The sequence below is a fragment of the Pleuronectes platessa genome, chromosome 5 (assembly GCF_947347685.1).
Source record: "Pleuronectes platessa chromosome 5, fPlePla1.1, whole genome shotgun sequence".
In the NCBI taxonomy this organism is placed as follows: domain Eukaryota; kingdom Metazoa; phylum Chordata; class Actinopteri; order Pleuronectiformes; family Pleuronectidae; genus Pleuronectes; species Pleuronectes platessa.
Window position 1 is genome coordinate 6,743,116 of NC_070630.1, and position 66,937 is coordinate 6,810,052.

Consider the following 66,937-nt stretch of genomic DNA (forward strand, 5'->3'; position numbering starts at 1 on the left):
TGGGTTTTATGAGAAGCCGCGCCGCGCGGGGAGTATGACTGATGCCGGCCGTCCGGGCTGATCGGCCGAGCGGGGACGCTGCCTCCGTGATGTGTGGAGACAGAGGGAAGCAGGGGGCCGGCTGAGATGTGGCCACATGTATTCCCATTACCTCCAAGTCACAGAGCCACGAGGACAAAGAGGAGGAGAGAGAGGCGGTAATTTGAAAGTTTCTCAGTCGAACCTTGAACCCAATTTCTTTCAGACAAAATGATTTGAACAGGACAAAGACGGGTGTTGGAGTTTTGGAGAAATAAATATCAGGATATTGAGGATTTTTAACAGACGCTTCAAACATCTGGATAAATGAAGTTACAGATTTTTTGCATTTTTAGTTTCTCAGGGAATCATTTGTGGATCTTGATGAAAACAAATATCAGGTATTTATGGAACTGATATCTATGAGTTTGCGCAATTTGATGCCACTTGATCGAATTAAATGCAACCTTTAGGTGGAGGAATGCACGTTATTGAGCCATTCCTTTGTGTGTTTGGTTGGAAAAGCGTTTGAAGAAGAACTTTGGTGTTTCTCCTTTTTGGTAATGAGAAGCTGATTACATCATCCCCTTGTAAGCTTCACATTTACTCCCACTTCCTCCGCTTCTCTTGATTGGTCTCTCGTAAGGCTGGAGCCATAATAACCCCTCGATCAGACGGAACACCACGTTCTGCCTCTCCTCTTTCTTGTTGTTCATCCCAAAATGTTATCGACAGCCCTCGACACCGACATGAGCTGCAGCGTTTAAAGAAATCGGAATTCAGAGTGGAAGCGGAGGACTAAACTGTCACTCCACCGAGAAAATGTGTCATTTCAGACGTCGCTTCCTCTCACAGAAATGGGCAATCAGCGGGGATCGGGGGGGGGGGGATGTTGACTTCAAGTTCAAATAGAGAGAAGTGAAGCAAAATAGTTTTTGGGTGAATTCTCTCTCCTAGATTTAAAGAAAGTTTGTTTGTAATGTTAGTAATCATTTGCATGGCTCGCGTAACGACACATGATTTATTCACGTTGTACTGCCTTGATTTTTAAATCACAGTGAAACAAAAATAAGGATACGGAATCAAAAAGCAGTGCGAGGAAACAATCAGAGCTCATAATCAGTCCTCGTGTTTGGGGAGAAAAGTAAACTGAATCCTGAAATCAACAAGAGAATTAGGAACAGTGGGGGGGGGGCTGCTGATGGAGCCCGTCCAATGGTTTGTAATGGGCTGTGGATCCTGTAGGGGGCAGCGGCTAAATGAAAAGTCATATTTGACCTTAAATTTGGCTTTTTAGAGCTGAACAGAGGAGGAAAAGAGCAGGTACACAGGGTGAGAAGAAGGTAAAGAAATAAACCAGGAGCCCCGTGTCCCTCGGCGTTGTTCAGGTCACGATAGGAGCCACAGCCACGTGTGTACACCTGACTGGCTTCACGACGCGAGGCCGATTCTCTTCCCCCTCTTACAGCCCTATAGAGAGAAACAGCATGGCGTGTGTGCTCGCGTCCCATTTGCTGCGAGCCACTCGAGAGTCTGCGGTGTGACCTGTAAACAGGTCCCTCTGCCTCCCAGCCCACGGTGCCCCGGCGTCGGCTCTATCTGCCACGGTGGCGAGCCAAGCGCCGCCCGAGTCACGCTCCGATGGCTCAATTTAAATGGAAATTGGATGAACTGCTTGGAAGTGATCCAGCCATCCAGAACAATTAACCCATATTACCGGCAGGCCTTGGAGGAGTCATTTGACTTTGAGTGCGATCGGGGGAGGAAGGCTTGAGGTATTTAAAACTGCTGGAAGCAAAATAGCCTCGAGTGCAACAGAGATGTTTACTGCGTTCAGTTCAAGAGAGGTCAACGTGTTTCTAACATCGTCCAGCTTTATTTCAACAAGTAGGATTTAAATGAACGATAATTTCGCTTCCCGGTGTCATTTGAGGGACATTAAAACTGTGTCTGAGTGGTTTCTGTTATTGCTTCACTGGAGAGATTGAAGCCCTTATCTGTAGACTTCACTAATGTGATGCTGTCTGAAGCTGGAATTTACAACCAGCATTAGAGGCAAAGCCATTCACAGAGAGTAACGGTCTCTCTTATCAACACATCTCAATGAAAGACAAAATAAAGAAATCCTGTTAACGCATTTCATGACACTTTCATTTTACGAACATTGTCTGTGATCTGGGGAGAGCACATCACAAAAAATATAAACTTTTAACATTTGCAGAATAAAAGAATATCTGGGTATAGTGTTTTTTTTACAATGTTACTCAAACAGCTGTAAACTGTTTTTAAATAATGGATATTCCAGGGACTACTCACAGGTGTGGATGAACACACATTTGCTGCTTTATTTACTACTGATGACGACAGGATGGTGCACATGGGATCAACTACAGTCCCCAGGTTCATGCTAATGAAGACACACGTCCTCTGGTACAGAAAAAATAAACAGCGTCATCTTTAACTTCAGGTCATTGTTGGTTTTATTAGTTTTAATAATTTAGATTTTGCAGCATACACTAAACACACTAAACAAAAACCCACAAAACAAGGAGAGAGCTGAAGAAAACATACAACAATAGACATTTACTCCACAAATCTGACAGAACCTTCATATCTGATCGACTTAAACAGAAAATAATATATTCAAACCTCCATATACCTCATGTTTAATCATACTAGTATACTATTTCTCCCTTAATCTTCAACCATAGTAAAACTTTTACATTCTTTATTAGGTGATACTCTAAGAAATGTAATGTCCACCTTATATTTGTCTATTTCATAAGGACACAACTGGATTTGTCCTTTAAAGTGATGGAGACATTGCTCAATGATGCATTTAAAGATTTAACCAAAAAATCTATTTAGAATCAATACACATCATTAAAAATAAAAAAAGTTAACAGCATCATTTGCCTCGTCTCTGGTGACATGTTTTAAAAAAGAACAGAAGACGAACATGGTATGATCTGGATGTTAAAGGGTCATTTCAGCCAAATAATAAAAAACTATTTCACTCATCTCCATTCTACTGTGTTGACAGCAGATGACTCAGAGGCTAATATCTCACTACCCGGCCTTATAAAAGGAAGAAGCAGCTGGAACCCGAGCGCTCTGTATGCAGGAGAATGAGGCGTGCCGGACTCTCCAGTCAGTCAGGTAATGGGAGAAATTGTGTTGCTGCTGCACAGCTTATAAATCGCAGTGCTGGCAGTATTTATCTATGTCTCAGGCAATCCTAGTGGGAGATGGGAACGGTGAAATGAGAATCAACAGCCGGCTTCTCCTCCCCTCAGCTCCTGTCAGGTCATTTCACCCTCCTAACCCTCCTCCTCCAAGGCAACATGGGAGGAGAATCTGATAAATATGAAGCAAATGGGGAGCCGCCTGCCTGGGAGCCGCCGCGTTCCCCCGACGGTTCCTGGGGGCCTTTTAACATATTTTGTCCGAATCTAACGGGAACTCAAATAAGCTCTCTTTCTGAATTCCAGTTCCAAAAATAAAATGCGTGGAAGCATTTATTTATCTTTAAAAACCACTTCCTGTCCACTTTCACCACGTCAAAGGCCGTCGACTCTCACCCTTCGTTGCATTTCAACTCCATCTTTGCATATTTCATCTTGCAAATCTCAGGTTTTTACACTCCAGTGGCGGCAGGTCTGCTTCGTAATAAAAGGCGGCACATGAGATATTTCTGCTCTCCCATTCTAGACAATCAGCCTTTGACTCCGTCTCTAACAGTCACACCTTGTTAGCACATCTCCGAACGGATAGAACGGAGGTGACAGACGTGGTCATGGGGAGAAGGGCGGATGGAGAAAAGAGGACGGGAACACAGGGAAGTAACAATAACACGCAATTTCAGGCCTCATTGTAATTCCACTCTCATCTCGGTCCCAAGTGACAAGCGGCGAGCCACCCAGGATTCTAATCATTCCTGTTGTCAGATTGGTACCCCAAGTGAGATCGACTTGATTGCTTGAACAAATTTGCAAAGTAATGATGCAATTTGCCGCAGACTGCCTTGGGAGGGTTTGGGCCGTCGGATCCGTGCGCCCTGTGCAGGGACTCGCAGGAGAACAGGCAGCGAGTTGTTGTCTTCTCTGGGAGGCTCGTCTGCAAAGTAAATTAATCTCACTGTTAATCATCGCATCTGCAAGAGGGCCGCTTTATATCTGCATGGTCTCAGAGCGAGTGCAACAACACAGGGCCGAAGAGAGGTAAAGATTTTCTTTGGGAAAAATCGATAATTCACTTTATTGCTGAGATTGGAGGATTTATACCTCAGCTGCTTAGCTTAGCACAGAGACTGGAAACAAGTGAAAATGTTAGCCGGGCTTTATCCACCGCTAAAGCAGCACTTCTAAAGATTCTATTGCTTGTACACGTGAAGAGGTCACACACTACCAATAGGCTACACATATGCAATACAGAATACTGATTGGTCAGATGGATGGGTCGGCAAAACCTCTTACTTGGCTTTTAGGGTTCGGTTCTGCGTCAAATCGATAAATTTTGTGTCATTTCACCAGGACGACAATTGTTCGATAAACCACAAATCTATTATTGAAACCACGATGACAGGTTAATGTCCCTTAACCTCGCAAAAGCACCTAATCTAAAAAACAACGTGGTTTTTGTGCCTAAATCCAACCAACACTTTACCATAACATCGCCACACAATAAAAGCGCTACGTTATTTTTCTGTGATTTTCATTTGTGTCATATCTTCTGGCCACCAGTAGGGGGCACAGACTTGTTTTAGATTTGGCTTAATGCAGTGACTATGCCTGTAGAATCACAAAGTGTCGAATATAAACACGTCATTCATTTTACACTTAAGAAACAAGAGGCCACATGTTAATTAACAAGATATAAAAGTGCCTCCGGACACATTTTCAACCTTACACAGATCCAGGTTAGCAGTTTCCTTCTGTTTCTATTATTTACGCTAAGATAAGCCGAGCTAACCAGCTGCTGTAGCAACTAATTTGACATATAGGAGCGTGTGTCAATCTCCTCGTCTGACGCTCTGCATGAAGTGCATTCCCCAAAATGTCAAAGTTTGAATTTAAGGGTTTAACACAAAATGGTTTCTTACTTACCTCTGTAGACACTGAGTCTGTAACAACCCTGCAACACTTCAGGAGCGTTTGATCCTCTGGTGTAATGAGACATGTCATTTTCCACTAGCTCCGCTCAGTGAGCGCTGCAGCCTGATGAACCCCAATCATCACACTCCATGAATACCAATCGGTCGCTGTCCGTCAACTCCACGCTAATGGTTTAAGAGTCCGGTGACATGGTCGTGCGCCAAATATAAAGACCGCTTATTTCCAGCGTGACAAGATTCCTCACAGCAATTACTCCATTATTGAATTTGACACATTGTAATAGAAAAGACTTACAGAGGGCCAAGGTGTGAGGAGAGGAAGCTGTGTGTCTGTCCTTCACTGACTCGTCGGTGAGTCCTAACCAGATCTTGACAGTGACTTCACTCATGCTCTCCTTGTAAACAAGTCCAGGACAAACTGAAAGTATTCAAGTGAACACAGCTTTGTCAAAAAGGGACATTTCGGCCCAAACTCTAAATTCTAAAACTGCAAAAGATTCCAACAACAATTTCAAAATCGGGTTTCCATGGTTTATGTTGATGGATTATATTCTTAAGTGTCTCTTTAATGACCTTTTGTACCTTATTTTCTTACAAAAAAACTATAATTGATGATTAGTGGTGGACTGTAACTCAGAACATTGACCTTAACTACAGAGTTGAGGCACTTGCCACTTATATAAATGTCAATATATAAATAATCAATACTCCAGTTTGAGATACTAAGATGAGGTCAAGTCAAATACTTTTAGTTTTACTACACTATGCTCAGAGTATATTACAGCAACAGCTACTTTAAAAGATTGCAATATTAAATACAGAACAAACATGAATATTAATTATATTTTTTTATCGATTCAACAACCAAATGAAAAAACAGTTGAAACCAGTTCTGTTACAACCAGATTTAAAAGAGCTATTTACAGATTAATTATGAATGAACATATGTTTAATACAGCAAATACTTCTTTCTCCACTGTTTTTTTTTTTAACCGTGCACAGCTTCATATGTAACAATGTACAATGAACCAGTCTTAAAATAGAGGACGTGTTTTGGGTACTTGCACATGGGTTGAGATCACGGTCTGGATTGTCGCCGTCACGCATCCTCACACGCTCCGTGCCACAGAGCGGCCGAGTCAGTGCTTCTTGTTAGATTGGTCTGTGTAGTGAACTGTCACTGAACCACCGCTGAGCTGCTGGAACCACTGGAGCACCGCTGGCGAAACGATCACCCCGACACTGGTGGGCTGCTCCCGGCTCCCACTGGCAAAGCAATCACTGTGTTATTTGGGAGAGAATGAATTACCGAACATTTTGAGATTAGGCCGCTTAATCCCCAAATGAATGGCCCAGAGCATTAATAGAAACCGCAGCAGCATTTGCGTCCTGCATCTGTATTGTGCGTCGTTCATTCTCCATCACCTGCCTTTCCATGTTTGTTTTTCAAATGTGTCTCACATTATAATCTATTTTGTCCGATTTTTATTTTTTATGGGACTGTGCAAGCACGGTTTGTTTCTTCTGACGGTCCCTGTTGTGGTAGCATAGAAAGCATTACTCTCTCATCTACTTTTTCTTTGTAGATAATCCAACTCTGTGTCTTCACACATCTCCTGTGGCTGTGTTTGATTTGCTGTGGCCCTGACCAAAGCTCAGCACACTGTGGTGTCGGCCCTGATTACCAAGTAGCACAGATCTCTGCCGAACCCAGGAGCGGGCGAAACTAAGAAGAAGCAGCAGAAATCACAGCTGGTTAGCACAGTTGAAATAAAGGCAGCGGAGGATATGAGAATCCTTGCACAATATGAATGAGTCAGAAGAAGCTCGGGCCCTACAGCGGTTTCCATCATCTCTCTCCTGCCAGGTTGAAGGTGGATCTCACAGCGTCTCCCTTTGTCTTGCCTGAGATGGCTGATTATAGAGAAGAGGCCAGCGGAGGAGACACAGGTCCGCTCCTCCACACTGAGAGGAAATGCAATGTTCCACAAGACTACACTTTCATTACTCCAAATAAATCTCCATTAAACAAATGCCACGTGCATAATTAGTCTATAGGAATAATTAAAATCGGGATTAGTTTCTCCATGGGACGACCTATGTAAATTGTGATTGACACCCGGCAAATATGGAGTGAATAAATCTGGCTTCAGAGATAGACGGCAACACAGCAAGCAGCAGAACACAGAGGGAACACAGGGAGTTGGGTTCAGAGGAGCATGCAAACATTCATAATGTAATATATACAAGCCTGAACTACTGTATGATCTTTGTATAACGAATCCACAGTCAGAGAATGAATTACAATACACAAGATATAAAGCTCAACGTACGTTATTCATATACCACCTGATACAGTCGACTTCTGAAGCCCTGCAATGAATCAAACCCTCTTTAAGGTTGTAATTCTTGTTTTTTGTCTGAGTTTTTTGTCACCTGCAATCGACAGGAAAGAGGGGAACTGATTATTTGAAACGCTGTTCAGTATAAAACAACACCTCAAAATGCCCATCAAGTTAAATACACAGCTCTCTAAAATAGTAGTTAACTAATGACACTCAGTTGAGCACATAGAGCTCCGCCAAGGCCCAACAGTCCCCTCATATTCAATCGAGCTGCAGCAAGTTACACACACGTCCATTAATTGTGTTGGATTTAAAAAAAACTAGCTCACAAGGTTTAAGAGGGGGGGGCCTTTGGCCATGTTCTTCCATGGCCAAAGTCACATTGTGGAAATCTGTTAATTAGTTTGTTGTGTAATTCTGCTGATAGGTGGAAGTTACTGTTTCATCCACCCAGAACACTGAGGGGGAGACGCAGCCAATCAGCAGCCAGACTGACCTCACTCTCACTCCTCATGTAAATACCTCAGTCACAGAGGAGGAGGAGGAGGAGGAGGAGGAGAAGCTGTTAGAGGACACTGTTGATGCTGCATCCACCCAGATCACTGAGGAGGAGATGCAGCCAATCAGCAACCAGACTGACCCAACTATCGATCTCCTGTAGGAGGAGAAAAAGAGTGAAATCTTCCAGGGTTATGGTGGAAAGGAGCCAATCGTTTTCAAGATGAAGCGCAAACCTGCTCAAACTGAGCCAGTCACAGGTGCTGCCTCTTCTGAAGAACAGCCACAGGTGGGAGTTACTGTTGATGCTGTGTCCACCCAGAACACTGAGGAGGAGATGCAGCCAATCAGCAGCCAGACTGACCTCACTCTCACTCCTCATGTGAAGACCTCAGTCACAGAGGAGGAGGAGGTGGAGAAGCTATCTGAGGAAACTGTTGATGTTGCATCCACCCAGAACACTGAGGAGGAGATGCAGCAAATCAGTTAACAGTCTGACTCCACTATCGATCTCCTGCAGGAGTCTGAAATTAGATAAATCTCCCAGGGTTATGGTGGAAAGGAAACAGATAAAGATCAAGATCAAACTAAAAAAGAGGAAGAAGCACAGACCTGCTCTGACCAAGCCACAGGTGGATGGAGATGCTTTCCAAGATCATTTTTGACAGTTTTCTCAACCATGGCAGCTTTGAGGACACTAGGAGCACTATGGCAGAGTGTGCGCCAGGTTTTTGTCAATTTAAAGATGGTCCTGACACGGAGCAGGAGGAGGATGGGCCTGTTTCAGCAGAGAAGGTAGTTAAAGTTCTGGAAGACGTCATGGATCAGCTGTTGACATTGATGAAGAGCTGCCAAACATCTGGCTGTACCTCACTTAGGTGATCCGCCCTCTGCCTCCAGAAGCGTCTCCGTTGATCAGCTTATTCAAATATCTTGTAAAAAACATTCTAGAAATAAGTTTTACATTCCTGATCCCTTCTCTGCTTGGTCACATCATTATATATTTCCATAGACATGACAAAACCTGAATTATTGCCTTGCAGTATCAGTTTACATAAAAAAAATTCAGTTTTATATGAGGTCACATTATTATTTGTATCAAATTTGATGAAGTGTTAGAAGAATGAAATTCCCTGCAAGAACCAGAGACTCCAGCCCTTTCATTTTGAAGAGGCTTTTCTTTGGGCCATTTTCTCCTGTGAACTACATTACGTACTCGGGGGGCCTGGTTAGCATTTATATGTAGCATGGATACGTCAACACAGCCTTACTAGTGGCTATGGAGGAAATGCTAACAGACTTGTTACGAAAATTGCATTAAATGCTTAAAGGCATCAAACCAGTTTGGGTTACAGTCCTAACAAAAGGGTGTTGTATTAGACTGCATTACTTTTATCTGTGTGTTACTGGCAACTGTGTGTAAACATGAGCTATAATCCATCAATACACAGGTAAACAAACATGTCCAGGTTGACTCCTGTGGCGTGAATCACAGCAATATTTCCATGGTATTAAAGAAGCGGAGATGTTTGTAATAAAAAAAATACACCTGTTGTAAGTAAAATACGTGATGCAACAAGACAGAGTGTGACTGTGGACTTTGATTTGTTTAATCTATTCAAACAGAAGCCAAACAAGTCACCTACCACTGGGGGTCCCCGTCCTCATTTCTTCAAAAGGGAAGCTGGAGTCTTGATCTGTCTGACTGTTTTGGGGGGGGAGGGGGTTCCCTGCTGGCGTGGCATTCCCAATATTCATGTGGAGACGGTGGAGCCCATTATTACCAGTCTGTGGCTGCGGTGGGTTCCACTTGATGTGCACCTTTCATCTCCGAAGCCATCTCTTAGGATAACAATAACCAGGCCTACCCATCCTTTGAACTCGCCAGGTGGGGGCAGCGCTGCCGATATGAAGTGAACAGATGACTTCGGGCAAGGAGAGGGAGGGGGGGGGGGGGGTGTTTTGCATTTTTTTGTTCACGCATTGTGCCGCTGGTCTGTCAATACATATGGTAAAACCGGTGTCAGCAAGTTAAATGCATATGCAAAAGAGCCAGACAGGTTGTGCGTGTGGCTTCTTTTACATTTTAATGGAAAAGCTGGGAACGACAGATAAAGCCATTGATAGAAAATGAAGAATAAAACAGAGGGCTGTGCTTCGACAACCACAAACCAGAGGAGACAGCTTCAGACCTGCCCTTTGGAAAGCAATCTCTTCAGAGCCACTTGGCTTCACCTGAGCAACCTGAAAAAAACTGCCAAGATATGACACAACCACCAGATGAACAGTTATGATATGTTCACATTTATTGTGCAGTGACTTTTATATACATACAATTTTTATACACCTAATTTACATGAACAGAAATAAATTAATCTGCTAATGTTTTTTGAACTCATCTGGCTTCAGTGTTCTCACTGACTGGACACGGCAAAACTTTGAAGGAGTAAAAGCACAATAATTCCGAGTGACACATGAGTGACAAGGCAGTTATACACGAGTCAATGTAGTTTTCATTTAGTGTTATATCTTACACACATAAAGAAGCAGTTGGTAAGAGTTGGTTTGAGATAACTTGGAAATTTGAAAAACATAGACAGGACGTTGTGACTGAGCGTTTGAGGTCAGTCGTCACGAAGCATCGCTCTGCTTTTTAAAACTGGGCAACGAGGTCAGACAATAACAGAGCAGAGTCCCTGACAGGTTTATATTTGGAAATCTTTGTCTCAGCACAATCCTCTAAGCGTCATTTACCATTTATACTTTTAAAGACAGATTTTGTGTACAGACTTTACACATCAGTATCGAACACAGTTAAGTTTTCAGTTTAACTTTTGAGGACACTTTACAATCAATTATAATCTTTTTGAAAAACAAAAGTTCTAGATAATGTTAAAAAAACAATCATCTATATAACAGGTGAGACAAATTAATTAAAAAATAAAATTAAAATTAAAATAAAAACTCACTTCAGCACGATATATTGGTCATATTAGAATTATATTAGAATCTTATCGTTTCATAGAAGTTATGATATTAGTGTTAAAATTCAAAGATGTATTTGTTATCCATGTCTATATATTCTTTTCTTGCTGTTTTTTGTTGTAATTTAATGAAGGCATTCATTTATTCTAAAATGTTATTTTTAATTTATAAAGACGTATCAATTATTTAACTCGTAGACTTATTTTTGTCGGTTAGTTTCTGTTTGGAGAATATCTCCCATTGTTTCAGACAATGAGGCCAATCAGGTCAATATTTCCAATGAGAAGTCTTACTAACTGCATCTTTACTATGACTATTACTATTGTGCTACATACAGTAGTATTGATCACTGACAGACACAAAGATAAAATACATCTTAGCTAATTAGTGTGTTCTTTATAAAAATTAAATCTAACAGGCTAATGTGAAAATCATCTTCAACCATGTACATCGTAGTGTGTGGAAATAATAAAAAATACATTAAATGGAGGGGCTGGGGCCCACGCGTGTGAAAATGGGACCATGGGGAAAATGAAACGTGACCCACTGGAGACGTGTTCTCTGGGTTTCCCATATACACAAAGTGTAAATACAAACATGGACCTGCTCTCATCTTTTCAGTCTGAGGGAACGGACAGGGAGTCTACCTCTCTACTGCTAGCTTATGATATACACTGACACTAACTAGAGTGACATGCCTATGTAACACGAAACAACACATCGACTCCAGCCTCCTCTTAACCGTACAGGAACACAGAGAAAGAATTTACAGGATACATTAATGGGTCTTAAGCACTAAACCGCTGCAAGCAGCGAGTAATCTAAGCTATCCATACATGCAGCTTGTGGTGAGTTACTACAGTACTATTCAGTGGTTTGTTGGCGGCTGTGTGAAAACCCAGAGTTTGTGTTTCTTATTACTATTATTTCTATCACCGGATAATGATTTTCAACATGGCTCTGATGTTCCGTCACACTCCATCTATTCAGCCTCTCATGAATGCAAACAGATAATCACACGGCAGCCACCGCATCACCACACCATACAGGAACACCTGATTATTGCACACAAGCACTGAACTTGCAAATGTTCATGCAGAATGTATGAGGAACACACTACACTCAAATCAGTGGTTGCTCACTATGTGACAAATGACCATAGAGTTCTTTGGAAGACTAAAATACATTGTTTGGGATGGTCAGGGACATTTAACTACGTGGCACACTGCCGAGACGCCTACAGCGCATTTCTTACAACCAAAAGGTGGTGGAGAGATGTTTTATCAATATTAAGATGCTCGACACCATCTGACTGCGTTACAGTACTTTCTTTAGACAGTAGAAAAAGAGGAGTGTTAGAGATGATAATTGCACTGAGGAGAAAAGGGGAAGGAGACAAATTCTGTGAGAGAATCTAACGACCTCTTTTCCAATCAAATTCTAGCGTCGGCATGTAAAACACGTTACATCCATATTCAACATTCATAGCATTGTTTCTGTTAAAACACAAAAATAGTTAAGACTCACAGAAAGAATCCCAGCAACGAAAGGAAATGATACCAGGAGTTCATCTGTTTGGAGATGAGTATAAAATTGATGTTTAAACTTAAGATTTAAAATAGATGCAATCTTTTCAGACACACATTTCCCCCGAGAAACTACTTCCACAGACTAGACTACTGACTAGACGAGTGAAGCGGTTGTAAGGCGGAAGGATGAGCGGAGGAGATGTGAGAGTGAGACGGGGTTGTGGTGATGGACCCTGTGTGTAATGGAGCTTGCATCGTCTTCACTCCGACTCAGGGGGATTGAGAGCCTGACCTGTAGCTCTTAAAGCTGCCCAGCAGACTCTGCACTCCTTTCTTGACACGTCGAGCCACAGAGTCAGCAGGAGGAGTGGGCAGGCAGGAGGCGAGGCTGGGCGGACGTGCATCCAAACACTTCTGGTAGCGAAGCTTTGAAAATGAACACACACACACACACACAGAGTATAAATGGTGTATTCCAGACACCAGACTAAACATGTAAACAACTGTGATTCACATTTGACTTTGAGAAAGAACAAACAGTAGAGCATCTCTTCATCTCATCTCTCCATCTCATGTGTATCTGTTTACAACTCACCATGCACGCAGCCTGGACAGCCTCACTCAGACTGGCAGCGTTGGGCTCGCACCAAAACATGTGACAGTTAAAATCTCGTGGACCCTCGGCCATGATGAAAGCAAAAGAGTGGACATCCTTCCCAACTCCCATGAAAGACAGGAAACGCACCCGGTTCTCTGACAGAACCTCGTCATTCTGGATAAATGACAAAGTAAAATACCTTAAGACTGTACTTAAAATACTTTGAGAGAGAACAATGGCAACGACAAACATTCAACAAAAGTCGATATAATAAAGCATTTATGAAGCTTAGTTGATGATGCATTAACATATATTGCATTTTGTTCTGTCTTAGTGTAAAAATTGTAGTTTGAGAACTCAAGTTAAGAGTTAGACAAGAAAAAAGGAGAATGTTGAATCAAACTGAGTGAAAGGAGGTGACCATAACAACAACATTTTTCATTGAAACATGTCCATATCATTGTTGAGGTACATAATAATTACATTTTAGTCCCTGATATAGATCATTAGACTCCTCGTGTTGAGTTTGTTATATGTTACCTGTTTTGAAAGTATTGTGAGTGTCGCTGGTGCAACATCCACAGAGACAGGAGTCCAATCATTTTTATCTTTGCCATGCATTGCTGCCTCTATCGCGTCATTGATTATTTCCACACCTGAGAAAAAAAAGACACACAAAGACAATACATTGCGTTACTCCAGCTCATATAATCATAAAGATAAGATATTCTCAAAATTTCAAAGCAGCTGAAGAATGAAAACAAACCATTACATGTTTGAAAGTGTTTTCTTACCGACTGGCTTCGCCACATTCTCACAACCAAGATAATAAACATGGAAGCGCTGGAAGAGTTCATTTTTTGGAACCGGAAACTCTGTTAAGAAAGGAGGAAGTATTAAGTGGACTGTTGTCACACTTTTGAATTTTGACAACTTTCAAAGTTGAGACACTTTACCTTCAACTGGGAAAACCATGGGTTTATCTGGGTCAGAGTTGAGTCTGCTCACTCCTGGCCTGGTTGCCTTTCTCTCCAACATTATCTAAAGTTTAATTAAGGGATGAAAACACATGAAGTTCATGTAAGAAATCCATAGCTGATCATGAGCGAAGCCACTGTATTGACTTAATCATGAAACTAAATTAAATGCAGCAGCGGCTGACCTTTGAGCACATCTCATGTAGGCTGGTGGCGATGTTCTTGGCAGGTGAGTCACAGCGGAAGACATGACACTTCAGAACTTGGGTCAAGTTGTCCCGAGCCACATAAGCAAAATCCCTGCAGGTGGATGCAAAAGGTCACATTCACATATTGAATTATTAACACAGCATAAATGTGTGAGCTATACAAATCTAGCCTTACGTGCACATAAAACATAGACACATACACTGTGGCAAGAAAAAACCTCACAAGACAATTTGAAAAACAGACAGAAGTCAGTGAAGTATACCTTTCCCTTTTTTCGAGATGGGAAACGCAGCATGAAAGAAAAAACATGATCATTAGACCGAAGTACAAATCAGGATGTTATTTTTGAGTGTAATGCTCATAACCGTCCAGCAGAGGGAAGCAGAGTGCAATAAAAAGAGTATAGGTTATGATACTGATTCATGACAACAGGAGTGCCTACATTATGTTAAATGTGAATCTAAATGCAGACTCAGCTGTTTAAAAGCATTTAATTCACAATAATGACAAAAAGCTGTTTCCTCACACACCATCAGGGAGAATATGAAACAAGTGTAATTTCAATTAAAAAGGTAAAAATGTATCTCAATGCACAAATTATAAGAAAGATCCTGTCAGTTGCCATTAAAGTCAGAGAGAGTTGGAGACGAAGTACATAAATTATGTGAGAGAATCTAAAAACCTATTTTTTCCAAGCAAATTCTAACGTTGGCATGTAAAACATATTAAATCCATATCCAACATTCACAGCATTGTTTTCTGTTAAACTGAAATACAACTAATCAATAATGAATGAGTATTCTTTAAGCTTAAGGTAGTTTTTTTAAAGTTCTGTAATTAAACTGTACTAGACATTTGCTTGGGCCCTACAATGAATAGAATGGTTACTGACCTGCCGTTGTCTCTGCCCACACCCCAGACACGGATGCTGCCGATCGGCTGAGCATGAAGCAGAGTCTGTCCCAGTGGGTCGATCAAGTTCATGGTGTCGTTCTCCAGCACCATCAACATGTCCTTACCCTGTCACAACACACACACACACTCTTTACAAGCAGCCTAGCTTCATGATATTTCACCCATGACTAATCTGATCTGTGGGCTGCTTTTATTTAAAGGCATTAGTACTCACTATTTTTAATATTTTGATTCAATTCTGATAGATATCTAGTAGTCTTAACATTTAAATATACAAAGAGTTGGCTTAAGTAACTGGATCAGTAATTCTTAAATTGAATACTTAAATGCTAGATGGCAATATCAGACAATAAGCAGCAACCCTCAGAAAGATGTGCGTAGCCAGTGTTCCACTAATCATGTGTTGAACAAGTAAATTGTATTTTTAAATACATCTACATTACAGCAGGATGTTCAAACGGGTCAGTAAAAAAAAACTCACCTCTCCCCAGATACCAGCTGTGTCATGAAGGTTGTGTTTGTGATAAGACAGCTGCCTGATGCAGTTGTTGACAGCCACGCTACTCTTGCCCGGTGCCATGTCCTCCTCAGACATCTCCACCCAGCCCAGCGAACGCACCGCAAAACACTGAAAAGTGCAAATACACAAGATATTAGTACAAAACAGGATGGTGCAGGGAAACTGAAGAACATAGCAATCAAAATCTTGTTTCTGGAAACACTGGAACAATATAGATAGATGTGGACTTTGGTGCCTTAAGTTCAATTGAATAAAGCAATAATGTTGATAACAATAATGACAAATGGCTCATCTAAAACATGTAGGAAAAAAAATACTTGGCCTCCCTAGAAACTATAAATACCAACTTTAAATTCTACTCGTAAACTTCTGTTTAGAAGTTTCCTCCATTTCTTTTGAGCCATAGCTCAGCCCTGTGAAGACAAGCTCCAGACCTGATAACAGTCTTGTGGTTGAGATAAACAGCATCAGAAGTATTACTAAAACTCAATCTGGTTATGAGACAATGTTTACTGTCATCTAGTTCAGGAAATCCAACATCAAACACTGATTTACCTTAGTTTCTATGTCTGTGGAGAGTGGAGCGAGCTTCTCATCTTCCTCAGACTGGGAGTAATTGTAGCTATAATAACAAAGAAAAGAGTCCAACAGAGGGAGAATCAGAAAAGCACAGGATGCTAAATACCACCTACTAATGAATTAAACTGATTTCATGGCACATACTTGAGATTGATGGATGCATAGCGTAGAGTTGCTCCTTCAAACTCCTTCAGACTTTGATCAGATGCAACTTCGCCCTCTTCCTGAAGTTACAGATGATAAAAACAGACGATTAAAAATATCAACTTTGCTCAGCTATTCTAGCTACAAGATGTAAACGTGACTGGCCGATATTTTTAACAAATAGTTTTAATACAAAGAATACGAATACTTTTGTTGACACCAAAATATGACAATATACCAATACTTAATAATAGGTCTGGAGTAAATTTAATGTTTTCCAAGATGTACCTTCCACAATTCTGCATCACCCGCTCCTTCATCTGTGCTGGAGAGTTGAGCCCATGATTCCTGCAAAATATAGCAAAGTTAGTATTACCTCAAGCTTCACATGTCTGTGTCTTCGGCCAAGTTAAAGTAGTGTTGGACCTCACCTCAGGCTCCTCACAGGGAGTAGTCTCCAGTGACATAGTTGATGACATCATGGAATCACCAACTTTACCCAGGGGTGAAGGAGGCTCCCACTGGGTGGTGCCTGTGGGGATGTGCCAGTAGTAAGTGCCTGATGTATCTCGCACTCTCATCCATCCTGAGGGCAGGTCTGTGTCTGTCTCAAAAGCACTAGAGTCCCAAAAGGAATCTGAAAGGCAGGAAGCAAAAGAGAAGCACAGGAAAGGGAAAATGTTAAATAAGTGGTAAAATACTGTCTTATTTGTCAACTGCCAAGTCATAACATGCATAATCTCAAGGTATTTTAAAAAGTAAAGTCGAGACCTTAAAAATTATATAGAAACCCAACAGTTCCCAGGATTCACACTTTGGGGACTGTAGAGGTAAACACTTTCTAATTAACTGAACTGGAAGAAACCTCCAGCAGAAGCAGGTTCAATGTGGGCGGCCATCTGCCTCGAACTGTCAGACATCGACCGGTTTGTCACAGTTGGACTGGCCATCGGCAGCACAAGGAGAAATCTTTCCACGTTGTGAACATTCAAAAAACATCCTTACAGTTCCGACTATCCATGACAGGTAGAACTAGGCATACCACCTGCCCTCTTCTATCCCTCCGGTGTGCACAAGGGTGTACATGTTCATTGGGCAATCACATTAATCAATCCTGTTCAGGAATAGCAGCAGGTCCACATGCTGTGGTTAATCCTGATGACCTCTGAAGCCTCATTAACACCCGAGAACCACACCACAGTTCACTGACACAAACATTTCCGTCAAATGAAAGTCAGAACCCTTTATGCAGATGTTAAACACAGTGTCGCACACACTTTTGGTTGTTTCTCTCCGAAATCACATTGTATTTACTAATTGTGTATTCCAACCACTGTATATAATTGTAGAACACCTTTGTTGGACAACCACAGCACAATGTAGGTTTACCTAAGCTTATACTTAGAGACGATTCCTGCTCTTCATAGAAATGTAACTGTGAAATCTATCAGACCTATTAGCTCTAAAACCGAAGGAGTAGCAGGGAACTCTCCATTTACTCTAATGTTAAATCAGAGAGGGAGTTTCTGGAAGGATTCATCAGCATTGGAGAGGACACCAAAGCCGACCTCGACAAGCAAGAACAGATGTGGGCTATGAATTTAAAAGAGATGGAGAATAACTGCTCGAGTAGGAGGAGAAGGAACTTAATGAGACCAAGAAACAACTAGTTAAGGAAAAGAAAGAACTGGAGAAGGAAAGAAAACAAATGGAGGAGGAGTAAAATACCTAAAGAAGAACAAGAAACAACTAGATGATGAAAAGAAACAACTGGAAGAGGAAAGGAAACAAATGGAGGAGGAGAAGGAAGTAAACGAGGACGAGAAACAACTCGACAAGAAGATCGTTGGATCTGCAACATGTTGCCAACACTTTGAGGAAGGCTGCTGGTTGTTCAGCTCAGGTCGAGCAACGGAAGCTCCCTTTCCCCTCCCTTCACCTCTCCACCTTATCCACCTCACTCATATGTCCCACACTCTTCCCCTTAACGTTCCCTTCTCTCCCTCATGTCTCTTACCCCTTCCCGACCTCCACCCTCACCCCCACCCACTTCTTCCTTCTCAAAATAGAAAATAAGACCTAAAGTTATTGTTAAATGTCCTCCCTTCTCTATCACTGCAATTCTTTGACATGGTCTGTTACAAGGTAGAATCAGTGGTACAGTTATCAAATATTATAATCTGTTATGTTGTTATTTCCTGTGAATAAGGGAAATGTCCTTCTGTATGAACAGAAAACTTCTTTTCTCAAAACCTGTCATTGCGTATTGGAATGTGGTGTTACACCATATCATCAACTGGTGTTTACCTCTGTTGCCATTGGGAGTGCTGTCAGCCGTGTTGTCCTGAGACAGTGCGGGCCAGCTGGTCTCTTCATCACTCGGTGTCCCGTTCATGTTGGAGAAGAGGAGGCAGGCGTTTCTCCCCACAATGCCGCCCTCCTTCTGAGACTCCACATCACTCTGATCTTCTGTCACTGTCTCTCCACTGGTATCGACTGATGTCTCCTCATCTTCCTCTGAATTGTTGTCTTTGTCTTTACCATCCTCTTCCCTCTCCTTGTCCTTCTCCTCTGTGGACTCCAGAGTGTCGATGAGTAGCGGCTCATTGAGGATGATCTTGGACTCCTCCTGACTGAGCCCAGGGGTCATCGTGATTTTTGGAGATTTAGTCTGCTCCTCGTTTTCCTGCTGTTCTTCCTGAGAGGTGTTCTGGTGAGGGAACTCTTCCTTGTTCCCATTCTGGCTGATGTTGCAGTTGTGGTCCTGGTCCTGGTGATTCTCTGCCACCTTCCGCAGCTGGTTCCGGCCTTCCTTCACCCATTTGGCGTTGTTTCCGGTGGTCTCCTGGTCGCACCAGTGGCTGCTGTCATTCAGCTTGTTCTTCAGCTCCTCGTCTTGCTTTTGCTTGTTCACGAGATATGGCATTTCTTCATCATCATGGCCGCCCATGGTAACTTTCCATGTAGGTGCTCTGGTAGGAGGGAGAGACTTGTTAGCATTACCGTTAGCAGACAAGCTAGCAGGCTAGCAATAAATAATATATATTCAGCACAGTTTCTCACCGCGGCTTGTGAAAACGAACCACGGTGATGTTATGATTATATTCAGATTGTATTGGTAGCTGTTAGCTAAGTAGCAATCACAAATAGATGTTAAATATATACATTAAGATGACCGCAAGCAGCACCAACAACCTAGAGACCGAAGTCGGTTTGACACGCGTCTATTCCGGGTTACCCATCACCGCTGTTACACCGACTGTTGGATTTTTCACACGAACACTAAACGCACTTCACATAGCTTCACTTTCCATTAGCTATCACGACATTTTTTTCTTTAGCCACTGAGCTAACAGTTAGCTCGCCCTGCCATTTTACATCCAGTCGGCTAAAGAAAAAACCCGTCTCTGAACTAACTACACGCTGACATGCTGTGATGTGAATCAGATGCCACCGCAGCAGCTGGAAAATAACGGGCAGCGTCCGCCATCACCGCCGCCGTCATCTTGGCTAGGCTAACGGTATAGCTCCAGAAGCGAGTGCGGCGACTGTGATTCACGGAGCGTGTGTTGATAACATGCGACTTACCAGCTGCGCTAAAACCTCCCGATGTCGAACTGTGCGGACCCGTGCGAGCTACCTACATATTTCCCACGAACCGTGTAGGGGCTGAGTTCGAGGTGTTTTCTGTTCGTGGGCTCGGCTGCTGATGGAGGACGAACGTGCGTCACCGATCCACGTCACGGACCGAGCCCGCAGCGGCTGTCACTCACCAAGGCAACGAAGAAAAGGAAGGAGGAGATAATAAATAAAATATAACAAATAAAATAAAGTGCACTTCTTTAGAGTTTAATAACATTATTGATCCAGGGCTGCATTTTGTCAGGATGAAAATGACCATGCGTTTACTCACCCTGCAACCACTGCACCACTTTATATAGGTTTCTTATGATACACTTGTAAATGTCTCATAACTAAAATATTCATCACATGTTCATGAGATCAATACTTACAATTTGACAAGTGTGACATTCGTAAATAAAAAAAATATTTTTTTCCAACAATTGGAGTTATATAGTATTTTAAATTTGACTAGTAACGTCATAAAAAAAGTCAATGTCCAGTGTGTACGATTTAGGTGAAAGGGATTTATTGCCAGAAATTGAATTAAAATAACCCTAGTGGTGTTTTCACTCGTGTGTTTCATCTAAATTGTATGAATTGTTGTTTTCTTCATCCTAGAAAGGTCCCTTCATATTTAAATACTTTATATTAACATCAGGAGCGAGTCCTCTCTACGGAGGCCACCATGTGTTTTTTACAGCAGCCCAAACTGGACAAACTGAACATCTTTTGCAGGCTACCACTGGTTCTCCCTCAAGTGGAGGGTGAGGTGAGGGGTGTTCAGCTGCAACATTCAAGTCCACCACTAGATGTCACTAGATTCTACACACTGAACCTTTAAGAAAGTTAAGACACCTTTATGAGTTAATTATGAAAGCCAAACTAATGTAAAATAAATAACCCATTGGCACTATTCATGGTGGTTTAAATTAAACCTTGCTGATAAAAGGGATATTTTCACTTCACTTTCTTCAAATGGCATTTGTCTTAGAGGTAAAAATGAAAGTCAGATATTAACTTCACTCAACAAGTTTTCTGTATTTTAATAATGAAAATGGACTGAAAACATTTTCTTCAAATTAAATTACTTTTCTTGATTTCCATCAGACCGTCACCCCCATTGTAAAATCAAGGCCATACAATCTTATTGTTCTAAATTGGCAATAGTCCTGGATTCATGATCACTAATTTCAGCTGGTAAATATATTTCATAATTCTCATTAAAACATTCATTCTGTTGGTAATTTAACAGTCACCACTGAAAGCATGTCACTTTAGCCCACTACAATACTAAGCTAAATACCAACAGTTAATACTATTGATATGATAGTGATGCTGCTTCTTTAATGCTTCCACTAAAAATCCACACATTCAAGTTTCCCATACTTTTCCTTTTTAATATACTTATATATAAATACATACATTTGTATAAGTCATTCTTGATTTTGGCTTCAACCGCTGACATTCGGCACAAACGAGCAAGCTGGTGGAGGCACAGGAACAATACAGATAGAAGAAACAACCCAAATGAGATTGATATAAATTCAGAAGTACTATAAAGGCCCAACATAATAAAAACAAGTGAGAAGACAACAGAGCAGTTTGAAAGATGTTATTATCACACCCATAATGCCCCTGTCACCTCCTGTTGGCAGCAGCTATTGATGGAGCTGCAAAAGTTGGAGGTAAGGCATATCCCATTCTTGACACCGAAACATATTCAATCTGTACCAAAGACATCCATGAGTAATTTACAGTCGTTGCAGTATTTAATCATGATAGTACACTTATTCAACATAAAAATAAGTCTTAAGTGAAGTACAAACACTTCAGGACATCATGAAACAGGCAGATGTTACTAATTTGCTAGTACAGCTAGCATCTTCAAATCATATTAAAACAGAGTTTAACAGATTACAGAAGGATGTTTGAGTAATCTAGTTAATTACACTTATCAACAGAAAACCAGCCATGACTGAAATAATAGATTCTGACTTTTTACTTCACTGAAATTAAAACTTAACAAAGGATTGTATAGGCAGTTTTGTACAGGATACAGTCAGGGACCAATGCTCAAGACAGCCTAAGCTCAACATATCACTGCACAGCCAAGCTTAATGGCACAATCCTGCTTTTGTTTGCACTCTCATGGGCAACGCTCACTAGTTCATATACATTTTCTTATAAATTGGTTTCAGACATCTGACATGCTCGCCCCAGGTGCATAAACGGTAGTTTGTTGCCAACACAACAAACTTTTCCAACAAGACAAGTTTTGGGTTAATGTGTTATTTCTTTACTTTTATTATAAAAGGAGCGGTTACTGGAGGGGTGACTTTTTAAAAGTCCTGATAAAAATAAGGCCTGAAATCCACTGAGGCAATGCAGCAAACTTTCATGCTGACTTCCACATGTTATTCAGTCCCTTAAATAAGATTGTACTCAGTCCACATGATTACAGTTTAAAAAGACGAACAGGCAATATCAAGCTCCTGTGAAAACAGTTTCAGCAGATCAGTGACAAAGATGAGAATACTAATAAAAAATTGATGCATCATTGAAAAAAAAAAAAGGAGAACAAAAACAACATAAAAGTAGTGATGCTGCTGGATTCATCTCAGAAGCTACAGAGGCGTTGAATGCAATATTAGACAAAAGAGTTTAAGGCAATACTGGTAAGCACCACACCACCACATCTTGAGGGATATCTGGAGAAAGATATCCAGTAAATCATCGCTTCGGTACAGGATGGCAGGCGGGGATTTTTCTTTTTACTTGTCCTGCATTTTTTCCAGAATTGGCACAATCATGTCAAACTTAGGCCTCTTAGCTGGATCTTCATTCATGCAGATCTTCATGAGCTTGCAAATGTGTGGTGAGATGCCGGGGGGGATAGTGGGCCTCAAACCCTCCAAGGAAACCTGAAGGCCCAAACAGACAGACATTAGATTAAGATACATTTGTAGACAGATAGAGAATTAAACGTATTAATAATAGTTAACTTTACTCAGTCTACTCTTTATCTAATGAGCAACAGTTCAACCAACCTTCATGCCTATTTCCATGTTGGACAGGTCCGCATAGGGAACCTCTCTGGTCACCAGCTCCCACAGCAGGATAGCAAAGCTCCACATGTCTGCTGACCGGCGGTTGATATCTTCTGGTTTCTTCTGCAGGGCTGGGAACCACAAACAGAAACGAGTTAGAGTTACATGAAGCAAACACACAACAGACTGTGTGTACAGCTGAGTGTTAAGTCAACACCTTCAGGTGTGCGCATTGGAAGTGGAAAAATACAAACTATTAACTAGTTCTATATTAGATTGGTGTGATATTATTACTTCTGCCAAGGAGGTTATGTTTTCACCCCAGTCTGTTAGTAATATGTCCCAGATCTGGACAAATCTTCCTTAGCAATGCATTTACATTTTTCATATTTTCATTGATTTCCTAGGGAGTAATTCATGGCTCTTAATGAAAAAAACTGACGGAATTTAGACTGATAAGAATGTGCAATATGCTGTGGCTTGATTTAATTTAAGGGGACTGTTGGGAGCTATGCACTTTACTGAGTGCCATTCTAGTGACCAAGTTTCAATCATTTCCATTTTGCATTAAACAGAAATAAATTCATACATAAATCATGACGCACATGTAGCTTTGATTAGAATATCCATTATATCGAGGATTAAAATTCACTGCTATTTATTATTTAATTGTGGAATGTAATAATTTACTTTCCATCTGTTACATTATAAATTGTAAAAGTTATAAAGATGAGTTTGGACTTTTACCCAATCCAAATTTATATATATTTGCAGATTATCAACAGCAACACTGTGCTCTCAATCTCACAGTTCACTTCCCATTATACCTACAGTATGGAGGCTGTTTCTATGGCAACTGAAGGCCACATCTCTCTTATATTCAGTCTAGCAACAACCATCATGAACAACGCACTCTTCTGTAAAATTAAAACCTCACTGCAACAAAAACTCCCTGGTTATTTTCTCATCTCATAACCAGTTTATGTTTCCATCTTGCTTGAATTTCACTGTATCTCAAGGGGAAGTCTGCTGAAGATCACATTTGGCTCAGAGACAGTTGAGAGAAGCCTGCATCCATCATTCAAGCACGAGCTTGTGTGGCTTCTGCTGTCACTTTAGATCTGTGCTGTATGAGTGATGCCTACCCTCAGGGGCTACCCATGCAGGCGAGTACATCCTGCCAGGACACTGGAAGGAGAACTTGACGTCTGCCATGCTGATCCTGGCTGTCATGTCTTCATCTATCTGTGGAAACAAGGACCACCGAGTGAGATGTCACTTTTAAGTGTAACAGACATTTTCTGGGGCAATACACATTCTTTTTATAAGTCTCTTATGTACAACAACTGTATAAATTCTGGGGCTAAAAACCACAACTTCCACTTACCATAACACTTTTGCTGTTGAGAAAGTGGCGAGGGATCATGGGGTCGAGTGTGTGTAGGAAGCCCATTCCACAAGCAATGTCCAGAGCAAACTTCACTGCCTGCGTCTGATCCACCACAAAGTCTGATGGCAGGAGGAAACAATAACAGGTTTCAGCCACTTGGAGCTTTCACCACATAGCAGGTTAACAGTCAAATGTCCTGCTTTGCAGAAAGAGATGGCAACATAATGACAAATATCTAAATGCAATAAATCACAAATCTCCAAAAACCACAGAAACCGGTGACAAGTACAGTGTTTGTGACCAGAGCAGAAGTACTCACTGGTGCCTTCATGCAGCACGTTGTAGAGGGAGCCATAAGGCATCCAGTGTGTGATGATGATGGGGTGAGGGGCGGGAGGAGACTGACATGCTCCCACCATGGGCAGGACATTCGGGTGGGAAAATATCCTGGGATGGAGCCCAGAGGGATGGACACAGGAGAGACAGACAGACAGACAGACAAATCCACACAGGATTTGACATAAACAGACGACTTGTGTGAGATGCGACACCAAAAATAAATAAAAATACATTTTGGTTCAGCACAATGCAAACAAACAAATGAGTGAAAACAACAGAAGCACAGAACAGAGAGGTTGTAATAAAACAGGGTTAAATAATAACCTGAGTTTGGGATACTCCTCATTAAAGTCTCGGCTTTTCCTCGTGGTCCAGTCACGCACCTTTAGCACCTTAACAACAATTTCGTTCCCCTGCCAGCGTCCCTGCCACAACTGTAGACAAGAGAAAAAGAAAAAGGGGAGTGAATGACATGTACCTTTAAGTGATAGTTACTAGTTCTGCATGAATATTCAGTACAATAAAACCCTGAAAACAAGAATATATTACCTCTCCTGATTGGTTCTCATTTAGTTTAGCAACGAGATGAAGCTGTTTGAAGTCGACGCCTGCATGTTTGTTCAAAGTGCCATTGCCTACAAACACAAGATGGAGACACGTATCATAAGTTGGAGCTCGGATCCAGACTCCACTATGTATGTGAAGCTTGGTACACCACCATGTTGACAGAAAAACCAAGACTCACGGGGTCGTGTTCTGGTGGTGCCTTTCCAGAATGTGTCCTTGAAAGGGATTTTAACCATGTTCTGTCCCAATTTCTCAGCCTTTTCTGGTTGATGGAAAAATTTGAAAAGTCAACACAGCCATAAAACAGAACCATGGATTGCTGATACTGAAACTCATGGAATTTATTGCTGTCATGTGTAGTTGGGATACCTCTTAGGAGTTCACGTAGGTGAGGTTTGCCTTTGTCCAGGGGAGTTTCACCATATTTGTTACAGATGCTCACTTGTGCCCCATTAGTCACCAGGTCCTGGGAAGGAGGGAAGAGTTGTTTCAGTGACATTTGTTAATGGTTATCATGATGGGAATTGACAGATGAAGAAGAGAAGCCTCCTTTGACACACCACTAGGGGGTGCACTAACCTCAGCCACTTTGTCTTGGCCCCAGAAGCAGGCATAATGCATTGGTGTGTTCCCATGCTCATTGGCTGCATTTGTGTCTGCTTTGCACTGGATCAGCTAAAAGAAAGAAAGTCCAATGATTATTTGCAAAACAAGGCCGGTCAGATCTTGTTTGGGCTGTATACAGAGATGAGAGTTAATGCTGCCAAGAAAAATCCTGGAGGTTTATCTTGCCTGTGGACACATACCAGAGGTATTGAGACACGACTAATATTAAACTCAATAGCTGCCTGGCAGCTATTCTAAATCAGACACTGCAGCAGAATCCTCACATCGTGGCAACAGTGCTGTGTCAAGAACTCACGTACAGATTGTCTTTATCTTTCCTTCATTGACAAACATGAATGCCTTTGAATTCAATTATTAACAGATCACATTTTGTTTTTCAATTTAACAACTACAACTGCTTAAAACACTCTACTTCATAAAATTGACAACTACATACCACATGCGTGTCACATGACAAACTTTATGTTGCATCTCCAAAATTAAACAAGTGGATAACAAACCATTAAACATGAGAGGTCTCTTAAAAAACACAAAGGAGAGCAGGTGAGTCTTTTTTTTCTGCAGGGGAGCTTGTGCAGACACAGGGACACAGCTCCATGTACTGCAGCTACTGATTGTGTGCAGATTGTGTTTTAAAAATTTGATTGATTTAACTTCAATGGGTCAAAATGAAAAAAATTCACCCTGAAGGTGATGCACTTGTACCATTCTCTGTTTAGAATATCCTTGAAAAATCATAAATCTCTTGTTCTCCTATAAAACAAGGGCAGTAGATTATAGATTGAAACATAATGCAGTAGTGCTGTTGATTTGAGAATCGTAGTTGCAGCCATTAAGACTTTTTCACGCCAAGAACTTAACTAGTCAGCCCTACCTTCAAATAAAAAATGCTGATGGTAAAACTGCAAGAACAGGCAAGACCTTTGTTTGTGTAATCACTGCTCAGATGACATCAGTTTAGGATTCATAATATCCTGTATTTATCAGGCAAACTGAAAGAGACATATTCAAGTGAAATCTGAAACCTAAGTGATTAGTGAAGATTTCAAAACCCTAAATATAGAAAATATTCGAAAATAAACCATAGATAGAGTGTTAGGTCAGGTTCTAATGTCTGAGATGCAGCTTATACTGTGTTAATCATCAGTAAAAGGAAGAATAAAACTTTGTGCCTCAGTGTTTACACAAGCCTCACCTTTCCCACAATGTCTTGATGCCCATGGCTGGCGGCAAGATGAAGAGGTGTGTCATCTCCACGGTTCATGACGTTAATGCGAGCTCCTCTCATGATAAGCATGTCCACCACACTGGAGCGTCCTTCCCTACAGGCCCAGTGGAGAGGGCTGAAGCCGTGGTCATCTCTATAAGAGAGGAGCAATCATGTTGAGCACAGGCTACACAAAAACCTTCAGCACAGCAAGGAATTATAATAACTCCCAAACAAACGGACAGAAAAAGTAACAAAGTACGACTTAAGGGAGTATACCAAAAACTTCAGCCCCTCAGTTATCCACATGAAGTGTATTCATGTGCACCACCACTCCTGTGGGGGGTTGCTTTTCATTTCTGCCCAGCAGACGTGCGGTTTTATCTGAAAATGGTCTTCCTGGTTTTTCACAGTTCCCCTTAACTGCGATTACATTATGACATTTTAGAATGTGGACACTTTATGCAGGAAGCTGTATTCATTTTACATCCTTGCCTGCTTTGTAGATCATCCGTTGCTTCGGAGAGCCAGTGAATGAGTGTTACCATAAGGTTTAAAGAGCCGGAGAATGTATCAGCTCTGGAATTACATCAGCTGACGATTCCTAAAGGCCTTACAAGTACAGACAAGTCAATTGACTAGTCCTGAGTATTTGAATGTAGTGAGGTTGTCCTAACTGTACATACTACCTCAATTAGCTGTTTTGTTTTGGCCCAAATGCAGAGTATACAACTGCAAGCTTTAAAGAATACCTCAATTGATAAGACTTGCAACAGCAATATGGTATAACTATCTAAAACCAATGCAATACAATCTACTAGAGCAGATGTGCAGTAACTCTTACCAGTCAGTTTTATTTTATTTTCCTTTTTAGCACTCAAAGTAGCATGCTGTTAAAGTCTGTCATGTTGGACAGAGAGGCGTTTCGAAAATTTGACAATATTGCAGTTAACAATAGAACTTTTGCATTTATCTAAAAATTCAACGATGTGTTGATTCTATACTGAGCTATGGGCATGAGTAAAGAAGAATTTCCTTGGTATTTCTGTAATTGTCTCGCTCTAAAAAGGAAGTCGGTGTGACTCACAACTGAAACAGCAGCTAACAGGCCGCTGGCACTCATCATTCCTCTTTGTCTCAGTGACAAGAGCAATGAAACATGTAGGACAGTGGCCTTCACTACATGACAGAGTGACGAATGGTGCGACTCTTCAGAGAAAACGAGATCAAGACAGAGCGATAATGACTCAGCAAGAGATGAGTGACAGTGTCAATGAGGAAAGAACAGTAGGCCGAGCGTTAGTTACTGTCCTTATAAAGGCCAGTGAGACCTCCTTCAGCTGTGCTGCACATGCAAACACTCTGGCTGCTGCTGTGTGTGATTGTGTGTCATTTCTCTGCCCTCTTTCCGTGGCTGTGGTCACCTTATCCTCTCATACAAAGTTTTCTTTCTCTGTAGAGTCTCTGCCCCCCCTGTCTTCACATTCAACCCCATCCTCAAATTCCCTCTCTGTATCAATAAAGCAGCTGGATTGGACTGGTGATATACTCTTAACTATTCTACAGGTCCTTCATTCTTTCGGCAAAGACAGTGGACAACCCTTTTTGTTTTTCTGAAAATATGAGTGGGCAGACAGCATAATAATGCAATCTGTGAACTGAGGGAGTATTATGAATCTGCAGGAATTTGAACCCTCTGATCCCCCACCACCAATTCACTGGCTTGTATTCACACATCCTGCAGAGCTCGACTCTAAACAGCATCAAGAGCCCCACAGAGACCCTCAGTCCCACAACACACAGCTATTTGTGTATCTCGGTGACCCACTGCAGGCACACCACATCTGCTCCCAGAGCAATTTCCTGTCGGACGAAAAGGACAAATCCTAAAAACGAATTAGCTAACGCTTATGAGACAAAAACTCCCCACAGGCTCTCTTAAATGTGTTCAGGGGGAAGTGGATTTATGACTAACTTAAAGGCTGTATTCTTTAGGAGTAAGATTGCACATATGAAGGTAAATATCATCTCGCTCATCTGTATGATCTCCGTGAGCCCAGTCCTGCAGCAGATACTCATGAACAGCTAAAACGGCCAGTAAACTGCAGGGCCGGTGTTCCACTGTCCTGTGAGAACTGCATGGACAGTGTGGGAACACACAGGGCTAATTTGCAAACTACTAAGTCCTGCCTGCCTGCTAATGATTGTAAAACACTTTATGGATTTTATGACGGACAACAGCTGCAGTGGGATTTCTCCCAGTACCAACGATGGCCAGTCTCACTATAACAGATATGTTCATTGTGTTTGGGAGTGAGCGAAAGAGAGAAAGGGAGAGAGCAAAGATAAAACACTAAATTTGAGATCTTTTGTATTATTATGAGAAGCGTAAATAGTTTTTCTTTGGGTTATTATGAAACGGTGGCAGGATAATTTAGACTAAAGCAGTCTAGTGTTCTGCAAAATAACACGAGCCAAATTTAATTACATTTTGCTCACTGGTTTTGCAGAAGCACTTCACCGTCACAGCACATAACTGATTACAGTAATCCTCAGAGTATGCCACTTTATTCAATATTCAGTTACAACAGCAAACATGTTATCTTATCCTGTAATTTTACATCATCTGATTCATTTCATCCTCTTATTGACTGATGAGTATTTGCTGAACCAGGCAGCACCAGTCCACTTTAAACTGTTGAAATGGGCTTTTGTGGCGACAGCAAGTGAGGCTCGGCCCTCTGGTTTCTATGTGCATTTCTATTCAGGGACCCTTTTTATAGGATAGATTTTCCCTTTAAGCTGGCTTCATCCACACAACCCAAAGGCAATTGAGTGCCAGGGTTTTCTTTTGCTCACCCCCTCCACTCTGGCTGTGGTAATTTATGTCAGGCATTTCCACCTGCCATCAGAGCTCAGTTTAGCAGACGGAAAAGTGAGAGGAAGCGCGCCTGTCTGCACCCTGTATGTCTCGGGCCCAACATCCCCACCAGGTCATATAACAGGCCAAAGCTGAGGGAAGATTAATTCACATAAACATCACTGAAATACAATAAACCAGTTACCCCAGACTCAAGTCGATGGAGCTGCTCTACAATCATGGATCAATACTGTAAATAAGAAGATCAGACAGCAGCTGACTAATCACTACCAATATTTATGTTGACCACTGCCAGTACTGTAGAAGACTATAGACAATAACTACACTACACTTGAGAGGACAGTAGTTGCTTAAATGTGTACTGTTCTTGGACGTCATGAAATTATCATCATCTAATGTTGACCCAACAGTTCAAAACCCCAAAATATTTTTTCTTATTATAATGTAGGACAAAAGATAAAATATGGATGCGGCTCTAGTGTGATGTAAAGTAAGATTTACAATTAAAACATGTACTAAACCTGATTCTTTGTCTCATGAACCAACATAGCTGCAGAAAGGGAAGTGTAGTTGGCTTAAGTTATGACTCACACATGTGCAGGGATTTTTTTGACATACATGTTGATGAGGCTCAACACAGATAGCCATCACTATCACGAGTGCACACTTGTGAGCCAAAGAAAACAAAAAGAGAAGAGACCTAGGTCCATATGAGACCAAAGAGGAGATAACCCATAAAGTTGCAATAAACTCTGTTTTCTTCCAAAAAGAGCCGCACAAACAATTATTTTCATCATTGATTAATAAACCAACTATTTCCTCAATTAATCCAGTGTGTATTTTTTATTCCCAATGTTTTATAGCTCCGGGAAATGGTTTTGGTCTGATCAAGTTTAAAAACTTAAATATAAGAATAAATGTATTATAGTGATTCATCTCAGAGGCTGAAGTGCAGACAATATTTCCACTTGAGCTTGAGCCATTAATATTCAGAGAAGACCAGGCTTGATAACTGCACTGTAAACATTTGGGAGGATATTAAACTTTGCAATTAAGTCTTTGAAAACTTTGAGGAAACGTTGGAAAGGAAATGAGCGGAGCTATCTAATACCTCTGGGAGATAAATACCAGAAAGACATCAGTGGAGGAGGGGAGGTGATGTGCTTTGGCTTACTGTGCATTCCTCTTTAGAAAAGAAATATCTCTATTCCCCCCCTCACCCCCAACACACACACACACACATACACTGTTCCACTCCAGCCCACTACAATAATCTCCTCCCCCCTGTCTCTCAGTTTTTGAAGGTGGTAAATGGTTCCCTTAAGGCATGTGTGTTACTCCTTGTAAGGAGATGCAGCATTCCACTACCACACTTTGTCTGGGAGTTACATCAGTGTAAACACACTGTCACCCAGCCAGCAGTACAGAAAATATTAAAGGGGGTCTGATATACTAGAATAAAGTGAGTTTCCTAAATCCAGAAAGGGGATCTGAAGGGAAATTAAAAGTCTAGAATAATTCGGTTCCACCCACTGGCTGAGATATATCATCCAGAAAAGGGAACTTGACATGTAATCAGCTAATGGGAGAGGCCCATGTGAGGATGCGTGCACCCACACTGGCCTAATGTAATCATGCAGTCTCATAACACTGATTTAGTACTTGCAAGCTGCATATTATAATTGTTTTAGAGCTATTTTCCAAAAAAAGTAAAGATAACAAGAAGAACTCAACACAACATGGCCGACAGGAAGAATTAGATTCATTACTTCCATCTTTGCTTGCTTTGAAAACAAATACCAACAAGCTTTCTGGGTGGTCACCAGAACTCGACCGGCAACGGGTTCTGTCAAGCTTTGTTTCTTTGCAGAGTCAACTGAGGATACAAAAGAATCTCAGGACTAACTGGTTATCTGAAACTATCATACAAATACTTTGTGAGGTGAACTTGTCTTATCTTATAGAAGCCTGTCGTATTCTCAGCAACTTCTTCTTACACAAATCCCCACAGACGTCCAGTCTTTTTTCTGCTTCTGTGGAGCCTGAACTTGCCACAACAACACCAAGCGTGACTAACTCTGCCATCACTGCATGTTTCCTGTTCAACATCACGCTTTTGAATTGTTCCGGTGGCATAAACACGGGTCCACACGGAAATGGGTTCAGTCTCCGGCCAAAATCTAATTGGGGAGTGAAAAGGCGCGATCTCCCCCTGCACAGTACTACATTTAAAAAGGAAGCAGTGGCAATGTAGTAAAGCGGATTCTGTTGAAGTTCACGTTATCCAGCATCACAAAGTCATGTTGGGGCCAGTCAGAAACTCATCCAGAATACTTAATCTGTATAGAAATTTTGTTAAAGTGGATATTAAATCAATAAGGCAATAAGCAATACTTTTAAACAAATCCTTAATGACGACAAGACCCTCCTTGAAACAAGTTAATCTTTGAAGAACTGTGTGCTATTTTGGCATTGCAAATTCTTCATTACATATATTTATTGGATTACCCCCTGCATACAATTGAATTGCAAATTCTGGGTACTATTTACATCCCAGTGTCAAGAAAACAGATAAAGGAATGAACCTCGACTCACCCTTGGTTGAGGTCATTCTCCGTATTGTCCAACCATAATCGAACTGCGACGGCATTGCCTTCCCTGCACTGCGTGAAGATGTCATCCATTTTGGCCGGGGTGTTCTTCCTTCTCCTAAGACGAAGTAAACAGTTGAGAGAGGCGGCCCAAAGGGTTCAGGAGAGTCCTGGCCAGCATCAGTCCCTCATCTGGGACAGCGAGGGACACGGTCAATTGCTCAACGGCTCTTCAACAACCCTGAACAAAAAGGGGACACAAACAGGGAAGCTGCTGTTAAAACACATTTCTGAGGCCAGGTCCACAAATCAGACACAACATTGAAACAGGCAACTGGTTTTGACTTTGTAAGCCAATCTGCGTATATCCTTTCACATTTAATCCTCTTGTACGAACTAATAGAAGAAAATCAAGCAAACAAGAAACCACGTATTGAGAAATCTTATCCACCACAGTCATACTGGGTGGGTATGCAGATTACAGCATTGTGACTCACAACAGTTGGCCATGACTGTCACACAGTACACCAGAGTTTTACCAGTGTATTCGTCTCTAGTGTTATGATCATTTCTATGATTCCTTACAATCTACACTAGGGCCGAAACAATTATTTGATCAATCAGCTGTTTTATCATTAGAATGTGTATCTGTACGTTTTCTTAAGCAATCCATACATTATGTAAGAAATAAGTAAAACATATAAAACATCTTGTTCAGCTTCAGCTAAAGCATTCCACTGTCTTCTGTGACACTTGACTGAGCACAATTGGGTATTTTAACTACTGGACGGACAAAATAAAAGACCTCACCTTGAGTTTATAGACATTTCGATAAGTCTATTCTGCCTAGATTTGACCCTTTTTGAAGAAAGAGGTGGAATTATGTTTTTTACAACCTGATTTGACCATCAAGGTGTAAATAAACTACCTAAATAAAGACAGCAGATATAGAGAGAACGCAGTGTGAAAACCATACATTCATAATTCACATGTCACACAGTATATGAACTGTAATGAATATATTAGTTGGCTGTATGAAAATCACAAGTGCAAGACATAACTTCAGGCAACAGAATGGAACAAGTTTATACAGTTTTAATTACAACACCTATGAGTGAGGGGACACATTACAGATGTGCATAGCAGCTACAGATAAACTCCAGCTGCAGGCCAACTCGTCATACATCCATAGTTTCCACAGAAGGAGCCTGATCTCCATTCATACTTCACGCAGTCAACATAAACACTGCAATAACCTGGACTCGCAGGAATGAGCTCATCGGTCCCAGTCACCAGCAGTAGAAGCAGCCCCGGCTAGCTGCCCTGCTATCCGGGGCTAACTCAGAGGAGCAGCCCCTTGAGCTCCCCTGGTGCTCTCTCCAGCTCCAGAGGAACATCACACACGGGCTTTAACTAGATGAGTAGACGAGTAGATGAAACAGATGGAACTGTAATGTCTCCACACATGAAGCAGTTTCCTGTGGTTGACTTCAGGAGCGACAGGCAGGTTTTCTTTTTGCTAACAAGCTAACAACCCAAACTGACGCCGCGGACAGTCTCAGTGTTTCACTTGACGCAGAATGAGGGAGACTGGAACCTCCGCTGCTTGTTGGTGAAGTGGAAGCAGGTGAAAGTGGAACATTAATGAAATAGAAGTTAAACCTACCGGGTGTGCTCGTCTGGTTCAGTGAAACGCGGCCAGAGCAGAAGTTATTAGCAGCGTTACGTTATCTCCACAAGTGACTGTGGGCGACGACGTCCACACCCTCACTGCCAACGTACCGTACGTGCCCGCCCTCTACAGGCGGCCCGCAGAACTGCAGGAGGCTCCAAAGTATTCACACCCTCAGGTCATGTTTATTTAATCTTTGTTTTAATAGGTCCAACAAGGTTTAACCAGAAACAATAATGTAAACAATTAAATTAAAATAAAATATAATGATTAACTGCCTGGGATAAAAAAAAAGAGAAAAGAGAAAAGAGAAAAGAGAAAAGAAAGTTTGACCCTTGCACTGTTTTCACTATTTTCTTCAAAGGTTTAATTCGATTTAAGCAGAATTCAAATCAATTAAAAACAACTTTATTTATCCCTTGAGGGGCGATAATAAGGTTGTAAACAATAATAATATCAAACAGCTTAGAAATACCCCAAAAAGGAAAAGAAAGTCTCTCCTGGTCTTGCACTGTTTTCACTATTTGTAATACACTTACATCTGCTGTGCCATCATTTGACAGGTTATGTTAGTCTATTGCTCAAATTGTATAGCCTCATTTTTTTTAATCTTAAAACCTGCATTTATATTTAGCTTCAATACTCTTTCTCAGTTACTTGTGTCTTTCAATCACCTTGTACTTAAAGTATTTTTATTATCAATATTTCTGTTAGCACGTACTTCTTTGCAGTGACAGGTTTGTAGTAGATCTTTCGTCTATCTATCTATCTATCTATCTATCTATCTATCTATCTATCTATCTATCTAGCTAGTTAGCTACAACTACATTTGTCGTCTCTCCGAGCTGCGGAAAACTACATTTCCCATGAATCTCTAGTTTCCCTACGTCATCCAATCGCGCCTGAACTTCTGTTTGGTTCGTGCTCGAGGAAACAACGTGGCTTTGGCTTCTGACAAGAAACGACCGAAGTTACTGAATGTAGATTCAATACATTCACGGTGGATACATATTAGATTATAAATATTAATGATATTAAATAAAACGTCTGTGTGCGAACAGCGACACTGACGCAACAAACTGGTGAACAGGAGACTGGTGAGTAACTGAATGAGAAGAGTGACACTGGGAGGGTTTCCTGATCCTCAGCACGTACACACAGATGTGTATTTTATTAACAGATGTGTGTGTTACTTACAAATGTTTGTATTACTTACAAACATAGTGTGTGTTATCTATAGATGTGTATGTTATATACGGATGTTTGTGTGTTATTTGTAGATGTGTGTACTACTTACAGAAGTGTGTGTTATTTGTAGATGTGTATGTTATATATGGATGTTGGTTTGTTATTTACAGATATTTGGTATTTACAGATGTGTGTGTTATCTATAGATGTATCTGTTATTTCTAGAGGTACGTTATATACTGATTTGTGTATGTGTGTGTGCGTGTGCGTGCGTGTGTGTGTGTGTGTTATAATTACAGTCCTGGTGGAAACATGTTTAATGAGGAGGAAGACTGGAGCGATGACCAAGATGCTCAAACTCAGAGTAAAATTGTCTGTAAAGGCAAAGAGAAAGTGAACAACGGCACTCATGTCAAGGTAAAAAAAAAATACCATCTCCACCTGATAAAAGTTCGAGTATTGGTGTTATATCAGTAATATCTGTCATTTAAATGTGTTGTTTTTTTGATCAACCAAATAACTATTTTGTGTATGTTACGACAAATAAATCCATCGCAACTTTGGCAAAAGTGACGATTTCAAATCTGTTCATAAACATGTCTAAAAACCCAAAGATACTCAGTTTGACGTATGATGGAAGAAAATAGCAAATCATCTTATTTGATATGCAGAAATCACAGAATTTATCAAAAATTTATAAAGACCAAATATTTTCTATTGTATTACTAATTACAAAATCGATTATATTCCCCTGATTAGTCAAAGCTGGTTGGGAAGAAGAGTCTGCTGCGGACCCTGGAAACTCTGGGATCGATACCTAAGTGGAAGAACAGCGACCACCAGCAGGACAGTGACAGTGAGAATGCGGCAGAAGAACCTTCGTCCCCAACCAAGAGAAAGAAGAAGAGGAGGAAAAAGGGAAGACATACAAAGACATCAGAGGAGCCGCAGGAGAATGGAGATTTGGATCCCAGCGTCAAGGAGGAGAAACCTGTGGCAAAAAAGAAAAGTAAAGACAACAAAGTTGGTGAGTAATGAGCTGATCAAAGGCTTGTTGTATTTTCATGCACAGAGAAGCGGAACAATATCAATGTGAAATTTAACTATGTTTTCTTTTGTCTTAAAGTCGCAAAGAAGATAAAAACCACGTCTGCAGGCGAGACAAAGGATGAAGAAAAGACCAAATCTGCAAAGACGAACCTAAACAAAACAGACGACGCCGAGAAGCTGAGTAGACAACAATGGAGAAACAAAATGAAGAACAAGAAGAAGTGTAAAAATAAATTCCGTGAGAATACGGAGGAGGAAGAGAAGGAAACAGCATCTGCAGATAAACTCAAGCAGAAGGAAGAAGTAAAAACAGAATCATCTATCAGCAAAAACAGTAAGAAACCCACTGCAGGTCCAAAAAAGAAAAGTGAGACAGAACGTAAACCACAGAAAAGGAAACAGACTATCGAGGACACTGGTGTATCCTGTGCACCAGAAATACAGAAAGGGGGAAAGCAGCGGACTGAAACACAGACCAAAACAAAGAGTGGTTATGAACACGCTAAGATCACAGCTGATCTGCAGCAGCCACCTAATAAAAGACTGAAACCTGAGCTGAGCAAAGAACAGATTCTGAAACGAGCGAAGCTGCGGAAAATGCTCCAGATTAAAGAACCAGCCCAACCAGATCAACCAGAGAGTCCCGAAGAGCCGAAGGACGAGCCGGCGGCCCCAGAGGAGGAGGTGAAGCTGGACCGCTCCGCCTCCCTCAGGCAGCGCATGGAGCAGCGCCTGGAGTCGGCTCGATTCCGCTACATTAACGAAGTGTTGTACAGCACGTCCAGCGGCGACGCCAAGCGCATGTTCAAGCAGGATCCTCAAGCCTTCTGGATCTACCACAGAGGATACACCACACAGGTCAAGAGGTGGCCCGCCAACCCGGTGGACGCCATCATCTCCTGGATTCAGCTAAAGTGAGATATCTCCATTATTAATAATCGATCAATGGGATTTTGTTAGATTCCTGAGGGAATGCATGAATTCAACAATAGGAAATATGACTCCAAAATCCACTTGCTAGCTTCTCAGAGCTTTCAAATACATTCTCATGTTCTTCTTCAGCAACTTTAACCAGCTCAGTCTCACAGATGAACTAAGAGGAAAACTAAACACCTAAATCAAGGTCTAATATTTAGTTCAGAAGACATTTGATGCAGCTCCATAAAGAAGAAGAAAGTAAGATGCTGTTTTACGAAGGCACAAAGCTTCACTTCAAGTAACTGGTTAGTTTCCTAACACAGCACACGAGGTAGAGCGGGTTATCCTCTCACCAGAATGTCGGTGGTTTGATTCCTGACTTGGGATTAGTACGGTGGAGTAGTTAAGAGTGGTTTGTAAGACTAAAAATGTGCCATATAAACAAATACTTGCATCTCAAATTCAACTTAAAACATTTAACATTTAACTTAAATATTTTGTAAAACACACGTCTGATGGTGGTTTTACATTATTATTCAGGCAAGTACAACAAAAAGTCAAAGACTTCAGTCATCACAGCAGAAGTAAGTCATTACTGTAGGAATACATTTTTTTTTAGTAATTTGCTGAATATGAATCTGCACAATTAATCTTTGAATGTGACGATTCATTGAATTACACTGAATTTAGATCCATGCATTGATTTATACACTGATAAAATCCACCATCACATCATTATGAGTTAGATGCACTTATTGTCAGGTTATGAAAATGACCATATGTCTGTACATCTCCAAAAATAGTTAGGAATAAGATATTCTTCATATTTCTGTTTAAGGCCTTCATTGTCCTGTGTGCATCTTATCTGCTGTAAACACTAAAGACTCCATTAGGTCATTACTCTGCTGAAGATGTGACACTGAGGAGTCGTGCAGGAGATGATGCAGCCCTGTGGGTGTTTTAACTGACACGCCAGTAAACTGCTGTGTGAATAACGATAGGCTGTTTGTGGTTGTGCGAACTTTACATGAGCTTCGGCTCGGTAGGATTTTAACACCACAATGTTACTTATTGTTTTATATCTTGTGATTTCTAACACGTACCATTTGTTTCAGACCTCCTTCTATGGTGGTTGCAGACTTCGGGTGCGGGGACTGTAAAATCGCTCGCAGCGTGCAGAACAAGGTGCACAGCTTCGACCTGGCAGCTGCCTGTGACCTGGTCACAGTCTGTGACATGGCCAATGTGAGTGTGATTTTTTTTTTTTTGCTAAAGAATGTACATTTCCTGTGTGATTATTATAGAATGAAACATCCTATGTGTGTCTGTGCAGGTGCCGCTTCGTGACGGCACTGTGGACATCGCCGTGTTCTGCCTCTCCCTCATGGGGACCAACCTGACGGATTTTCTAGCAGAGTCTAATCGAGTCCTAAAGATGGGGTAGGAGATCTGATAGTGATTTCAAAACGTGCATTTTTTTGTTTTGTACATAAACTATAAGTCTAACTGTTTTACACAATTATTGCAGAGGTGTGCTTAAAATAGCAGAGGTAGCCAGCAGGTTCGACAACGTGCGGAGCTTCCTCACCGCTCTGGCTAATATGGGATTCAGGATGGTTTCCAAGGTGAGACAAACAGGATGACATCAATTTACAGGGACAGAGAAAGATTCTTATTGGTCTACCTTCCCTTATACATTGTTAAATATTAGACAAGTAAGCTCATGCATTATCACAGCTCTAAAAGCGATTGTCTGGCATATAAACATCTATATTTGACATGTTTGTCTATTATCTTAATTTAACATACAACCGTATTTACTGTGAGTACAAGTATCATCATTTGCTTTTACCCTTTAAAATGTGTCCGCTCAAAGCTGGAGACAGTAAATGGCAGTGAGCCTCAGGTAGAACAGACTATTCAGTGGACTGGTTTATAGTTTGTGACATAGTTACTCAGTTAAATGTATTTAAGGTTGATGAACATCATGCAAACAGCTCTTCAGTTTTGGTGTGATTTCCAATTAAAGCATGGAACAAATAAATAAGAAAGATTTTTTGAAAATGGAGTCTTTAATCCATAATTTGATTTACATCTTTGACTCATTCAGCAGCTAAACAGGCCGATGAGGTTCTTTCTTAGATGAAAATGAATTGTTCGTTAGGGCTTAAGTCTGGAAACTGTGCAGCTCTGACCTGAATTAAGTAGTTTACCTCGTACAGAACTGGAAATGTGGGGTGTTGTGAAAGTACTGAGCGGGAGTATAGTCTTAAGTATAGTCTTAATTATCTCAAGAATCATTTGTGTTTTGTCTCTTTTTTTCTCTTTAGGATACGGAGAACACTCATTTTTACTCCTTTGAATGTGTGAAGTCAGGAAATGCTCCAGAAAGTGTGAAGAAGTTTGGACTTCAACTGAGGCCTTGTCTGTACAAGAAGAGATGAGGAAGTTAGAGAACGTCATCGAAATTAAATTGTTTCCTTTCATTTTCCCAAATGGTGTTTCTGTTAGTCATTTTTTTTTTAAGCAGCACAAAATTATATACTTTCATTTAAATGTGTCATATTCTGATTGATACTCGTTTTTTCACAGATTTTATTATATGTACATGATTTGTTTCAGCTGCAGGTTCCTTTCTGAGCACAAATGACTCATAATTTCTCCGATTGGAGATTTGAAATAAATAGTTAAGTCAGTAGTGAAACCAGCATACACATCTACAAGACACAGAGTGTGTACCTTGACACTTTAGGTAATTAGATAATTTAATACAAAGGCAAGTCATGTGAATGCTAAAGTTGTCTTTAACATGCGATTGTTAATGTTATAAAATACAAACTTTTAAAAACATCTCTGGTGTGAGCGTGTTAAAAAACTTTAGGAGTGTATGGTTACTTTTCTTTATTTTCTTTGATCTGTTTATTTAATCCACACATGTAAACAGACAACAAACAGGAAGACGCCTACATATTCCTGATATAAATTTAAATATGTCTGACATCCCCTTTGCTAATGATTACCATCTTTTAGCAAACCTGGCTGGTCTCAGCTGTAATCTTTGATTTACTATGCAATATGTTGAGGGGGTGCGGGGGCTGTAGTCTCTTTGCTATAAAGACCAGAATCTTCCGGATTTACACCCAATATGCAAAAGGCCAGTTCTAAAGTGAAGTTAATATCAAATCCCTTCTAATCTCACTTTAGGTTAAACAAATATTTGTAAGCAGTAATAAAAAGGAGGGATTAATATGACACTATAGCCTTGATACGATTTTAATAAACTAGAGGCAGAGAAATAACAGAAAGCATCCTGAAATGAAATTTGTGCTGGGGCTAAAACCTGATTCACTCAGCTGTGTGCATATCCATCTGCCACTAGAGGGCGTAACGGCACTGTGGCCTTATGTGGGGGGCCGTTGGTCCATTCTGCTGTCTTCCGGATCATATAAGGCAATCCGAATATTATATATAGACTTACTCTGGTGACAGCAGATGTCCTCACTGAATAAGTCGACCAAAGTTTACATGAGGGCAGATGGTGAGTAAGAAGGGTGTGGGCCGTCTGGACATGTGTTTTTTAATGGTGCAGTCACATGGTAACAAACACAAACAATATATTTAAACATGATTTTATTGTCAAACACCGGAGTAAACACGTGCACAGAAAATGAGAACAAAATTCAAGTATAACATGAAAAAGTGCAAAAAGTAATGCTTTTAAAAATCGATGGCATCTTAAGAACTTTAAAAAGAAGGAAAACAGTGGAATCCTTTCACTTCAGTTCAGTCACATATAAAACACATTGAACTCTTAAACAGTGCTGCAGTGAGATGAAGCCTTCGTGTCATGTAAAGCTGAACGCTGTATTAAAAATCAAACCACCTTCACCACCTCCTCACACCGCACTCCTCACATCAATGATGATGGAGTAATTCAGCAGCTGAGCATATTCCTTGCTGTTGTTTTCTACCATCGCTGGCTTCTTCTCCTCAGGAGAGCCGAGCTCCTGCCCCTGGATTTCAGAGAAGGAGGGAAGACCGAGGAGCGGAGGTTAGTTTAGGTTCCTGATTTGTATGAAGGGGCAAAATCAGAGATGACAAGGGGAAATTAAAGTGAATGTTTGTAAATTAAAATTATATCAAGATGTAGTTGTACCTTATTTGGATTGCTTGTATTTCTTGTGCTGCAAAACAAAACAAAAAAAGGTTGTATCAATCATCTGAAAAGCCCTTTTATGATTTATCTATGTTTTATGAGGAAGTTGGACATCACCACCAGATGACAGTGTGGCTCAATCGGACACAGTTCAAGTAGACATGTTGCAGGTGCTAATACATTGTTTGACAAGGATATTGATGCAGAGGAGAGGGGTCCCGAGTCCTCATCATTGACCTCTGATGTCAGAAGCAGCAGCTCGCTTTGTACGTTTTGAGCCTATCGACATAAAACTCAATGAAGAGCTGCTGTTTTCAAAAAATGTGTCCCCGCTAGTGGACGAGGGGGGGGGGGGAGACGGGGTCCACATCGGTCCCAAAATAGCGTCTCTCCCGGGGAGTCATGTTTTTATGTGTATGCTTGTTGTACGCTGCGTGACTGACCTTCCCGAATTAGCCTGACAGGACAGGACCCTCCCACTGGAGCAGGGCATAATGGGACAGAGGGGCCGTCAGCCAATGGCACCATGACCAAATGTTCTGACCACAGAGGCAGGCCTATTGATGTAGCGTCTGAACCACCAGCCTCATTCACAGGCCTGATGTGATCCTCACAAACATTCCTGGGAATAGTTCAGATTTTGGCGTCGGACGTGGACATGTGGAGAAGTCTGCAGCCAGACGCCATAAAGCAGCTCGAGCATCGGGACAGATTTCCCACATCAGTTGTAAAAGACGTGTGACTCACGGATATTTTCCAGCACCATCGAGATTAAGAGATGGTTTTGTGGCTTTTTCTTTTTCATTGACGATTGGCAGCTCGAGTTTCATTATACTAATGTGGACTTTTTGAACCCTTCACCCTTGCTTTGGCTAAGGGGCTTCGATGATAACGGGCCAACCAACAGCAGTCAAGTGCAGACGCAACACTGCTAAAAGCCAGAGAGCAAACTGGAGACATCAATCTGTTGTTCACACAGACTGAGGGAACATTTTCTACCTGTCTGCGATGAGGGCTGCGGCGGCACCTGTCTGCTTCAGCCACATCGCTTCCTGTTTATGAATAACTGCACGACACTGGGGTTTTGGTTAGTTGGGTTAACGATCCACACATCCTGTTTGTCTCGTATATGACTCTGGCAGCGTTGCCCTCATTTGCCCAGCAACACATTACCTGCAGAGCGAGCGAACTGTCATCTGCGGGGGGGGCAATTAACTCACCAGCACACCCAGAGAGCGACGGCGAGGACGATGATGAGGGCCAAGGCCGAAGAAACGCAGATCATGGCGGCCAGCGCTGCAACACATGCACACACACAGATTCATCACACAAACATCACCCAGATCAAACAGATAACGTTGGTACGATCATGCCTTTAGGAAATCAGTAACGCAACATGGCACTTACTGAACTTTTTGAACTCGCTCGTGACCTCCACTTGGATCTTGACCGCGGCCCCGTGGTGATAGAAGGAGGCAGAGCAGGTGTACAGGTCTTCGTCCCGCTCCGTGACCCCTGCCGGGAAGACCACGGCGAGCCCCTCCATGTGGACCAGCGAGCCGTCACTCCTGAAACACCAGGAACTTCTAAATCAATTTGCCCTCGGAGGAAAAGTTTGACATTTGCTGGAAATATGCTTATTTGCTTTATTGCCATTACGGACAGGTGCAGAGAAGATTGATACCGAGCTCTTGTCTGGAAGTTTACTGCACCCGGCCAAGAACTAGTCCCGCACATAAATCCCCATAAAACCACAAGTCCTTTTTTACACTTTTGCTTTTAGTTTTTTATACAGAAAAAACAAGCTTGATACAACTTGTTCATCTGTGAGCATTTTTAAAGCTTCTTTTAAAGGTTAATGTTGTCATCTTTGGACAGAGCCGGTTGGTTTCTCCCGTTTCCAGTAAAAGCTACGCCAACCATCTCCTGGCTGTAGATCTTCATATCTCCAGCCACACTCAATAAATAAAGCAAATTTACGTATTTAGCAAAATGTCAAACTACTAATTGCAATTCACGTCAAAGCTCTACAGGATTAGTGTGATGCAAACAATCCGGTTTTAGCTGATCATTCTTAACTCTATCAGTATCAGCTCTTTTAATATATGGGAACATTAAATTGAGTGCAGTTCACTGTGTGTACAGGTGCTTCCCCATGATGACCATAATGATACACCACCTCTTGCAGCTGAGGTCATACTGTGGCACGTTGCCTTCCACCCGGAGCAGTATGTTCTGGTTGTGATCATTTTCCTGGAGAGCCAGTCTGTGGATGACGGGTTCACCACCGTAGCGGCTCAGCAGAGGAGTCGTGCGGTTCAGGACTCTCACGGCGGAGATATCTGCAGGAGAGTCAGTTCAACCTCGTTTCTTTGATGCTTTTATGTGTATTCTTACATTTGGATTGAGCTAGGTGTACTTCTGAACTCACAGTATCTGGGAACGTGAACGGTCCTCTTTTCTGTGTTCCCATGTTTAAACTGGTACACACAGGTCAGGTCCTGCCCCTCATGAAGGGCCAGAGGAAACTGATAAGTCAGCCTGGCTCTCAGGGAGCGTCCCTCATACTCTGAGTGCAGGGATGTTTGACCTTTAGCATTGTGCGGAAGAACCCAGGTGAGGTTTGTCCCGTCAGCCTCTCCTCTGCAGGCACACACGCCCAGCCAGAGGTGCGAGTCCCGCTGTCTGCCCACAGACACGCTCAGCAGAGGGGCTCCTGAAAGACAATAACAGGGTGACAGGAAGGAAATGAGCAGCTGGGCGAGGGTGTGTGTGTGTGTGTGTCACAGAGAGAAACATTTCAAAGAATGAAGTAACATACTCTGCGCCGGAACGTGTACTGTTCTTCTCTCTGATGCCTCCAGGCTCGGGTGCTCCACCATGCAGGTCAAATTCAGACCGGCATACAAAGACGTCAAGAAGTGAACGGAGCTACGGGCTGAAACCGAGCCATCAGCCTGGACTTCAGGCTCCGACAGGTTACCCACGATGCTCTCGTCACTGGTTCCAATATGCCAGGTTATAGCTGCTGCAGAGGCAACACTGTCTGCAGAGCAGTCGACCTTTGTGAACTGTTCACCATCTTTCCACTCTGTGCTGGAGTTGATGGTGATGTTAGTTCGAGCTGTGAGGGAAAGAGAAGTGAAACCAGAGGATGTGAGGTGTTTCGTTGGAGAAGTAGATCAAATCGACGGTGTTTGCATGCATGGCCAAATGTGTCCACTACTGATCCCTCGCTTGATTTGTTGAACCTACCACAAAGAGGCAGCGTTATGCTTCTGGTCTCTGGCTCCTCAAATGCCGGGTGATTTATCACACACTCTGCAGAGAACTCTGAGGGCGAGCAGGCAGGGAGGAGAAAAACTCCCCTGACAGAGTGGCTTCCATTATGAGAAGTGAAATTGGACCAAGAGGCTCCAGACACACCCTTTGGTAGAAGCCAGGATACGTTGGCGGCAGGAACAGCATCAGCTGCTGAGCACTCAATCACCCGGTGTCCACCTTCAGTCCGCAAATCAACTCGTATGGTGGGAGGAACTGAGGAGAAGCGTGGAGAGGAGGTTCCACATTAACATCACATACGATGCTGGGAATCTACCATGAGAGAAGCACTCACAGGTTCACCTACCGGGCCGAGTACCACGAGGATGAACTGTGATGTTGATCTGCAGCGTGGCTTCCAGATGATGGTAGGAGACGACACACTCGTAGAGGCCGGAAAGCTGAAGCTCCACAGGACCCTGAACCGTGAGGCTCCTGCCAACCAGCTCCAGCCCTGTGGGCAAGGGTCCGTCATCTCTGAAGAGACACACAAGCAAATGCACAAAGAGAGATTCCAGCTTCAGTTTTTAAATGATTCAGCAATAGCAAAATGATCAAAAATGTCAATTGAATAAATAATCATTTAGATCAGAAGATGTGTTTAAAGGGTTCCTGCTGTCTAACACTTGTGGTTAGACGCCACCAAATGGGTTACCACATCCTCCAGAAGATATGGAACTTGTTGCAGTCTTTATGTAAAAATATTACTCAAATCACTCGTGAGAAAAACAAAAACTCCATTATATCTGATTTAGACTAGAAAAGGTGATTGACAGCTGAGTTTTCTGATGACACGAGCACTCGCACGGCATTACCTTGAAATGTAAAAATCTAAAGTAAAAATTTTGAAAATGGGAACAATAAAAAAATTTCAATGAAAAAATATATTACTAAAAGTTCAGATAACCCCTCAGGAAATCATGATATTATTTCCCCAATCTAAATCACCTTTGAATCTCCCACTTACTTTGTGCAGGTGATATCGTAACGTGGCAGATTCCCAACGACCTCGAGGCTGATGACAACTCCACGCTCTCCTTCCTCCAGCTCTAAACTCTCAGAGCGTTTGAGGTCGTCACTGTTGTTTCTCGTCTCTGAGTTCAACAACTGAACTCCAGTCAAATCTGTGGATCAAACAGAATATCTGTGGTGAACTTTTACCTCACGAGCATCAGCAGAGTTTTTCCCAGACACTGGCGGTACTCACAAAAAGACGGCAGAGTTAGGGCTCTGGACTGGACCTGTGTAAACTTGGGGTGGTCGAACACACAGGTGACGTTGTGGCCCTCGTACGCCGCTGCAGGGAGGACGACTGAGCTTCTTTGCATGTCGGAGTCTGTGCCGTTTTCTTTTTCCAGCTCCTCATCGCTGCTCAAAGCCAGGGAGATGTCAGTGTCGGGTCTCCCTCCAGAGGAAATGCACGAGACCACCCAGAACTCATTTCCTCCTCTCTGTACCATCTCTGCTTTAATGGTCACATTTGGCCTCGCTGCAGAGCAGGAAAGAAAAGCGAGAAGAGTTTTTCTTTCACAGGCTCTCGTGTTTTTTCCAGTGAATTAAAATAGTCAGATATCAAGTGAAAGGCTCAAGGTGTTTTTGTTTAATAGGAAGCTCAGGCCGGATGAGCTGGATGTTAGCTAAACACAGACCATAAGGGGCTTCTGCTTGGGTTTGGGAGACGTAGACTTATCACCTGTCCCATCTGTTGGCCGGGCTGCAGCTGAGAGCAGATGTCTGGCCCAGCTGCCGTCCAACCAAAGCTGAGACGACCACATGCTTTAATACAGGGACTCGGCAGAGATCACAATCTATTATCAAATACATAAAAGCTGCTGTGTCATGCTACAGCCAGCCTCCCCTAATGAGTGAGAGGAGTGAGCTAACAGCTCTTAATAGCTCGGCTGCCGGGGAAGGATTTGTACGATTTAAACACTTTGGCTTTGAATTTTCCATCTGTTAACACCTAAAGTTATGTGTGGATTTTTACCACAGCAGTTGGAGCATTACCTAAGCTGCAGTGATTCAGTGGACTGTGAATGCATCATGGGCAAACGAGCCTGGCTTATGCTAATGAGATTGTAATCGTAAACCTGCTGTATGAACATCCATGGAGGGATTTTAACCATTTGCTCGGCCCGAAGTGAAGCTGGATGCAAAGGACTTTCAAAAACATACTGCACTGGCAGAAATAAACAGTAAAAGAGATTTTAAACAAATGAAATAGTAAATTAACCAATTTAGACCGATTGAAACAACTCAACAGCTTCACTTGTACTGTGTTGCTTCCGGTCGGGGGCTTTAAAAATGTGATCTCTCTTCGCATGGTGGTGTACCAAGAGCATTCAGAGGTAGAAGCCCAAATTAAAATGGTCACCTATTTTTTTATGTTTCATGTTTGTTAGAGGTTGCAACTTTGCAGGTTACTGTTCCACCAGCTGTTTCTTGGCAGCCTAAAGTTTTTTTGGGCTTGAGTTCAAAATGCAAATGCAAAATCAATCATCTTGGGATGATCTGTGCAAAATTAAACGATGTAAAAACAATGTGAATATACATACTACATGTTTGCCTGTTTTCAAACAGCATTAAATGTTCAACCTTGTAAAGTTAATACAAAAAAACTTGTAAGTGGACAAATCTTTGCCACAAGGAAGGTGCAAGCTTGAAATTAAGATGTGTTTATCCTATGCAGCATTAATACTTTATGAGAGGAAAGAACTTTGTTGGTGAAATGTGCAAAATTGGCCTTTTTTTTAACCACTTAACAAGACTGTGTGAGAACTTTTCTTGTCAAAAGAATGAGTAGCAATGCAGTCACCAAACAACAAACTGCACTTTGGTATGAAATGATATGATTGATTAGTTACAAGGTTATTGCTGCATTATGGTTTTTCCATATGCGTAAAACCAGTGAAACGCATCCCCACATGAATGCATTACACTGCGCATTGTGATTTATGATCTGTCACTGTGTTTTTGTGGAGCGGTGGGAAGTGACGGTAAACGTGAAAAATCAGCAGGAGACAGTTATTGTGGAGTTTATGCTAAGGTATGATTACAAAACTCTGACTGCTGATGCGATACAACGCTGTTTATCACCTCCTTGCAACAAACACACAAAGAGAGATGCAAAGTGCTGCTGAGTGTGAGCGTACTGTAGGTCTCCACCCTCACTGTGGTGAGTTTGGGGTTTGGGAGGGTCGGGTGTTGAACTTCGCAGGTCACGCTGTCCTCGTCCTGCAGGTGCGTGGGGAAGCGGAGGAAGCTCTGCTGAGTGAACGTGCCGTTCGAGTGAGCTGTGTTGCTCTCGCTCACAGTGAAGGGGTAATCTGAGGGAGAGCGGCCGGGAAGCACCCAGCTGATCTGAGGTGAGGGCCTGCCCCCGATGGCAGAGCATGACACCGACTGGAAGTGAGTGCCGTTTATGGTCTCAGCGTTCACGAGGATCTGCACATCAGGCCGAGCTGTGAATGAATTGAGATGTAAAACATGTCAGCCATGCACGTGTGTCTGAAAATGAATCAAAATGAGACTGGTGTTGCCACAGATGTGACCCTATGGAGCCAGATATTTAAATCATAACCTCATCTGAACAAATGAAAGACATTATTGGCTTGACTTACCGAGTACTGTGACAAAAGCTCTGTCAGAATAAGATGCTTCTTCAGTTTCAAACTCACAGAGGTACTCGCCCTCTACCTCCACACTGGACACTGTCATCTGGACCGTGAGGTTGGTGACAGACTCCGGCTCCGAGAAGTCGCCGCGGCTAAACGGTTGACCATTTAAAAATCCTGCCAGTCCCTTGGATTTAACTCTAGAGTTAATCTGACGAATCCACTTGGCGCTCTGGATCTCACTGTCGCCGAGGTACCTGCAGCTCAGGTACACCACTTCTCCCAGGACTGCCGTGACGTTGTGTGTGATCTCTATCGGCTCTTCACTCTGATCTGAGACGAAGAACAGCACAACGAGAGGTCATTAGTTCATCTGAGCTTTATTTTCGAAATTGCAAACACAAGCAGATCAGTGAGGTGTTGAGGGAGAAAATGTGATTGTTCTGGATCCTGAGAGGACAGACGGCCGGGCTGATAAATGTCCATTGTTGTCCCTATGAAAGGGGGTTTGTGCACTTCCTATTGTGTTTCCCTGGTTAAGTGAAATGGTGATGGATGAGGCAGACTAACCGGGTCAGTGGTCATGAGGTTGTCATTTATTTTATAATGATTAGAACGTTCCAATAATCAATATACACCAGAGTAAGAGTTTGCAGAAATGCTAACAGTGCTTTGAGTGCGAAACGTTAATGTCAGCATGTCAACAATGTCACAGTGACCATGCTAATCTGCTGATGTTTAAGAAGAAATGTTCACTATTATCACAATCTTAGTTTTGTGTGTTGACAATCTAATGTAAACTAATCAAATGCCATTTGTTTAAGGTTTATGGTCAAAAACCTATGAGGGATACTTAGGGTTAGGGTAAGGATAACGAAATTAGAAAATTGTCTCAAACTGTCTCATTACAGTTCTGCAGCGTCCTCCTCGAAGAAGGTGGCCCATTACCTGGCCCACAGCTCATATAAATTCTTCCTCGTCCCCTCTGCAGTGCATAGATAACAGACCCGTCCAAAAGTTACGCCCTGATCCATTTCCCGACTCCAGCAAACTCATCCCTTCGCACCAGTGAGAAATCAGCAACGATTAGAGAAGGCCTCAAAGAAAAGGACATTTAATAGAAGCTGGCAGTTTTTAGCACTTGCAGCAGGGACAGCGTGTGGACTCCAGTGAATACCAAGTACCCGTCACTCTGCTACCTCTGCTGACTTCATCAAAGTGCACTTGAGGACACACTTTGCTCTATCAGCTGCTTGGAGCCAAGACCTTCTATTCAGCTTTGGATGCACGATGAGTAAAATGGCGACAGCTTGCTGCAGCACTGCTCGGTGGATAACCAGTGAACACACAGCCAGCTGCTGCAGCCTAAAATAGGCTGCGTGCATCAGACACAGTTCAAGGCTGAAACTCTGTTGGTTTTATTTTACATAACGGAAACAAGGTGGAGAGACTCCAAGTCCTTAAAGGACACAGAGAGAGAGAGAGAGAGAGAGAGAGAGAGAGAGAGAGAGAGAGAGAGAGAGAGAGAGAGAGAGAGAGAGAGAGAGAGAGAAATAAATATGCTCTATCAGTTCAATTATGCCTAGTGGGTTCATACTTCATTTGCCCTTGCAGGTTATTGCCAAAATAAATGTCAGCCAAGCATGGAGAAGGCACACCTTAAGGATACAAGTAAAGTAATAACTGAGAGGAGAATAAAAAAATCATGCATTCATGCACTGCATCATATTTCCTGAGCCCCAGGGTCTTCTTTCTCTCACCAAATGCATCACCAAGCACAGACACAGAGACTCTTTCCTCTGCACACCGGGGGAAGTGGTAAACAAATAAAAGAGTTTCGGCTTCGCAGGAAAAACTGCTTTTTCACACATTTAAACTTTCATCTCCAGCTGGAACCTCGCTGTGACTCTGCAGATTTGACTCAACCCAAAACCAAACAGCAGGATCATCTAAGTAAAGTTTGTCCTGCAGTGGGTTGTCCCCTGACACAATGAAAAAAAACAACAACATGTTAACGACGCTCATATATTAACTTTAAAAGGCTGTAAACGAACTAATGTGGTTTTTAGGTGACACTGCTGATCAATAATAATAAACGGACAGCCAGAGTAACAAGACCAACATGCAAACAGTAATAAATTGCAGGAATAGTTCGTTTTTAAAAATGCATCTGGCGTGTGGCTTTATTGCCCGTGTGCATTTATAATTGGAGTAATCACTCAGGAAAGCCATGGCTGCACTGTTTCGTGTAAATGCCACAGGTTAAATAAGACCTACAGGGCCAGTAAAGTAAGCTCATAAACAGCTGACGGTCACAGACGGACTGCAGCTATGCAGACTTACCCAGAATTTCCGAGCAGTGAGCAACATTCATGAAGAGACCCAAAATCAACAGCCCCGAGCATCCCATGATGGTGTCATCGAGTGAAATAGACTGAGTGCATGTGAGACATAAAGGCATTTAAAGTGTGTGTTCTGTGGTTTATGGTTGTAGGTACACACCCTCTGCAGCTGACACTGATGTGCATGTGCCTCTGTGCTTGCGTGTTCACTGCCACACACACACACACACACAGGCACACGCACACTGGGTATGTGCACGTAGAACCACTTCTCCCTTTAGCTTTCTAAAACCATTATTGTCCCTCTGTGCATGGGAGTCCCTGCAGATTTACATGTCTCTCACAGTTTTCACTGCTCAGATGCCCACGGTCCAAGACGCCACGCAGGAAGTGTCTGTTCAGTTACTCAGCCACCTCATATAGAAAGGCGCCTTGGGAAGTGGTAAAGCCATGCATCATTCATACCGGTCCCGTCCCTGCACGGCTCTCAGAGACCGCCTGTCTCCCTGCTCCTCAAGACCAGCAGTTTGGGAAATCACTCACCTCTGGGTATTGTTTTATTGCATAATGCTTCTCTAATTCACTTTGAGTGAACGCTGTGTGTTTGTGTGTTTTTTTCTTCCAGTCAGAAGTATTTGCTGAACACAGTTTCTCATCCTGCGCAAAAAACTGCAAACAGAAGCAAACGTGGACGTTTTGGTTGACGAGCTCTGCGTCAAACAGCAGCTCAGGACATTTAAAATGTGAATCTTGTTTCCTGTATAAGTTGATCAAGTTTCAGTCTTGAGTCATCCACACCACATGAGAATGACAGTTTACTACTCGACAATTACAAAAAGAAAAAAAATGCAGACAACACAATTTGATGACATATGCAGGCTTCATCTGGAACGAAACTGGCAACTGTGGTGAGAATTGTTGAAGTATGTGAACGAATTATGACGTGTGTTACTCTCACTACAGCACAATCAATGTACTGCTGGTGACAAACATCCTTTAAAAAAAAGCCTTAGAAGGCCTTTTCTTATCTTATCTAAGAAGGCGGTGCAAATGACCTTGTTTGATTCAAATTTGAATGTCAGGGGCGGTATGGAGGCAGTTATGTTTTTTTCAGTTGTTTTTTTACGTTTGAAGAAGTGGTCAGCATTAATTTCAATTGTATTGGATATGGCTACAAAGCGGTTTACCCCTGAAACTCCAAAAAGGTTCTGTGGACTCAAACACTTCAACCACCCCTCCATATTCTCCTCCTAATTTTTGGTGAACTATCCGTTAAATCTAGATTTGAAAGTGCTTCAAAGAGTTTTGAGTAACTGGTATCGGAGTGTTGTTCGAGCCAAAGTATCCTATCTTTGTCTCTTGAGTTTCTGTTCAGTTATTTTGTTTTGGAAAGAGACTGAATAAAAGATGAAGGGAAATCAAACTGGGACTTTGCAAATCTATATTTGCAAATCAGCTTCTGCGTCACAGATCGATGACAGAGCTTTTGGTGGGGATGATCAAAGCCAGACTAAAGCGTTGATTACTTCCAGTCTGGCTCCTCAACCTGACTCCTACCACGATAGATGATATCTCCGGAAGGTAAAACACAGTTCAGTCCATCAGTGGAATTACATGCAACATTTGATTCTGGGGGGGCAAACATTCAAGGCCTAGTTGTGTCTATCGCTTAAAACCTGGTGCAATCATATGCATGTGGAGCTGGAGGTAATTTGGACCTGCTAATCAGATTACCTGAAGTGGTTATTCCCCGAAGGTGGGCGGAATTTGGAATAAGGGTCTGGAACAAAATCGGTCTTTTCCGGGTGTGCCCTACTGTCTGCGAGCTAATGCATTTCACTGATGATGAACTGTTAACATCTCACAGACCAGGTATTTATAGACTTTACAGATGTAAAGTTCGCCGGGCTGTCTATCGAGCCATCACTTCCTCAATGGCCTTGTTGAAATACAGCTGGAAAAAGGTGGTTGGTGATTGGCCAGTAATAATGTGTGTGCAGTAAAACACGAGCAAACCTTCCCGTGAAGGGTTGTGTGTTAACCTACTTAACTCTGTGGGACCTTATCATCACTTTCTCCAGGAGGGAAAATCACCGATCATCTGCACCATCTCTTCCTGCTGTTATTCATTCACAGCTGGATTATCATGAAGCCTCCAGCCCTCCTACACACACACACAATCAACAAAACAGATTCCACTCTTGTCACACACACTTGATTGATACGCCACTATCAGTCTGAGTCACATTCCGGAATTGGCCTGTGACACTGCTGGCATTTGTGCACAAAGAGAAAATTAAAGGAAATATCAGTACCATGCTCTTCTCTCTGGGCTAAATAAATCTTCAAGTACAATCTAATACCATTCCCGTTTGTAAGCACGTGTGTGGTCGGCACTCGCAGAGAGAAAACACTAAAAAGGTTTGGTTGGCGAGGCAGACAGACAGGTTTTGTTTTGAAATAATTTGTCTTGTTTTGCCTCCTTGGCTTCAAGGTGTCTGAACGGCCTCCTCGAGCAGCCATCTTCGGACATTAGAGTTAACACTTTCCATCTTAGCCTGGATTTGGTTATTAAGTTTTATGCAGTGTCAAAAGAAGACAGACAGCAGCCTGTTGGCTTCGAAAGCTCAGTGGCTTCGTTAATGCTGCATTTGATTCGCATCAAAGGCTGGAAATTTCCAAGATAAAAGAATTCCAAGTTTCAAGCTCAAAGCTCAAAGCTCTTCAGAACTCATGCTTCCAAATGCAAATCACCATGAGAGAAACTCGTCTTATTATGACAGCACATGAGTATCCATAGCGTCAGCAAACCTTAATTGGATGCATCAACTAAAAAGAGGAGCAGGAGTTTAGACGTCTTCAAGTGGAGAGTTGTCTTGAATGGGAGGACAGGGATTGGTTCCAACTAAATGTGAAGAATCGGCCTCCAGAGCTCTAAATGTCACATTTAAACATTAAAATGTCTTTTTAATGTGAACCAAAACAAAAGGTGTAGAAAAACATGTGTTTTTACAGTTTTTTTTCTTCTTTGGACCGAGACAGGATGTTCCCTAGTTTCCAGTCGTTTCCAACCTTTCGCTGTCTTTGGCTGTGTTGCAATTCCGGGGCCTCAGTGGGCCACGTAGACTACGAAAGGCTTAACTCAAATGAGACGTTCTCGTCCACGTAGGAATTCCTGTTTGTGACACCAGCTTGCCCCACTTTCACCATTGCGTTTATAGCTACTTTGAGTGGCTTGTTAACTTCATCGTGCAATAAATCCTGGGATAGATTTGGCCCGAGAAGGATCCATCTGTTGGATCCTTCGATGTGTTGTAATAGAATAATGCATTTTTCATCCCTGTTTGAAGAAACCTTCGAAACGGGATGGCCTAGATGATCCACTGTGAGTTCAAATGCAGCCACAAGAGGTCGCAGCCCCTGAATTGAGGTGCAACCTTTTTGCTAAGCTAATAAGGTTAGCATTGCAGAAGGTTTAGCATGGCTACTTTTTCTGCTAACATATCTGTTGGCCATAGCTTCTCATCTTAAGCCCAATTCATGCTTTTTTGTTGAATTTACGTTGTAGCCTACCTTAGACGTATAGCCTACGCAGAGCTCCACCCAGTACCCTGACGTGCACCTCCCCAAAATATAACTATGTGTTGACGCAGACTGCAAATGTTGTGATTGGTCCGCTTGGTAGCATTGCATTTACGGCAGACTCATCGCCAATTTTGAATTGAGTTGAAGGAACACACATGAATAAGTTACAGTGCCTTGCATAAGTATTCACCCCCCTTGGACTTTTTCCCATTATGTACTGTTACTAACTGGAATTCAAATAGACTTAAATAAACTTTTTCCCGTTTGATCAACAAAACATGCATAGTACTTTGGAGGTGCAAAATAAATTTTATTGTGACACAAACAATAATGAGAACAAAAAAGTTGACATCTGTTGGGTGCATAAGTATTCACCCCCCTGTGTCAATACTTGGTAGAACCCCCTTTCGCTGCAATTACAGCTGCAAGTCTTTTGGGGTATGTCTCTACCAGCTTTGCACATCTAGAGATGGAAAGGTTTGTCCATTCTTCTTGGCAAAAAAGATGAAGCTCAGTCAGATTGGATGGAGACCGTCTGTGAACCGCAATCTTCAAGTCTTGCCATAGATTCTCTATTGGATTGAGGTCTGGGCTTTGACTGGGCCATTTTAAGACATTAACATTCTTTAATCCAAACCATTCCTTTGTAGCTCTGGCTGTATGTTTAGGGTCATTGTCCTGCTGGAAGATGAACCTCCGCCCCAGTCTCAAGTCTTTTGCAGACTGCATCAGATTTTCTTCAAGGATTTCCCTGTATTTGGCTCCATCCATCTTTCCCTCTATTCTGACCAGTTTCCCTGTACCTGCTGAAGAGAAGCATCCCCACAGCATGACGCTACCACCACCATGTTTCACTGTTGGGATGGTGTGCTCAGGGTGATGGGCAGTGTTGGGTTTTCACCACACATAGCGTTTTGCATTGAGGCCAAAAAGTTCAATTTTGGTCTCATCTGACCAGAGCACCTTCTTCCACATGTTTGCTGTGTCTCCCACATGGCTTCTGGCAAACTCCAAACAGGATTTTTTATGGATCCCTTTCAACAATGGCTTTCTTCTTGCCACTCTTCCATAAAGGCCAGATTTGTGGAGTGGACGACTAATAGTTGTCCTGTGGACAGATTCTCCCACCTCAGCTGTGGATCTCTGCAACTCCTCCAGAGTAACCATGGGCCTCCTGGTTGCTTCTCTGATTCATTTTCTCCTTGTCCGACTCTTCAGTTTGGGTGGACGGCCTCCTCTTGGTAGGTTTGCGGTTGTGCCATATTCTTTCCATTTTCTTATGATGGATTTTATGGTGCTCAGAGAGATGTTCAAAGCTCTGGATATTTTTTTATAACCTAACCCTGCTTCATATTTCTCCACAACTTTATCCCTGACCTGTTTGGTGAGCTCCTTGGTCTTCATGATGCTGTTTGTTCAGTAATGATCTCCAACAAACTCTGAGTCCGTCACAGAACAGGTGTATTTATACTGAGATTAAATTGCAGACAGGTGGACCCTATTTACTAATTATGTGACTTGCAAATGTGACTTGTGAATGCAATTGGTCGCACCAGATCTTTGTTAGGGGTTTCACAGTAAAGGGGGTGAATACATATGCACTCAACACTTTTCAGATTTTTATTTTTAAATAATTGTGAAATCCATGTAATATTTCCCCCCACTTCCAAATGATGCACTATTTTGTGTTGGTCCATTACATAAACTCACGATGAAATAAATTTTAATCTGTGGTTATACCATGACAAAATGTAGAAAAGTCCAAAGGGGGTGAATACTTATGCAAGGCACTGTATATGTTTCCACAATGGGCCTTTTTAGCCAGGCTTTTGCTGAACGGGTTCGACTCTTGAAAGTACCAATATGACAATGTAAAAACACTCTGTAATGTGAATAAAAGTAAATTTTAAATTATACTTTTAAATCACACAAGTCAAATGTACTTGAAATATCAAAAGTAATCAGTAAAACGTAATATTTAGTCACCGGTCAAGTGAATAAATAAATAAATACTTGCTTAGTACTTAAGTGTATACAAATGTAACTTTGATTGATTGATACTTTCTGTGAGCAAAAAACGTGCTGTGGGGCACAAACCAGTGCTGCAGGGTTGCTAACCACAGACAAGCAGCTTCAAACAGGAAACACCTTTAATGCAGACTACGAGCAAATAAGTCGGATTTCTACAATCCATGCAACACAACCTACATTCATTCACAATACTGCGTTACCTTGTTTTTATGGGGCACACAGTGGATTCTATCTTATCAGCTCCTGTAAAACATAATGCATTATAATAATTTACATTGATACTGAATGACATTTGTCTTGTGTTGTGTTGATGAGCTATTGTCTGACAAGTCACATTACTTCTCATGCTTTTCCATTACCTAACAATGTGACATTAGCCAGATGGAAGCTGTAAATTTCCCACAGCTCATGTGATTCCTGGTGAGTAACAGTTTTCTATGATCACATTGTTGTGTGTTGGTCGAATGCGATGACTCGTACTGAAATACAGTTTCTCACAAACATCTGAAAGGTCACCTCTTGTGATGCAGCTCAGAACTGAAACTACTGCAAGTGCAAACATGTCGAGTGAGTAAAAATTGAATAAACACTCGTTTTCCACAATAAAAAGATAATTAAAATAACACACACAACCACTGCTGCAGTTTTATCCAGGAGACGCAACATTTCCGATCAATCTTTTCCTCCAACTAGATGCATCTTATCGGTCGACGAGGCCAGGACGCTGAGTGCTTAATGGTTATTTAATTGGAGGAAATTACTCAAACAGCGATGTGGCAGAGCTGAAGATGATGCATCTGATGTTCAGGTCATGAAGCCGTTTATGTACTTCAGCGGCTGAGCTCAGGCTTGTGAGTGCTTAATGGTTATTTAGTTGGTGGAAATTACTCAAACACTCTCTTGAAGAGTGGAGAGGCGGATGTGATCATAACAGGAAGTAGAAGATTGAGCCTGTGGGCCGGTTTGTGTACATTTATTCTGCTTTGAAGGACGTTTCTCTCTGTTCCTTTGTTTTCTCAGACAAACATCAGAGGGGGAACCACGGTGTCCACGGCAAAGCCTCGGTGGCTTATGCGTGGCTGGGAGGATCAGTCGCTGCTGGCAGAGCATAAAGTGAGAATGTAAGTGAAATTGACAGCAGATGGTTCTGGTTCTTGCACCGGTTGTTTTGGACACGCTGAGCATGGCTGGGCTTGTGCACCCCTCCAGACCTGGCACCCGTCCTGGCTTCCTCCACCACAGGACTCTTCAAGCAGCATTCTGTGCTAACGCAACCTGTACATCTCTAATCAGGGGGGAGGTGAGTTCCTGAGGCTCATCTAAGGAAGTGATGCCATCTATACCCAGAACAAAAATACGGTCTTCATCAGGACTGAAATAAAGAACTTGTGCCTGAGGGTCATTCTTCTGTCACACAACCAATAAAGGGAGTACATTTGAATCTTGTTGTAGAACCAGGAGGTCACACTTCCCTCGACACTTAAAGTAGTGATCATGTGAAAAGGTGAAAATCATTGGTTGCATTGCAGAGTTTTGATAATAAAGTCAAAATCAAGATGAACTTTAATTGGACTTTTAAGGCCTTGTTTGGTGAAACTCAACAGCACCGTGAGGAAGTTTTCAAGTATATATGAGACATTCTGTCGGCAATGAGGAAAACAGGAGGACCTAAACGTAGCAGCCAGAAAAAAAATGTGTTTCCTTCAATACCGGCACATATCAATATGAATTAACAGAAGTTCAAGGAATAAAAAACACTATGGAACACTAGGAAACAAGATATGTCTGCAAAACACAACTTCAGCAGACAAGGACCAGACGGACAAGATGACAACGGAAACAAGACGGACAAAGGGAAGCACAGAGACTTACACACACAGACACACACACACACAGACACACACACACACACAGACACAGACACACACACACACACACACACACACACACACACACACACACACACACACACACACACACACACACGCACACACACACACACACACACACACACACACTGGAGGCAGGATGATTGAACACAGGTGAAACACATTAGGAACAAGTGCAGAAAGTACAAGGAGCCTAATTTCAAAATAAAATAGGAAACCCAAAACACGGTGAATAGAACCAACCAAACACAACCAAATCCAAACACATGGAAAACCAAGGTGAATGTCCATAAACAAGAAGTCCATGAACAGAAAACCAGGGCCAGGAAACAGGCTCAATAGTTCACACAAGAAGCCGGGGCAGAATCATGATACATTCATAGATTTTTTTTAACGGAAATGTGAAAGTAAACCAACACAACTGTACACGAGGGGGAAAGTTTTCTCAGGACGTCATGCAAAGTGTTGATCCTGGATTGGACTGATGCACAGAGGGTCAAGAAAATATGACGAAACTTAAGCAGGCTCTTTTTTAGTTTAAAGTTTAGGATACATCCCTGAATCAACACTGACAGGAAGCCTTTGTTGCATTTGATCCCTCTCTCTCTCTCTCTCACGTTCTCTCTCTTCCTCTGTACATCGAGGGAACAGGAATTACTCACAGCTGCAATTGTCCACATTAAGAAGCCACTTTGAGTGACCTGCTCAACACTAAGCAGAAGGCCGGTAAAGTCAGGGAGCAACTGGTGAGCTTAGAGAGGAAGTGTCGCCGAACAACCAGACATTTCCTTCAGTTGAGCCCGAACAGATCTGCAGGGAGAATGAATAGCTGAACGTAGATTTGACAGGTAGCTTGGAACAGGAGCTCAAATGATATATAAGGTTATATAACAACTTGCAACTTACAGTTACTCATTGTTAGTATCAGGTTATACTTTTGTTGTGGACTGAACTTATTGCTTTAGGTGTGTTCCATACAAACCTAATGACAGAACATTGGGAGAAGAGGATTAATATATTCATACAGTGACTGTTACTGTTCAAGCCAGATCATTTAGAAAAAGGTGCATATTCTGATTCACCTGACAACAAAGCCACTTTCTACGATGTAGTGTTAAATAAAAAACACATTTTCTGTGAAATTTGCTTCATATGTCTTTGTGACTAAATGACTCACACTCTACTGTGGAGGATGAAATATTGCTTATTGCCGTTCGGAGATGCCTACTGAAGGAGGCACTAAATGAGTTAAAGATGTTGCTTTCGTTGACAGCAAGCTCTTAATTAAAGCCGTGTGGGATAATGAGAGTTCACCTCCTCTCAAGCATGCACTGCACTAAACTCAGCTGACACAACAGAAAAATTCACATGCAACCTTAGACCCGGGGGACAAATTACTCTGGCACCCGCCAGGCAGGGACTGTGCAGGAAGGCGAGCAGAGAATCAATACAGTTTTATAGACCTGAATCACGCCTAAATGTACCTTCTCCGCTCTGCTACTCTCCTTCATCCCTGTCTTCAGGCTGCTCAGCAGAGACGACAGGCGAGACACACACACACACACACACACACACACACACACACACTCATGCTGTGATGGAGATGATTATGTTTTCCGTCTCCATTAGCGGATGTGAGGTCTCTATTTTGACGGTCGGATCTGGTATTATAGTTTACTCGAGTCCATTCCACATTCCTCTGTGGAGTTTCCGGTTACAAATGTAAAAGCTTGATGCAAAGTTTGTGTAACAGGGTTGTGATTTGAACAGAATTCATGGCTGCCACCTATGGGCAGAAACGATAACTGGTATGAGTTTTGATGTAACTACCAGTAGTATGTTTAGTCTCAACATGCATGTCCACGAAACATGCATAACATCCCAGATGAAGAAACTGTATTGATACTGTACTGTACTGTATTTGAACAGTTTTTCCCATCTGCTCCAGGACATTCCACACTCTTTCTTCTTAGGGACAAAGTACTTCAACATTTGCTTCTCATTTACACAACAATGGTGGTGGAGCTGCCTTGCAGAACACTGGTCGGGACTTTTAGGTTCAATATCTTGCCACAGGAAACCTTGAATAACTAAAATGTATTCAAGCAGTACCCCACAGATTCAGTATCTTAGTACTTTACAAATTTAGAAAAATATCTTTATTTTTGTTTTTACATTTTTCTGCTAATACTTAATACCTCTGCTTAAAGCTTTCGACACTGTCGTAATTTCTGCCATTTTTCTTTTAAGGTATACAATAACTGAAGCTCTTGACCTATATATTGATGATTTTATGTATTATGAGGCTTCTTTATAATGAGCTGATAGGATTTTTATGATAACAGTATACAGTTGTACAGATATGTCCAATAGAGCGTAGTGAGTGTATGTCAGGGAGGGAGAGGACTGCAGTGACTTTTGAGGTCAAGCATCACAATGACCTCATTCAAAGTCTTTATAGGAAGTGAGAGTCAGTCTTAGTTGTGTAATCACACATCCGGATGTGTTTGAGGACTTCTTGGAAAATCTGAGGTTGTGATTTCGACTCTTATGTAGCTCAATTGAATTCTGATGTCCAATGCATTAAAACGTGTTTGCATAGAACCTCCCAGTGTGAAGGGGACTTGGTGGCAGCAGCAGCCAGCAGTATTTGTACTATAACAAGGAGACAGAAATGTTTATGTATGGCTATACCTTAATGATCATGAGCTGCCGTTGTTCCCTCAGCCTGTAGAAATTCCATGCGGCTGTCTGACAACCGGCCTTATCCTGGAGTGTGAAATAATAATGTAAGTGAGTCATAAAGTCACTTCTCCAATCTGCAGGGGCAGTGGTTTGTGTGAACTTTTAACACTCCATCAAGTGCAGGTGCTTTCCTAACTTTATTTCATCAGAAAGTTTTAGATACAATCATAGCTTCATTTCAGCCAGGAAGAAGAGTGGACCTCTAAAACGTCCCTTGAGGAACCAAGGGTCCATAGTAGCCAAGTGTGTGATGGTGGCAAGGACCATTGTTTGATAGGTACGCAAGCACACACACACAGGGAGGATGGGGGCACTCAGAAATCCCTGTGGCGCCTCTTGTGTATGCAATGACCGCTCAACCGGTGCATTCCTGCAGCAAATTGTACTCTAAGTCTTCCCATGTTAACACAAGTTTCAACACAATCGAAAGGGGCATTCCCACAGTGCTCGACTCTAAAATGAGACAGTTATCAATAAACAGTGCATTGGGAGGTGTCCTCCATGTCCCCGAGTGACTGTGAGGGACCGAGCCATCACACTGACCTTCATCGCACCATCACTGACTCAGCATTTTCCTCCTAATGTTAAGTGATTATGCTGCTGGTGATGCTAGGTGGGTGTGAGGGGCATTTGTCAAAGCTCAGTCCAACATCCTCCTAACCACATTCTTAAAGCCCTGCAGTCTGAGGCCATAAATCCAAAAACGGTTTGAAAATACTGATCAGCGACTTGACGATTCCTGTAACAGATTCACGACGAGCAGTGAGTTTCGGTCATATATGTTTATTGTGATACTTAAAGTCAATTAAGCCTCGAATTCAGATATTTCCATTGAAATGAAATTCGATTTTTGTATGTTTTACTATCCAACTATAAATGTAAAGTTCATTGGGGGAATATCTATTCACATAAAGGAATTATAGCCGCACCTTCATCAAATGTCTTTATTTTAATGATTTTCCTCAGCTCTGAACACCTTCAGTTCACCTCACATGACCGGCTGTTTTTACTCATAATTGGATTTTGATGGTGTCCGGATGAGAGGGTAATTTTGAGGCCAAAACCTCACACGCAAACTGAATATGTGATAAAGGGCGTAAGGTTAGTACGTGAGGCTCGTGTTTCAGTGACTCAGATATAGCAGCACATGAAATGGATCTGTGTTAAGGAAACGGAAATCATCAATAGCCAAGGTTTCACATTTTCTGTATTGAGTGGTAGCCCTGAGATTTTAGCTTCTTCATGATTGTCACGTTTTGGTAAAATAAAAAATAAAAAATAAATCTCAACAACTACTGAATAAATTGGAATTCATGATCCCCAGATTATGAATCTTCCTAATTATCCTCCTCTCCTACAATAAATACATTTGGTACAGAGATCATGTTCCCTTCAGGGTAAATCATTTTCTTTTCATCAACTGCGAGTATGTGGCCAGTGTTTGTATTTGTCCACTAATTTCCTTTGCTATCAGACTCGGCTACACTGCACTCCTGTTAATTGCTGATTAGCAGCTAATTTGTAGAACAAGTAAAAAAAATATCCTGAGGGTTTGAGACAGTACAGAATATCATCATATATAATCTGAAAACAAAGTGAAGAGGAACCACTCCTGAATAATGACCCTAAAGAGGATCGTCACAGAGTTTCAGATCATTGTTTAACCTCTGCTGCCCACGAGTTTACTGTACCGCCCTCTCTTGTTTTTGCCACAACAAACAAAAGTTTCCCATGGTTAAAACTCTAAAAGCCCACTGCACGCTACCTGCTCCACATTAAACAGTAGATACACACATCAAAAAGCTAGAGAACATATTGGTGCATTTTGCAGCCTAAGTTCCAAATAGTTCTTTCTGGGGGTGGCAACCTCCTCCTGAAAGACTGAATATTTGCTGCTGGATGTGTAAATAAATGTTCATTATAACTAACTTTGCTGTGTCAGCGCTATGTTTGTACTAAAGATAATTTACATACATGTGTACATTGTATTAACCTTTACGAGACAGTAGAGGAGAGTACAAAGGTTCCTTGTTTGTTTTGAAGATGTTGACCGACACCAACTTTGAGATAATGTATAAGCCCAGAGACTCAGTTTCTGCATAAAGCTGCAACTCTCTTGCCAAATGAAACACAGCCGGGCCAGACTGCAGTGACCTTGGTCCCTGAAGGTTTGGTCAAGATGCATTCCTTTTATTATAACACGTGTCTCTCTCCCTCTATATAATTACTGAGTCGCTCTCCTGGCCACCAGCTGCTTGATGACGTCTTGGATTTTGGAAGAGAAACAGCCTCTAAACTTCTACTTGGAGATTTACATTCTGCTTAATAATATTGGGGAAGAGGGGGCATTTTTGTGAGTTAGCTGGTCTCACTGGAGCCAGACACGGGGGCCAGACAGCTTTATTGCTTTGTGGGAATACTAGCTGCCTGAAATGAAAGTGTATTGTCACGGCTACCAGGCCCCTGATCCTCATGACTGCTGAAGGGCCAATGCATGGGTAACACAGCCCGGGGAGAGTTTTATACGAGAACAAACACGTACCTAGGCCAGAGGAAGAATGCCCCATGACATTTGTTCTGATATGACCACGGGAGACGCTCAGATATTCAGCTAATTAGGAAAGAAAAGACCTCTGACTGTGCTGAATGATGTGGAGCTCAAATCAGCTGAGATTGTGTTTACTCACAATGAAGCTGTTCTAATCTGTGCTGCTGTTTTGACCACGTTTCTAAAGTAGACTTGAATCTCAAGAGATATTCTGCTTAAATATTTAACACCTAAAACCCCTGTGAGTGGTTTTATTAGTACATTAACAGTTTATTCTCATAAAGAGAAGGTTGGCAAGTAAAGCAGGTAGCATTCCTCATTTAAACTTCATTTTAATGTTTTGTGTTTAAATGCCTGATACACAATAGTGAATGGACTACTCAAATCATTAAGTATAAGAAACTTTATGTTACAGAGACAGAGCTAACTCTGGTGCAACACATTAAGATACATTTATTTATCCCAAACACATGCACAGACATGCACAGGCACACTCATGCAGGTAGGGACATTTAACCTCTGCTTTTGACCCATCTGGTGCAGGACACACAGAGCAGTGAGCAGCCATGTACGGCGCCCGGGGAGCAGATGTTGGGGGAGTAAGGTGCCTTGCTCAGGGGCACTAGACAGGGTAGGGAGAATCCTCTTAGATTTTTGGACAGATGAATCCAGGTTCGTCTTTTTGTTTTTTCTCTGTGGAGTCGAACCAGAGACGAACCAGAGACCTTTTCTGCCCATAGTCCAAGTTTCTGCCACTAGTCCACCACCTCTCCACTTTTATTTTCTGTAGAAAATGTAAAGAATACAGTTCAGTTCTTGGGCGTTCTCCATGACGTACATGAACTTAACACTGTCAACTTCTTATCTCACAGTGTCAGCTGCTCTTTACCATGTTCTTTAACACAAGAACCAAATATGGGCCATAATAATAAACAGTTGCTAACATCATCTCAATTGAAAGTTACATATACCAAAAGCATAGTCATTGTAACTGACCATAGTGGATTTCTCTTGACCCAGGTAAACGCCATCTTTATCATGGTCATCATCAATGTGTCAGAGTTAGTCACTGAGGCTCTACTCACATGTACTGACATCGACAGTTAGCTGGGTTATGTTTATACCCAGATGTAAATAGTTCAGGTATCAGACGCTCAACATGACGTGTGTGAACTCATCGTGTGCTGACAACTTCGTCTCTGCCAGCGTCAGCTCCTGATTACCATGGCAAAATGCATGGAGCGCCCTCTGGTGACAGTACAGAAATAGCTCTCAAACGTGCACTGAACTCCGTAGATCCTCCGGACATTCTCCATGCGGACTGTTTAGCCATTTTCAGACTTGACCTATCGGTAAAATCCCGATAATTGGCAGCAGAGATTCCCCAGAGTTCACCTTTCAAACACGCACAACCCAGTGAGCGGTTCTCTGTTCAGACACGTTCACAACAGCAGCAAATCCTCAGCTTTATTCAGGTGAGAGGTGGAGCAGCCAGGTGCAGCAGACAAAGGCAGGAAGTGACGTATTAACCCCGCTGCCGAGATCATTTGTTGATGCTGTGAACACGTCTGAGGGGAGAATCTGCTGTTGTGTCGTTCATGTGTGAAAAGTAACCTCGGGAGAAAGTTTGGACCCAATTCTGTAGTGTTCCTCCTGAAGTCATGTCAGAAAACAGCTAGACACACAGAAACCTACAATTGATGATATGGTGCATGTTACAGTTATACAGTTGTATTGTTTGCCTTTCATGGTTCAGTGGAGACTAGAATAGAGAATCATGTTTTTTTTGTGTTTAATAATACAGTTTCTTTAAAGCTGCCGGAATTCTGTGAGGCCAACATAAGTACAGTTCGCAGGATGCAAAATCCCTGCAGATGTCACAAAATACTATAATATCGGCCATTCAGATTTCAAGAGCAACCAGGCAATTAAACCAAACCTGTTGAGAAAATTTGAACTTGCTAATGCTGTATAGCTAGATAAAGGTATCATCTGCATAAGGGTATCATCTGCATAGAAAATAATTTGCAGTAATTTCCAATATAGTTGATAAAATTGAACGTAGTAAACCCTTTATGATCTTTAGGGCCTGTAGATTTTAATACAATCTAATTCTGTCCAAATTCTCTACGGAGTTGGGGCTAAATACATCTCGGGCTGGGGGGGAGTAAGGATCAAAGGCTAGCACTCATATCCTTATTTTTATTCAGACCTTTAAGCTGTCTAACTAAAAAAACGTAGCTTCTCACCTTCTCTGGTCCTTTTCCAAGAAACATCCCCTCAGTGTTTCATCTGAACAGCACGCATTAACATGTGATTGGTCAGCGGGGAACAACCTGGGATCATTACCGCCAATAAACGCCGAGGTGCATGAAGGTTCAGTCTGACAGGCGGGGTAGAGGGCAGAAGAAAGGATTTAATTTGTTAGAAATCAAACTTATGCCGACAGCAACTAGACAACAGAATGAGGCCTCGGTAACTTTTACCTAACAGTCTAGAAATTGCATTTAATCAACCTTTATTCTCCCTCCCGCTGGCAGAGACAGTGAAAATGTTCTGTTATGTCTTCAGTTTTCGGTCTTTTCTCCTTCCTCCGAAGCCGCAGGGGCAGCAGCCTCCAACTCCTGACCGTCCCAGCGTGAGCGCAGCGCTGGCCAGTGTTAAGTCTCAGTAATTAGAAGACGTCACGCTGCTGTACTTTAAAAGCTCCTAAATGGGCGTCCTGCAGCCCCCCTGTCCCTCCCGGTTAAAGATCATTTATTCGATTTGACGTGCGTTGGGCTTCACCTCTTTCTCGACCCTCCTGCAACGCACGCCTGTGTTTTGGTGGAACAATGGAGTTCCTCTCCTCCTTTTGTCTCCTTTTGCTTTTGTCATCTGCGCTTCTGTGTACGATCGTAGTTGTGTTTAATTAAGTCAAAAGTGCCTCCATTTGAAGGAGAGCCCAGATGATTAGGAAGTCAAGTGGTCCAAGACAAAGAGAGGGAATGGTGGAGGAAAACTGCGCCTTTCTCCTGTTGTTTTTCAGTCCACTATACACACAACCATGTCACTCACTTCTCAGATTGGTTCATTTGGTTTTAAAAGTTAAAGGTTTGTACATTGACCCATGTATTCGAATGCATCACCATGTCAACATGTTTAAAAATACAGAGATACATCAACAGGGCCAAG

The 66,937-nt window shown here is 42.0% G+C and overlaps 4 protein-coding genes across 6 annotated transcripts; 1 reads left to right on the forward strand and 3 right to left on the reverse strand.

The window, feature by feature from the left end:
* Nucleotides 1-10,257: 10,257 nt before the first annotated feature.
* Nucleotides 10,258-20,169, reverse strand: apbb1 (amyloid beta (A4) precursor protein-binding, family B, member 1 (Fe65)). The gene is made up of 14 exons (XM_053422487.1): nt 20,020-20,169; nt 18,739-19,403; nt 16,863-17,068; nt 16,720-16,779; nt 16,432-16,511; nt 16,264-16,330; nt 15,670-15,816; nt 15,166-15,293; nt 14,249-14,363; nt 14,043-14,127; nt 13,881-13,961; nt 13,627-13,742; nt 13,084-13,260; nt 10,258-12,914 (listed from the first exon to the last, which is right to left on the reverse strand). The coding sequence occupies exons 2-14, from the start codon at nt 19,379-19,381 to the stop codon at nt 12,759-12,761; spliced, it is 2,061 nt and encodes a 686-aa protein (XP_053278462.1). The 5' UTR covers nt 19,382-19,403; nt 20,020-20,169; the 3' UTR covers nt 10,258-12,758.
* A 1,256-nt stretch (nt 20,170-21,425) lies between these two features.
* On the reverse strand, nt 21,426-34,506 carry LOC128439662 (integrin-linked protein kinase). Of its 2 annotated transcripts, XM_053422034.1 has the most exons (13): nt 34,371-34,506; nt 32,709-32,945; nt 27,221-27,386; nt 25,978-26,073; nt 25,768-25,864; nt 25,577-25,660; nt 25,381-25,466; nt 25,156-25,265; nt 24,812-24,939; nt 24,490-24,611; nt 24,248-24,347; nt 23,103-23,233; nt 21,426-22,976 (listed from the first exon to the last, which is right to left on the reverse strand). In XM_053422034.1, exons 2-13 carry the CDS (start codon nt 32,795-32,797, stop codon nt 22,827-22,829), a joined length of 1,359 nt encoding a protein of 452 aa, XP_053278009.1. In that variant the 5' UTR covers nt 32,798-32,945; nt 34,371-34,506; the 3' UTR covers nt 21,426-22,826. The 2 variants fall into 2 exon arrangements, with proteins under 2 accessions (XP_053278009.1, XP_053278010.1); XM_053422035.1 differs by lacking the exons at nt 32,709-32,945; nt 34,371-34,506 and adding an exon at nt 27,512-27,644.
* A 765-nt stretch (nt 34,507-35,271) lies between these two features.
* rrp8 (ribosomal RNA processing 8) lies at nt 35,272-40,382 on the forward strand. The gene is made up of 8 exons (XM_053422036.1): nt 35,272-35,473; nt 35,864-35,981; nt 36,324-36,591; nt 36,691-37,528; nt 38,648-38,777; nt 38,866-38,972; nt 39,061-39,157; nt 39,863-40,382. Exons 2-8 carry the CDS (start codon nt 35,877-35,879, stop codon nt 39,974-39,976), a joined length of 1,659 nt encoding a protein of 552 aa, XP_053278011.1. The 5' UTR covers nt 35,272-35,473; nt 35,864-35,876; the 3' UTR covers nt 39,977-40,382.
* A 763-nt stretch (nt 40,383-41,145) lies between these two features.
* On the reverse strand, nt 41,146-51,119 carry si:ch211-149e23.4 (uncharacterized). 2 transcript variants are annotated; one of them, XM_053422038.1, is made up of 14 exons: nt 50,967-51,119; nt 48,630-48,956; nt 48,162-48,470; nt 46,217-46,498; nt 45,977-46,133; nt 45,317-45,486; nt 44,944-45,225; nt 44,510-44,812; nt 44,120-44,404; nt 43,868-44,030; nt 43,101-43,256; nt 42,909-42,984; nt 41,689-41,716; nt 41,146-41,545 (listed from the first exon to the last, which is right to left on the reverse strand). In XM_053422038.1, the coding sequence occupies exons 1-13, from the start codon at nt 51,082-51,084 to the stop codon at nt 41,690-41,692; spliced, it is 2,655 nt and encodes an 884-aa protein (XP_053278013.1). In that variant the 5' UTR covers nt 51,085-51,119; the 3' UTR covers nt 41,146-41,545; nt 41,689. The 2 variants fall into 2 exon arrangements, with proteins under 2 accessions (XP_053278013.1, XP_053278012.1); XM_053422037.1 differs by having other exon boundaries at nt 43,096-43,256.
* Nucleotides 51,120-66,937: the final 15,818 nt, after the last annotated feature.

Coding starts and splice junctions, on each gene's coding strand:
- si:ch211-149e23.4 (XM_053422037.1), bottom strand. CDS start 51,084: ATGCCTTTATGTCTCACATGCACTCAGTCTATTTCACTCGATGACACC. Junction 48,471..48,629: donor AGCTTTTGTCACAGTACTCG/GTAAGTCAAGCC, acceptor ATTCATTCACAG/CTCGGCCTGATGTGCAGATC. Junction 41,717..42,908: donor GTCGCTCTCTGGGTGTGCTG/GTGAGTTAATTG, acceptor TTTGTTTTGCAG/CACAAGAAATACAAGCAATC.
- apbb1 (XM_053422487.1), bottom strand. CDS start 19,381: ATGGGCGGCCATGATGATGAAGAAATGCCATATCTCGTGAACAAGCAA. Junction 16,331..16,431: donor TATGCATCCATCAATCTCAA/GTATGTGCCATG, acceptor TTGTTATTATAG/CTACAATTACTCCCAGTCTG. Junction 15,294..15,669: donor CAGCTGGTATCTGGGGAGAG/GTGAGTTTTTTT, acceptor GTGTTGTGACAG/GGTAAGGACATGTTGATGGT.
- rrp8 (XM_053422036.1), top strand. CDS start 35,877: ATGTTTAATGAGGAGGAAGACTGGAGCGATGACCAAGATGCTCAAACT. Junction 36,592..36,690: donor AAGTAAAGACAACAAAGTTG/GTGAGTAATGAG, acceptor TTTGTCTTAAAG/TCGCAAAGAAGATAAAAACC. Junction 39,158..39,862: donor GATTCAGGATGGTTTCCAAG/GTGAGACAAACA, acceptor TTTTCTCTTTAG/GATACGGAGAACACTCATTT.
- LOC128439662 (XM_053422034.1), bottom strand. CDS start 32,797: ATGGATGACATCTTCACGCAGTGCAGGGAAGGCAATGCCGTCGCAGTT. Junction 24,348..24,489: donor TCAACAGCAAAAGTGTTATG/GTAAGTGGAAGT, acceptor TTGTTTCCACAG/ATAGATGAAGACATGACAGC. Junction 22,977..23,102: donor ACATGGAAATAGGCATGAAG/GTTGGTTGAACT, acceptor TTGGGCCTTCAG/GTTTCCTTGGAGGGTTTGAG.